The following is a 72,089-nucleotide window of genomic DNA, read 5'->3' as shown; positions in this document are numbered from 1 at the left end:
GCAGATTGGGGCTACAGCATGTGGCTATCATGGCCCCAATCTGACTTTGTCAGGGCTGCCTCAAGCCTCCCCTTCGGGGTGGTCTGTTTTGCCCCAAAATCTGTGCCGAAAGAGCCTGCTCTCTGCTGCAACAGGGAAGCCAAAAAAGAGCTGCCACCATTTTTTAAAGGAGGCATTATGAAGGGCCAGAAGCGGCAGTATGGCAGGCAACTGGCATAAAAATTCACTAGTTGAAATTTTCATTTCTATGTTGGAAACTTCATCATAGCATTGAGTCAACAAGTAACCTTCTTTTAAAAATGAATTTTTAAAAATTGGAAGTGGGAAAACTCAGTCCATTAGAATGATTGCTTGTCCAAAAACAAAGAATCGGGACAGTAATCAACTGGAGTCCATAATTGTGAAATATAATTATCTCAGTCTCTTCCATTTTCAAAGAGCTAAAATTTCATTGAACCCTGTCCTGTATTATTATGTATTATTTTATATGTATTATCCTATTATTTTGTAGAATGTATGCCATGGGTGGGTTTATTTTTTATCTATTTTACTGATTGTATGTACAGCATTATGTAAATCTACAGTGTTATATAAATAAAGCATAATAATAATAATAATAATAATAATAATAATAATAATAATAATTTTCTTGTATGTTAGATTTGAACTTTGAGGGAGAGCTTGGAAGGTATTGATAAGATTGCAAAAGGGACATTCCCCCATTATCAGTCATGTTTGAGTTTTTATTTAAAAAAAAAATCATTTGGGAAGGTTACTAATTTGAAGATTATTCCTCTATTAGACAAGCTTCGAGGAGAGATCAACAAAGTGGTGAATAAATACATTGATCAAGGTATTGCAGAGTTAGTCCCTGGTGTGCTCTTCGTGGATGAGGTTCACATGCTGGATATTGAGTGCTTCACATATTTGCACCGAGCACTGGAATCTTCTATTGCTCCGATTGTCATCTTTGCTTCTAACCGAGGGAACTGTGTAATCAGGTACAGTGCTTAAAGCTTAGTCCTGCACAGTTTTCGTCTTCCAATAAGCCTCAGTGTTAGCTGCTTCAGCACAAAGAGCTATGATCTTCCAAAGCATTTTATCCCTGGTGCTGATACACCTGTGATAATAATCTTGATGGGTCACAACCATATCTGTTACTGCAGGGCTGCTTAAGGGCTTCACTGCAAGGGGAACATATTTCACATTGTGATGATCAAGAATTAGTGAGTTTTCTGGAAGAGAGTCTGTTTTTTCTCCCAGATTTCCCCCTCTCCATCTGCATTCTTGGTCTACACTTGTTTTGCTTTTCTTCCCCCAGAAATAGTCTTGAGTAATGTTATTAAGATATTTTTAGCACTCTCTGGCATCCATCCCCACACTATAACGTATGCTATAATCCTTGGGATTTTTAAAGTTACGAATTATGATTTGTTCTACCCAGATATTTTGTGTAAGGGCTTAGCAGCTGTCACACCATAAAAAATCTACATTGTATTGTCTGTGTTCCATTTTTGGTCTGCCTTTTCTGTTGTTAAGACTGTGATATTTAAAGGTGGACTTTACAAAACTAAATAGTAGTCTCTTGTTTTGAGGTAATACTTGGTCTTCAGACTAAAAGAATTGCATCGGCACATCAATGGCACATGTCCTGCTTGCCAGGACATGTCAAAAGTGATTTCTTTCCCTGTCTTCCCCCATGTTATCAGTAGAGTTGTAGCCTGTCTTATTTATTTCAATTTCTACCAAACTGAAATTTGATTATGCTTTTCCAAAATATGTTGGGCCCATATAGTGGAATCCCTTGTAGACTTTAATTTGCCATGGCTCACCTGTGAAGATACTCTTGCATGTGTGTCATTGTGGTGGGGCAAAGATATACTCATTCTGTTTATTGGGAAAGGGTGCCTCTACAATTTAATTGGGGTGTGTGTGTGAAAGAAATGAAATTAAAGTTATAATATTTTCTTGTCAAGTGCTCTGGCTTCCTGCCTCCAGTAGAATCATGTTTTTTTAGTCACCTGAAATGAGAAATAGTTTCAGATGAAGCTCGAGTGCCCTCTAATGGAGAACAGAAATTTTCTGAAATCATTTTCTTGTTTTACATAGATAAGATGTTCTGATGGGGTGGGAGACAGGCACATTCATCAGGCAAATGGTTCACAATATTTGCACTAAAACTGTAAATTAAGATACCTTGTCATGACAGATTATTTCAGCAGTCTTGTTCAGTAACTTGAATCCAGATTTTTGAACTAACTCTTCAGTGGAATATAAACCTTTCCAGTAGAGAGAGAGAGTATGAGGGATGGGGGCAGGATTTACTTGGAATGTGTGCCAGGAGCCATCACCACCTGTTTCTTTTATGTGCTCTAAATGTTAGTGGGAAACTCTTCCCCCCCCCCCCCCCCGCCCACCCTATGCTGTATAAAAACCTAAACTTTCTCTTTATACCATTTTAGAGGTACAGAAGATATCATTTCCCCTCATGGTATACCACTGGATCTTCTGGACAGAGTGATGATAATTAGAACCATGTTATATACACCACAAGAAATGAAACAGGTAATTTTTATTTGTGTAAAATTGGGGCAGTGGCAAATACCTCTACAATTGTGTGAGGTGGAATTAACAGGTGTGAAATGGAACTGGCTTTTTGCTATTAACAAGACTGCTTGCAAGATTTGTTTTTTAGTAATATTTTTATGTCTCATGTACTCTAGACTAAAATTTACAACAGCAAGTCTCTTTCTTGGACAAAGGTTGCACCCTGTATACTGAAACTTTTTTCTTTATTGTAAATGCATCTGCATGTGCTGCTTAGAAATTGTGAAAGCCATGGCTGTTTCATTAAGTTACAATTTATTAAATTAAGTGTCACTTTCTCGCCTCTTGAGATAGCACACTGAAATGACTTAAGGCAAAAATAAAACATGTAACATCCCCCAGATCCTAACAGCTCTACAACACACAGTAGTTAAACACTCTTCTAAAACTTCCATAGCCAAAAATCCCATTTGTCTGCAGAAAAGTTACTAACAGAATCAGTACAAGCACTGATGTCCCTACCCCAGGTGTCACCTGGTGTGAGGGTGGGTGGCCAAAAGGGGCGCACATGGCTCTCTTCGTGAGGATGCCAATGCTGCTGCAGCAAAACCACCACAGAGACAGTTAGCCCTCTCTTTTGCTGCTGTAGCAGATCTCCTTATGAAGAAGCCTGTGCCACCATGGCAAAGCCACCAGAGGGGTAATCAGGTCTATCTCCTATGAGGACTCCTCTGCCACTGAAGTAAGCCAGAAGGGCCTGACCAGGTGTCACCCCTCTTCTAGAGTGTTACCTGATACAGGCTGCACCCCCCAAGAATGCCACTGAGTATGAGGTCAACTGCTTCATGTTAATTTCCATGCATTCCGATTTACATGAAATAAACAATTTCATGTAACAATTTCAAGCATTTTCTAGGCCCTCCAGTATGAGTCTGTGGTATATTGACCATGGAGTGGGTGCTGTAGGACCTAGAAATACATAGAAAGGTGTTCTCTCTAGGAATCTCTAGATGTTCCAGTGAAACTCCATGGTCTACTTCCAACAGAAGCATACCATAGATTCACACTGGAGGACCATATTTTTTGGTTGCGTATAACTAAGTGTGTACTATGAGCTCATGTTTTACAGGGTCTGCCTGTACTGTGTTCTTCATACCTGCATTTTTATATTCATCTACTTGCTACAGAAGGACCAGATTTGCTGGTGTTTTTGCACTTCCCAATTGAATTTTTAGCATTAACAACTTTCCGGCATGAAATATAACATTTCCTAAATTTCCAGGAATTTCTTGTGAGACCCAGGCCCATCTTGGTGCATAGTGCATTGATTATAATCCTTGGTGCTATAATGAGGCATCTTTTCACAAATCCCCTCTCATTAGTTTCTCAGGGCTATAGATTGACACCATACAGGAACTGTTACGGTTTATCATGTCAATTCTTTGTATTATTTAGGAGATAGCGTCAATGGTGGAAAAGCATTGTCACCAGATAATAGTCTCGGCTGCTGGATGAGTGCCAAGGTGAAGCAGAGGCATTTATTGAATATAAACTTTAAAGCAAAGCCTCATTTCCTTCAGCATGAGGAGAGTTTCTTATGTTTCATATGCCTGGGATGTTTTTGTGTTCCTGACAAGATGGCTGTAGTACCTTCATGCAGATTACAGTTGAGGCAGCCAGAGGATAAAATGTACAATGTGATTTAATCTGTATATTAGCATAAAAAGAGCCTTCAAAAGTTGTGCCATTCTCAGAAATCCTGAAGGTTCAGCAAAGGCTACTTCACTGTCCCTGACTTTATGACTTGCTCTTTCAGAGGCACAAAGGATAGGGAAAGATAGTGCTATATTATTTCAAGTTACTTGGCTTTGAATTGGGTATATTATCACAAATTGTGTGGCATATTGGACCCACCCTTCAGCTTTCCATATACACTGCTAAATTTTTATGAACTGTCAACTTCTGAAACAGTTTGGACTGGTGATCAACTGAATAGTCACCAGCAAAAGAAATCACTCCCATATTGTTTTCATAGAAGCACAAACTCCTGCATTAAGTGGGATATATAGTAGCATTTAGTACTTCAGTGACAGTGGGCCTCCTTCCTGTTTGTTTGTTTGTTTGCTTGCTTTAAATAGAAGGCCTTGCCCACTTAATTACTTTCTCAGCAAGGAAGAGTTGGAATAGTATTGTTTCCAGCTTCTTAAAAGTGTGTTATAGGTAGAAAATCTTGGCACATTTTTCTAACCATCTTGTTGATTTAGGAGTAGAAATCTCAAGTTTTACTCACAGTGTCATACACTGCTAAATTTCAGTTGGGCAAAGTTTAGATAACATAGCCCAAATGTATTCAAGGGGCTAAACAGATGGCCCCAAAGGAGTGGCCTTCCACCGCCCCTTTGAGCACTGGATTGGGGCATCAGCAACCGCACACCATGGCCCCAATCCGGCAATTTATCGGTTCCAAAAGAAGTGGCAGTAGAAGAGAAGGAGCAGGATAAAGAGAAAGATTTTCCCCATTTCTCCATACCTTGTCCAGCTAAAGAAAGATACTTCCACACACTATCACTTGCTGGGTCAAAAACAGTGGACTTGAATCATCCTGGTGCCAATTCAAGAATATGAGTGCTGCTTTCCTTTCAATCCTCCATTGCTTTTGATAGAATGCTAATTTGGATGTATTATCAGAGGCATATGTTCTTTTAAAAACAATGCAGACCCCTTCCAGACTTGGCTGTGCATTTGGCCAGATTACCCTGGCCCATTCAATATGTGGGTGGGAGAATTGCCCCTCACAGTTCTGAAGAATCTTGTGTACAGGGAAAATTGGACTTAGATTTCCCAGAGGCAGTTCCCACCACTAGATACACATAATTTTTTAAACTGCAGTATACAACACCTGCTTTATAAATTACTAAGTGCATGACTCTTGTCGTTCATATTGATACTTCTTGTACTTGGACCTGAAAGAGCGATAACATATTCTGCTGATTATGTTACAAAGTTAACATTTTACTGTACAGAGATTACATTAGATTTAGCAGGTGGATACAGCGTCTTTATCTGTTTTTTCCCCCCACACACAAAACATATGTACTAGAAAGACACACAGACACAGACACCCTTCTTAAGGCTTCAAATTTTGCATCAGTCATTTTTAAAGAGCAGTTTCAGTTCAGATGTATTCAGACAGCCTGTATAAATGTCTGATTTCTAATCATTAACTATTTTTAAAACTTTCCTGAGCTTATCATCTGGCTTTGTAGACAGATCCAAAGCCAATTAGGATATGTAGTTCTTTGGATCACAGCCATGGCATTTGATGGGAACTTGGGATTGGATGCCAGCTATATGAAAAAGAAAAAAAAGATAGCCAGCGTATAAGATTTCTTAATCATAATCTTACACTCAACCTTGAGTATTCCAACAGCAACTTAAAATTGTAATGTTCTTTTTTGTTAAAAAATAAATAACCCAATGCTACTATGTCAAGCCCCAATTGTATTCTCATCCACCCCTTCCTCTTTTCCATACACTGATTCCTGTGGTGCATTTTTATGGCTTTAATTTAAACGAGTGCTTCTTGATATCTTGTTTACAAAGCTGCCAAAGTGAAAAATACCTGTATTATATGAGACTCGCAGTTCCAGAGTTATCTTAACACTACAACGCAACATCATTATCCAGTCTGCCCCTTATCACTCAGCTGGTAATACGGACTGCAGAGAGCCTAGTGCCACTTTTGTTACAGCTCTGTATGCTCAAGCTTATTGGTGATATCTTCTTCTTCAAGTTTACAAAGATCTTCAAACTGGTACAAGCTGGAGACTGTTCTTGATAGATTAGATTTATCTGAGTGGTTTTGTGGGGCAGGTGAACCTTATAGGCTTTATTTATTTATTTTTCCATCGTATTTGTCAAGAGGCTGAAACATCTGGTATGGAATTGAACAGCAAAAGGACTGTTGTAACTTTCCAAGGGAATTATGTTGTACAATATTTCAGGTGGGGTACAACTAGTCATTGATTTTCTATTTCAGATCATGTACAAGCCCCTGTCATTTGGGGGAGTAAAGGGGTTTTTAATCAATGTTCTCAAATATTCTCCTTTCTCTAGCCATGGGAGCCACTGGCTATGTTCCTATTCTAAACTGTATTCAATGAAAATAGAAATTAAAATAAATTTGGTTTAAACTAGATTTTGTATCCCCGCATCATCACATACTATGCACTCAGTTATAAGAAAAGCAGTGTAAAAATAGAAATGGTTACAAATATATTTTTCTGTTGTTGTTGTTGTTTTCACAAGATCATAAAACTTCGAGCCCAGACAGAGAGTATTAATATTAGTGAAGAGGCATTGAATCATCTTGGGGAAATTGGCACCAAAACAACATTAAGGTAAGCATGGGGTTTATGATATTGTAACTGTGATTGTTTTTTGTAGAAAACAGGAATGTGGGCATGCAACTATAGAATAACCAACAAAAGATCCTGCATTTCTTATAAAATATTTCATCCACATCAATGATAGAATCAGGACAGAATCCTGTTGATGTCCTATGCTACTGGTTATACTGTTTCCAGAGTTATACAGCAGTGAGGTGAGGGAAGACATACAAAATCTTCTGGTTCTGAGCAGCCTATTTCTCCAATTCCTTACTTCCTTCATAGTCACTATACCCTCATTGTTTTTCTTCCTCTCTGTGCTGGCAAGATGCACCAATTGCCTTCTTTCTGCCTCAGCTTCTGCATTGAAAGTGGTTGAGTTTTTACTATAATTAATGCACAAAATTCACAAACATACGCATATTTTGATAGAATAATAAGAGTGAAAATGCTTTGTAGAAATTATTGATCATTCAGTTAGTGAACCGAGTTGAGGTTCCCTTAAGCTTTCTACAGTGCTTCTTACTATTTGGCAAATGGACATGTTCAGTAAATTAGGCTATTCTGGTTAAATGCTAAATCTTTCTGTAAAAGAAGCAAAAAAGGAACATCCACTGCAATTTGCGGAAGAAACAAGAGACATTTCAATATACTCATTGGTAAAATAACATTTTTGAGTGTCTTGAGATGTGTCTCCATTAAGATTAGAACATTTCTAGCATAAACTCTTAAGTCCTGTAAATCTATGCAAGGCAATCATGTACCATGCAGGTAAGTTCTAGTTAATGTCGCTTAGAGGACTGGTGCAAATACTGTAATAAAAAATGATGCAAATATTACCGTTCCGCCACACTGATTCTGATGTTCTATTTCACAGACAAGCTTCCCCTACCACATCACATACTGCTTTTGAAACTCACATTGCACTGGAGGTTGCTTCTCTGGTTGAAGTACAAAAATTCAAGCCTTTCTGTGTGCCTTAAATAGATATTTGGCACTTGGTCTAAATATTTAACTTTCCCAATTACAAAATGCACTAGGCAGTTCTGGAGACCATATTTATATATTCATAATGAAAAATATCTATATGTGCTCTTTTGTTGTGCTTTCTGTGTTCTAGTTTGTTTATTAATATGACACATTACTCTTATAATTTGACCATAGGTATGCTGTGCAGTTACTCACCCCAGCAAATCTGCTAGCAAAGATAAATGGAAAAGAGAGCATAGAAAAGGAACATGTTGAAGAAATAAATGAACTCTTCTACGATGCCAAATCCTCAGCTAAAATCCTGGCTGATCAGCAGGAGAAATATATGAAGTGAAGAAGTTTATTCACCTTTGTAGTTTTCAGAGCCTCCTATTAACTTAATCCAAGTGCTTCAAAGAAACAGCTAAGACAGATGTTAACTTGCATTGGACCTGAAAAGCTCCTGAGTGTCTTTTTTCCAGGATGTCGAATCTTCTTTGTTGCTCCATTATTGAAATGAAACCAGTGATATCTTTGCCTGTAGCATCCTAGTGTTTGTTATCTTGGGTGCCTCTTTCAAGTGGATGCATATTGGCATACCTTTGTATCTTTCAGATTTGATTGCTAAATTGCTCAGAACTGAGCAGGTAATAGTCTATACTTTTAGATTTTGTATTAAAATTGATTAAGAAGGTGTTTATTGTTTGGCTTGTTTGTTTAAAGAGATCTGACTAATGAGAAAGTTTTGTTGAGAATAATTTGGTAAAGATATATTATTGCCTGCTTTTTAACGTTCTAGATTCAAAACTGAAGTGTTACTTGTGGTATTTTTGCAGTAGAGGTACATGTCAAGCAATGATGTTGCAGAGGAGGAGGAGGAGGAGATGCTAGAGTGGGACCTGCAGTAGGATAGCAAGTGATGCTGGGATGGAATGGATAATGGGGGATTTAGTTCAATCCTCTCATCCTCCTCAGTGTGAGTCAGGTAGAAAGTGGCTTGCAGAACCTAGTAAGCGTCAAATGCTTTACATAAATAAATCACATTTATGGGTTAACCCGAAATGCAGTTTTAATACACTTCTGTGCAATTCAATTAATGTTTTATGCTACCAACTTTACATTAAAAGAGAGCTGTTTTGTAGCACGATAGCAGATATGTGTTTCAAACTCGTAACTGGTAGTCAGCATGCATGGCGTTGTGGTTTAAACATTGGACTACAATTCTGGAGACCAGCGTTTGGTTCCTAGCTTAGCCATGAAACCTACCAGGTGACCTTGGGCAAGTCACGAGTTCTCAACCTCAAAGGAATGCAATGGCAAACTTCTAAACAAATCCTGCCAGGAAAATCCCATGATAGGTTCACTTTAAGTTTGCCTTAGGTCAGAAACTACTTGAAAACATACAACAACAACATGGATTTGTTTTGGGAGCCAGCCTGGCATAGTGGTTTGACCATTGAAATACAACTCTGAAAATCAGAGTTCGAATCCCTGCTTGGACATGGAACCCCACTGGGTGATCTTGGGCAAGTCACACTCTCATCCTCAGAGGATGGCAATGGCAAACCCCCTCTGAAAAATCTTGCCAAGAAAACCCTGTGATAGGTTTACATTAGAGTCGCCAAAAGTCAGTAATGACTTGAAGACACACAATACACACCCACACACACACACAGAACATTACATGTACTTAAGAAAAACTTTGGGCAGTTTTTGAATTGAGTTGAAAGCAAGCATTTCTGAACCCTGTGTGTATCCTTATCCATAATTGTAACTATAATTGTCATTCACTAATATAGTCCTTACATTAATTATATTAAAATTTCAGCTCTATGAAAACTTAAAATACTATAAAATGATAAATATCAATTATCATTTGTAAAGTAATTGCAAGGTTTTGCATATACAATCTACTCTAAACTTCAGAGTATACACATATTATACCATTGCCGGAAATATCAGGTCAAGGGATTGTAAAACACATTATGCAATTAACATTTCCAAAGGGGTGTTTCTGACTTAATTTCTTAATGCCCTAATACTTTGTTTTAAAGTAAAATATAATGGCTTGCCTTATAGCTCTAATTGTTTCTTATGATTAAGGCATTTGCCTCTGATCCTTCCTCTTATATGTAAAGCTAAATGGCAGGAAATCAAAATTGTTATGAACAATAGTGAGAGTAAATGGAACATCAGTCTCCCTCTTTTTAAACTGTATTCCCTTTCTAAAAGAATTTCAGTGCATTGAAGAGTATTTATTTTGAATAAAATATATGTCAATGCTGATCTACATCACTCCTTTCTGAATTTGAAGGGTTTTAAAAATATCAGCTTGTCATATATTGGTATTGATAATTCACACTTTTTAAAAAGTATGCCAGAAATTTGAAATGAAATTGATAGAAACTGATTTATTGAAAATGGTGCTTTAATGCTCTCCATTTACACAGTTGTGTTCTCAGAACTGTTTGCATGTTCAAAGAAACCGTGAAAAACACTAATCCTTCATTTCACAATAATCAGTGCCTAGCTTCCCCCAAAAAGAAGATTGCTCTGGACAGTTTACACCATTTAAAATCAAATATTTTAAAAACAAAATAAGAACGGTAAAGCAGCAGGTAAACAGCAACTAAAAATAAAGATGAAATTCTAACCAGGTAAATTAAAAGCCAAATAAATACCTGGGAAGGGAGGTCCCACAGTTTGGGTGCAGTCGCAACTAGTGTACCTCTTGATCATATTCAGGATTCAGAGGAGAACCTTCCTTTCAGATATTAGGGAACTGTAATTCCCTAATATAGCAAGTAATTTTAGATATTTTGGACCTCACGCCGTTAAGGGCTTTGAAAGTAATCACCTTGAAATGATGTGGAAAATAAATAGGGCAGCTGGGGGCATGCAAAATTGCTTTTCCAAAATGTATCTGCCCTGCCTTGTAAGTTACAAACTGGCCAATGGTGACTTAAGTGCACAAAAGTTGCCCCTATAAAGTCTACGCTAAGAGTGACAATCATATGGTCCTCCAGATGTTTAGTAGACTGCAATTCCCGGCATGCCTTACCATCAGCAATGCTAGCTAGGTCTCCAACAACATCTTGAAGACTACCTGAATTTCATCCTTGGTACTGCTCATGGGTGAGGGGTTGTGCTTTCCATTACCTTTCTTTACCCAAAGCTGCATCTCGAAGAACAGACAGTGGGAGTGACCTACCATCACTTTGCTTTTCATCATTGGGAATCTGTATGTTGACATTTTTTGTGAGATAGAGGACTGAAATATTTCTGGTTTAAAATGAGAGCTACACATTTATTGGAAGGTACACTTAAGGTGGAAGATGCTCAGCCCCCACTTCAACTGCAGCATACAACCAGATGCTAATGCTTCAGATACTAATCAAAATTGGTCTTATCTCTGGTAAAACGTATTTAATTCAAATTTTATCTTTTTTCTTTTCTTGTTATGGAATACTGTGAAAACACCACCTTTCTTCCTTCTCTGGATAATTAACAGCTAAAAGATGCCGGGGGGTGGTGCAAACCAATGATACAAAGGCATAAAAATCCTTGAATGCTAAATGATGCTTGAATGTTTATCTGGTCTATTAAGTGATGCCCATCAGAATTATTGGTGTCAAAGCATTGCCCAGGAAAATGGCTATCATATAACTGATAAAATGTTCAATTGAAAATATAACAGCACCAAGCTGTAACTTTCATTTAAAATCAATAAACAAAATAAGAATGTTCTTATATATGGGAGGCAGAGTGATCAAGAAAGTGAGGAGAAAATCCCATCTTGGTTAAGGTTTGTTATTAAATTTGAAAAAAATTGCTGCATTATTTTAATTCAGCTCTGCCCATTTTCCAGAAGTGCTGCACTTATTGCATTAATCTTCAAAGCGAAGTTTTTACGACCGATTGCCTGCAGACTATGAGAAGTTTCTCCATCCATTAACCACAGAGAAACGGGCCTTGCTGGGTAGGAAAATATTTGTTACATCTTATCAGGGTGACACATAATCTAACAACAATTACAGCAGGCCCATATTTTGTACTATTTCAGTTTCAGTGTGAAAAATAGTTCTAATATTAAACCTGGAGTGGGTGGGTGCTATAGTAACCAGTTGAATATTATATGCTCAGCACTTGTGGTTTTCTTTCAAGGTGTGGGTCTTGGGATCCTGCCCAAAGCAAGTGAGTACATATAAATCCAATGTTCATGGGCTGTATGCAAATTACACAGTATGTGCTGGGCAAGCAGCTGGGAAGATGAATCCATCCATATCCATATGAACTGCTGAAATGGCATTCTCCTTGTGCTTTATGCTTCTGTTAATGTGAAAGCTCTTCTAGACACTGCAGGTCAAGCTCATTCTTCCAAAGGTTAAGCATGCATGAAATACGTGGCTACTCTTCTTCCCTGCATGAGGAAAACAATGTAAAAGCAGAGATGATCTCAGAGGCTTTTCCTGCATATTACTGATGAATGCAAAAGTGAATGCTTGTAAACCCAGTTCTGCTGCCCAAATCTGATGCAATCTTGTTTTATCAGAAGAATCAGCTTGGGAGGCATTGCTGCAAGAAGAGGTGATCAATGAAATTCTGTAGTATTCCTAATGGCAAGCAGAGGTTTATTCCTCATACAGCATTACATTGGCACAGTGTAATTTTGTATGTAGATTTTGTAGAACTGGATGCTTGGACAAGTAATCTAAGTCATTCTGTTGCATAAAGTACTGTAGTGTTTTACTTTACTCAGTTTGGACCCTGCCTTTTGGTATGAAAGACACTTACCAAATTATAGCCTTAGCATATGTTATATATAAAGTAGAGAATAGACACAAACAGTCCTCAAGCCTCAATGTGAGGAACAATTCAAGAATGGAAATCAGACTGCATGACATTAGTAGAAATGCAGCCAGTCTGTGATGCTTGGGAATTGGGTGCACAGGAGGAGCGGGCAAGGCAGAAAGACTTGCTGGAAGACTAATCATATTCTTTACTTCTGGGAGTTAGGATGGATGAGTATAGTGCCAGGCAAAGCTCACTCAGGATTCCAGTGTTTGAGGCAAACAAGAAGAAACATTGGTTTCTCTTTGCAAGATATGTTTTGGGAGGTCTAAGAGTGCATATTCCAGTCTTTGAGTTCATCTCCAGTTCTAACCAAACTTAAAATAAGGATGTAAAGAAAAGAAAAACCAAATAAAAATAAAATTAAAAAAAATCTATAAAGGGGGATGAAGAGGAAAATAAACTATGCAAGGAAATTGAGGCCCGTTACAAACAGGCCGTTTTGTGTGTGTGGAGCGCGCACTAGGGTTAGAAAGGGGCGGTGCTTCCGCACCCCCCTAACCCTAGTGCACGCTCCGCACGCACAAAATGGCGGCCGTTCCACACGGCCGTTGCCATGAGGACGTCACGACCGTGCCACCTCTATGCGGGGCGGCGCGGAAGTGCTGTCCTCGCTCCGCACCAGGGCGCTTAGTGTGCCCTTAGCGTGGAGCAGGAAGGAGCTCAGTTTCGGAGCTCCTTCCTGGTTTGGTCCGCTGGGCGCAGCCTTCACACGGCTGCGCCCAGCGGACCAAAGGAGAAAGGGGCCAAGCGGCCCCTTTCTCCTCCTCCCCGCCGCCGCAGGGTGTCCTTGGGGCTTGAAGCCCCAGGGACACCCCTTTTCAGGCTGCGGGGAAGCGGCGTTTTGCCGCTTCCCCACAGCCTGAAAAGCGGCAGATCGGGGCCTCAGCAGCTGCCGTTCTGGCCACTGAGGCCCCGATACACTGGGGAAAGGGGCGGGTACAGCTCAGTTTTCTGTTTGTGTCAGTGGTTTCTCCTGCTGAAGATGCATGTGATTACTGAAACTAACAGTAACTTGTCTCTTCAGGAATGAGGAGTTCTGTGATTAAAAACAAAAGAAACATCATAGGCCTAATTCTTTCTTGGTCATATATTTTGCCACTCCTGCCAAAAGCATGCAGCCCCTTCTGTACTGGACTATTTGAGCTTGGAGTGGAAGCTGCCCAATAATGTGTTCTAATGGGTAGAGATGTGCCAGTCACAATGCCTCCATCACCTTCTGTAGAAGATAAGGCTGCCTGGTACTATCATTCCTATTTTATATTCAGCGTTACTGATGTAAAAACTTCATTTCTTTTTCATGGTCTCTGCGAACCACACAAATGGGTTATAGAATCATAGAGTTGGAAGAGACCACAAGGGCCATCCAGTCCAACCCCCTGCCATGCAGGAAATCCAAATCAAAGCATCCCCGACAGATGGCCATCCAGCCTCCATTTGAAGACCTCCAAGGAAGGAGACTCGACTACACTCCGAGGGAGTTTGTTCCACTGTCGAACAGCCCTTACTGTCAGGAAGTTCCTCCTAATGTTGAGGTGGAATCTCTTTTCCTGTAGCTTGCATCCATTTCTTCGGGTCCTAGTCTCTGGAGCAGCAGAAAACAAGCTTGCTCCCTCCTCAATATGACATCCCTTCAAATATTTAAACAGGGCTATCATATCACCTCTTAACCTTCTCTTCTCCAGGCTAAACATCCCCAGCTCCCTGAGTCGTTCCTCATAAGGCAAGGTTTCCAGACCTTTCACCATTTTAGTCGCCCTCCTCTGGACACGCTCCAGTTTCTCAACGTCCTTTTTGAATTGTGGTGCCCAGAACTGAACACAATATTCCAGGTGGGGCCTGACCAGAGCAGAATAGAGTGGCACTATGACTTCCCTTGATCTAGACACTATACTTCTATTGATGCAGCCTAAAATCGCATTGGCCTTGTTTGCTGCCGCATCACATTGTTGACTCATGTTCAACTTATGGTCTACTTGGACTCCTAGATCCCTTTCACACGTAGTTTCATTCAGCCAGGTGTCCCCCATCCTATATCTGTGCTTTTCGTTTTTCCGCCCTAAGTGCCAGTACGTTACATTTCTCCGTGTTGGATTTCATTTTGTTAGCTTTGGCCCAGCTTTCTAGTCTATTCAGGTCATTTTGAATCTTGATCCTGTCCTCTGGGGTATTAGCTATTCCCCCTAATTTGGTGTCATCTGCAAATTTGATAAGTATGCTCCCAATTCTGTCATCCAGGTCATTGATAAAGATGTTGAATAGCACTGGGCCCAGGACAGAGCCCTGTGGGACCCCACTGGTCACTTCTCTCCAGGATGAAAAGGAGCCATTGTTGAGCACCCTTTGGCTTCGGTCAGTCAACCAATTACAACCAATTCTGCACCTGCACAGAATTTCAAGAATCTTGAACTTCTAGAATCGCTAGGCAAAACTTTGCTTGCAACTTTTTGGCAGTAACACCATCCACCCGATATACAGTTGGCCGTTCTTATACACGGATTTTTTATACACGGATTTAAGCATACACGGTTTGAAAATGTTCCAAAAAAGTATAAATTTACCTTGATGTTCCATTTTTTATTAGGGACACCATTTTGCTATGTCATTATACTTAATGGGACTTGAGCATACACGGATTTTGTTATACACGGGGGATCTTGGAACCAAACCCCAGCGTATAACAAGGATCCACTGTATAAGCACTTAGCATTCCCGCTCTTTCTTAATTCCTTTTGTCTTCCACGATAGCAGCTTGAAGGAATGTTGCTCAGGAATTCGCATTTATCCTTACTGGTTTGATTCGGATTGGTTTTTTTACTACTCTTTGGATACTGGACTGGCGATTGTTTGTACATCTCCTGACTGTTTGACTTTAATTTCTCCTAATAGACGGATTGGTAAATCACGGCATGTGTATTATGGCCACTGATTCTTCTTCCTTTAAGTGTGTTAAGTGTGTGTGGGGGGGGGGGGGGGGTGAATCCCTGGACAGGACCCTGATAACACCTGCCTTTTGTGTCTGGGTGAAATCCACAATGTTGTGGCTTGCCCCTTGTGCAAATCTATGACTCTGCAAGCCTATAAAAAACAGAACTCCTGCCTGAAAAAAGCCTTATACCAACAGGCCCTTCACTGCTTTTGTTCCCCCTTTGGGGGAAGCCCCAGTGCCAGTTTTGGCTGTGGTGCAGGATCATGGCAACTCTTTCAAGGACAAGGAAAGGTCTGCCAAGACCCAGAAATCACATAAAGATCAGGGGTCAGACCATGAGTCTCAATCCAAAAGTGCTTTGAAGAGCAAGCAACATGATAATAAGGATTCTCTTTTGAGAGCTGAAAAATCCTCCAAAAAATGTCGCTCCCCGTCTTCTCATGGAGACCAATAAATGTCTCTTCAAACATCTTCCAACTCTTCTAAGAAGAGGAAGGAGCTTTCTCTGCTCTCGGTACCAACCCGCACCGGATAACTACTTCGGCTATGGTACATGTTTCAGCCACTTTGACTTCGAGCCCACTGGTCCTCCAGGAGAGTGGGAGGTCCATGCAGGTCTCTCTGTTGTCCCTCTAGGTGATTCATGTAGACCCAGGGTCCAAGTTGGAAGGTGAAATCCATGACAAGATCCCAACTCTTACGCCACATTTGGAAAGACCTCCGCTGACTGCTCAAATTTGGGACATATTGTCGATGTCAACCGTGCCCAGACTTTCTGCAATGGATCGTCAGGATGCCTTTTCAGTTCATGAATCTGATGATGATTCTTTGTTTGATGACTATCCAGACCTTATGATTGATGATGCTACAGATCGATATTATTTACCTGTCGACCCCAACTCTCTTCACTGCTCTCAAGCTCGGCGACAGTGATCACTGTCACCTTCCCATTCAGCACCATGTCAGATGACTCTCGTTAAACAATCTCGCTCTCTACATTCCAGGCCATTGGGCTCATACTCTGAAAGACATCCCTCACTTCCAGTGGGCTTGTCGGTACCAAAAGACAAGCCGCTGCCTCAGATCCCTGAGAGTCTTTCTCCTCACTCTTCCAGTGAATCCACACCTTGCACTGAATGCTTAATGCAGTCACCCACTGACCAACCCCTGGTGACCTTGGTGGTATCATCACCAACTGATGACAGGTCCTTTACAGAACAGACCATTCGAATGGAAACGTCCTGGAACTTGAGGTTGCCACTTCAGACCAGGATGCACTTGACACTTTCCATAAAAGGGTCCATGGCAAGGTACCAACTCCTGCTTCCATTAGTTTTTCTCCTTCCATGGAGGAGATTGCCCAGTGCTTGTGGGACACTCCTGCCACAATTCCATCAACTTCAAAGAAAATCAAAAATCTGTATAGGATCACTCCCTCTTCTTCTTGGCTCTTTGAGCAACCCAAACCCAACTCAGCAATTGTTGAAGGTGCCCAACAAACTCTTGCTTCAAAACATCTTCCTCTCCAAGTGATAAAGAAAGTAAAAAGATCGACGGCATGGCAAAAAGTTTTATGCTGCCTCTGTCCTGGAACTGAAAGTTGCAAACTATTTAGCTTGTATGGAGGCATACCAACATCTTATGGAGTGTATGCTACCATTTCTAGATGACCTTCCTGAAGACAAAAAAAATCCACTGGCCATTGCTCTTCAAGCTGAAGCCCACTCCTTGGGTGACCAGCAAATTTCCTTGGCCCACCATTCAGCTTATTGTGCTGCAAAAGTGCTTTCAGGATTGATTGCCTTATGCAGACATGCATAGCTCTGATTGTCGGATCTTACCTCTCAAGCTACTTAAACAAGCAAGGAGGGACCAAATCCCAGATGCTTCTCAACATCACCCTTCGCATCCGGAGGAACATCCTCCTACAAGCAATCCACCTCTCTGGGGAGGAGAACGAACTGGCAGACCAGCTCTGCAGGTCTCTGAACCCTTCCCGAGATGGTGTCTGACCTGTTTTGCACTTGGAACGAACCATCAATCGACCTCTTTACCACGGCACTCATTTCTGTTCTCGAACTCAATCTCAGGGCTCCTGAAGAGATGCCTTGTTGGGTTTTTTTTGTTTGTTTCTTTTAACAGCTTCATTTATATACCGCTTCATACCAAACTAGCAGTGTCTAAGCAGTTTACAACTGTAAGCTAATTGCCCCCAACAATCTGGGTACTCATTTTAGCGACTTCAGAAGGATGCAAGCCTGAGTCAAGCTTGAGTCCTTTTGCTGGTATTGAACTTGCAACCTTATGGTTTTGAGTGAGTGGCTGCAGTGCAGGCATTTACCCACTGCACCACCAGGACCACTGTTTGAGTGGTCAGGGAAGATGGTCTATACCTTTCCTCCCTTTCCACTCATCACCAGGATGATCACCAAGATGAGAGTGGACCACTCCGATGCCATCCTCATCACCCTGTGGTGGCCGAGTCAGCCATGGTTTGCTCCCCTGCTATACCTCTCCTGGAGGAAGTTCTTGTGACTTGAGGTCTGTCCTGACCTCCTAACCCTTCACGGACGCCAAGTTTGCCACCCAAACACCGAGAACTTCCCTCTAGTGGTGTGGAGAATCCGCCCCTAAAGGCCCTTCCAGACTCAGTATGGACTGTTATTCTGGCTGCCCAGAACCATTGACAAAGAGGTCCTACTTGTTCAAAGAATGACAATCAAATGCACTTTATTAAGGTTGAAGTTATTGTTGTTGTTAAATACAACTTATTTGAACTTTACAAACAAACACTCCTTTTCAGAGTTTAAAGGTTTTATGGTTGTGAATAAATACATGTTTGAACTTACAGCTGATGTCATGACATGCCCTCCTCCACTGACCAAAGCTTGTCAGTCTAACCCAGGGGTAGGCAACCTACGGCCCACGGGCCGGATGTGGCCCGGCGAGGCCTTGGGACTGGCCCCAGCCCGGTCCTGTCGCCGATTGCCGCTGGGGCCTTTGGCCTCTCGCACGAGGGCAAGGGGCCTTTGGCCTATCAGGAGGAGGCGGGCAAGGGGGGCAAGCGGGGGCAATTGTCTATAGTAGCCTCAGAAACATGCATTTATATTAACATTTTTTAAAAAATTAGCAATTTTTTTGCGTGTCTTCCATTTTTTAAAAAAAGTATCCTCCATTTGAAATTGTTGTCCTACATTTGTCCCGGTTTATTTATTTATATAATTTTTTTTAAAAAAAAAAAAATTATTTAATTATTTATTTTTTGGCTTCGGCCCCCCAGTTGTCTGAGGGACAGCAACCCGGCCCCTGGGTCAAAAAGGTTGCCTACCCCTGGTCTAACCCATTTGTGTGATTCACAGAGACCACAAAGGAGGAGGACTACCTGTAACTATTTCTTCAAGTGGTCATCTGTGAATTCACACAAATCCCACCCATCTTCTCCCCAGTCAGGTCCTGCTTTGTTTATTTATTTCTATTGTTGCTATGCGGCGTACTTTATGGAACTAAGAAAGAGCAGGAACACTAGGAGCCAATATATTGGGTGGGCGGAGCTACCGCCAAAATGTTGCAAACAAAGTTTTGAATAGTGATTCCAGAAGTTTCCGAGATTACTGCGTAGGTGCAGAATAACCCATTTGTGTGAATTCGCAGATGACCACTCGAAGAAATACAGTTACAGGTAAGCAACCTGTCCATACTAGCTCTCAGTGTTGCCAGAGTCTCCTCAGTGGCACCTTATGAGAATGATTTTTGTCATTGCCCTCAACTTAATCTCACAAATATGTCAGAAAAACAAGTGACCTCTACCAGCCAGGGTCTGATAACATTGTTTAGAATCTGATATTTCCTTTGGTATATGCACATGGAAGAAAGAAAGTCTTCCATTTTACAGATAAAAAACTGATGCCACTAGATTTGTGACTGCCCAATTGATTGCAAATGAGGCATCCAAGTTTATGGCAGGGTCTTTCCCTGTACTACCATCATGTTATGTATCCTATTTTAAGTGAGTCGTTAAGATTTGGAGGCTCTCTGTAGGCCAGGGGTAGGCAACCTGCGGCCCGCGGGCCGGATGCGGCCTGGTGAGGCCTTGGGACCGGCCCCAGCCCGATCCTGCCGCCAATTGCCACCGGGGCCTTTGGCCTCTCACGCACAGAGGCAATTGTCTATAGAAGCCTCAGAAACATGCATTTATATTAAGATTTTTTAAAAATTTTATTTTTATTTGGTTTTTCTTTTCTTTACATCCTTATTTTCAGTAATCATCAATAAAAGATCATACAGCAAATTTTTTTGCGTGTCCTCCACCTTTTTTAAAAAAGTGTCCACCATTTGAAAATTTTGTCCTACATTTGTCCCGGTTTATTTATTTATTTAAAATTTTAAAAAAATATTTAATTATTTATTTTTTGGCTTCGGCCCCCCAGTTGTCTGAGGGACAGCAACCCGGCCCCCGGCTCAAAAAGGTTGCCTACCCCTGCTGTAGGCCAATAAAAGCCTGCCTCTCAGTGCTTGTGGGAAGCCTGTGTTATTCTCCCAAACTGGTTGTAATGTATTTGAGTGGTCTCAGTCAGAGACAGTAGCTGTTTTGACATTTTGTGTTTTTGTGTTTTTATCTATTGAGAATTAACATATTAAAAATACTAGGTGAGCAGCTAAGACATTGTGAGAATGTATCATCACAGTAAAGATGATTTCAAGATGATGGTTTCAAGCAAAATGTATCATGGAATAACAATGCCAGTTATATGTTTGGTTGTGTATTTATTTACACCTCATTACATAGGTATGAAACTGAGGGATAGAAAAAAATATTGAGGAACACAAAGGTAGAGTAAAACATGTTGGCAGGGAACATACACTTTCTCATGTTCAGTTCAAAAGCAGTGACCATTTTCAGCATCTACGTGTCAGCCATGGAAACTACATGTTAAGAGAATTCTGTGGTATAAGCTGGGCCTGCACAGCTGAGAATACTGTTGACATCCAAGTCTTACCGCTACTCAGTAAATATAGGTAAGACAGTAGATGCTTGCATGTGGCACTCCTACTGGTTCATCTGCTCCCTTCACGGTGGCCAACCTGTTCTTGAAAAGGTTGCACTCACCATGATTAATCCAGTTCAATATTTCAGGGATGGTCTTGGATCTATTACTGCTCAGTGGAAGAAAAGGTGGCCTGTGGGGTGCAGAGCATCTTCAACCAGTTTAGGGTGATACACAGACTATGCCCATATCTGCACAGAGTTATAATTATCCATGTTGCAGTAATTTCTCATTTTGGATTATTGCAATGCATTATGTGTGGTTCTGCCTTTAAAACTATTTCCATATCTATGGCTTTCATGGCTGGCGTCCATAGTTTCATTGTGGATTTTTCTGGCTGTGTGGCCATGTTCTGGAAGAATTTGTTCCTAACATTTCACCTGCATCTGTGGCTGGCATCTTCAGAGAATGGTGGCATGGAGGTGTGTGACTCTTGGTTGAGAGGAAGTGATTTACATGTTAATCTGTGTGTTGGTCTGTTGGTGAATGGCGATGCATCAAGGTGGGAGGATATGCAAGGAGGATTTGTGTCTATTTAATTAGTGATCTATTGTCTGCTGGAAAGCCCTTGAGCCTGAGTGATGTTCATTTCCATGTGCTGAGTCTTGATTTTTGTGTTTTTCAGGACTGGTAGCCAAACTTTGTTTACTTTCAGGGTTTTCTCTTTCCTGTTGAAGTTGTCCAGGTGTTTGTGAATTTCAATGGCTTCCCTGTGCATTCTGACCTGACAGTTGTTAGCATGGTCCAGAATTTCAGTGTTTTCAAGTAGCATTTCATGCCCAGATTGGTTTATAACATGTTCTGGTACTGCTGATTTTTCTGGCTGACCTAGTCTACAGTGTCTCTCGTGTTCCTAGATTCACGTTTGAACACTGTGTTTGATGGTCCCTATGTAGACTTGTCCGCAGCTGCACAGTATGCGGTAAACTCTTGCGGCCGTAAAAGGGTCTCTCCTGTACTTTGCCGAGCGCAGCATTTGCTGGATTTTCTTGGTCGGTCTGTAGATCAACCCAACCTCCAAATGATTTACATAATCTGGTCCGTTAGTTTCATTTCACATGTGCAAATTGTTAGTTTGCTGAAGCATGTTGAACTGCTCTTCTTTTTTTGTGGTGTAGGAACCTGTCTTTCCCATGTTATTTCTATCTCTGAAACCAGATTTTCTGTTGTAATACCCAGGAGCACATCTGCTTCATTCACTGTGATATACAGGTACTCTCTTAAAATATCTGAAAGAATCTTTAATCATTTCAAAGGTCCTGCTTTTCTTCTTCTTAGAACATAGTATTGACATAAAGTTTAACTAGGATTTACAAATGGTTACAGGCCTTGGTTGTAGCTATACAGTACTATTATAAATCACTCTTATAAAGCACCATGTGCACTGATGGTGCTATTAGAACAACAACAACAACAACAACAACAACAACAACAACAACAACAACTATTATTATTCCATTTTACTTTTGAAAGGAGGATCAGTGGCAGAGCTTCTGCGGTGAGGTTGTGCGGTAAGATACATCTCCACATACAAACTTATGCATTCATTGTGCTACAGAACTTTTGTGCTAAATGACAACATTGTGCAACTGAAAAAACATCTACATGTCCATCCCATGTGAATTTGCTGGTACAGTGGCACCACATGTGCTATTGCACATCTGCAACCTTGAACTGAGTGTGCACGTTCCACATCAGATGGAAATATCCAACCATTTCCTTAGATGAACTTTCATATGCATAGGACTCAAGAGGAATCCAGTCATTATGTTTTTATAAAGGCAGTTCCCTTACAAAAGTGGACACAAGATCTCTTCGCTCATCTACCATCTGTTATTATTAAAGGCAGAGACATGAGTGACTGACTACTTCTAGCAAGAGGTAGCTGTATTGTGAATGACTAACATCACTCCCAGAAAGGCTGACAGTGGTGCCTTCGGTTAAATGTAGATCTGCACACCCTGTAGTATATATCTTCATTTAGCAGCTGTAGCATCTGCTAAGTGGAATGCCACTTTAAGATGGCAGTGCAGCATATTATCACACCCACCTAATCTTTCTCCTTGTTTATGTGATTGCTAGTTTGCATTGTAAATGAAGATTTACAGAAACTTTAAAAAATACATAAACTTGCAGAACCAAAATAAAGAAAGTGTTTCTACTGAGAATAAGGCATAAGTAATTCTTGAAGGATGGATATCTTAGTGGTACTTTTGCAAGGTGCAAAGATACAAAAGGTGCTATACTAATACTGGTCGATCCAGCTTCTGAATATTTGAGTTGATATCTAGAAAAGGGGGGGGGGAGAGAATTCCAGGCAGTTAGAATGTATTTTTTCTTTCACAGATAGTATGTAAATGTCTCTACATAATCTTCATACTTCACATCTACAGTGATGACAGTGGAAGATTCAAAATATATTAATGTAATCCTGGACATGTCAGCTGCTGAAAACAGGATGATGTATCAGGGGAACAAAATAACTATTTCGTTAAGAGCTCTAGCAATGTGTTAACAGAGTGTAAGCCGACATGGAAAGCAACAATATCACTCTTGGTCCATACCAAAGGAGAAACTACTCTAAGCCTGGTGTAGCCAGTGTTATGCACACTGAGATCCTATGGACCTCAGCATGTGTTATGCTGACTGAACTGTGCTATACACTCATAAGGGGGGAAAGAGATAATGGCAAAATATAGAGTGCACCAGTGATATTGTGTATAAACCTGTGTTCCTCATAGTACCAAAGCAAGTGATGCAGTACTAGAACGCTGCTCATTATGGAGCCATTGTTTTGGAAGTGAAGCTACATAGGATTACTTTGAATTTAACCCTTCTGCAATAACAATTGCAAAGATGAAAGCAAGAATGAATTAGGAATCCACTGTGGATAAGGCACCCTTTTCAGAGGACACACTTTGCCCCCAAGAAACAGGAAAACAAGAGCAATGGAAAAAGATGGCAACAGTGGTTAGAATATGTTCCAAAGCCAGTGCCATAGATTGAGCACCTCTGATTTTACACTGCAGTGAGAGCATAATCTAGCCTACCAAGTATTTCTCAGATCACTATTAGTAATTGCTTCTCAGTGCAGAAGAAAAATAAAGTTTCCAAAGTTGATGTTTTTGTGGGTTGGAAGGCGAGAAGAGATAGTCACTTCTTCCTCACCATGAGAGCATCATCACTCTGAGGTGGCATGAACATAACAGGAAGCCTAAACCCAAAGGTCCATGCACATGCATTCACAAACTCCTCAGTGCCACATATTGATGGTGCTGTCGCTCCCCGCAGCCGCCATCACCTCCAGCTTCACTTTTTGATTAATGCTCTTCCAAACTTTCCTTGGCTCCCTGCGCTCCCACTTTCTGTCACACTTCTCATTATGAATGTATCTTTGCATCAGGGAGAGCGGGAGGAAAAATTGTTCTTTCAGGGTGACAGCTGAGCGAGGGCTATATTATTAAAGGTACCAATCATAGGTGCCCAGCTATCATCTTACGATGAATGCACTTGTCAGGAGACCGAGGCAGCTAGGGGGAAGGAAGGAGGGAGGGAAGGAAGGAAGGAGAAAGTGGTGGGACAGGGCTGCTTGCTTTCTCTCTCTTTTTGTCCCCCCATCACCCCCCACTTCTCTTTCTCCTTTAATGTTGGCCACCTCTGCTCGCCTGAACTTGGACCTTCAGCAGCGACAATTTCTCTGGCCTCGACAGCACGATTAATTTCTCCTGCCCTCCGCAGGGCCTGTGAGTGCTGTGGAAGTCCAGCTGGCCTGCTGCTGATAAGATGTACCTTTTGATTTGTTTTGTCTTTGATTGCCTTTTCTGTCACCTACAATGGCTGGCCGCCTAGAGACCTTCACATTGCCTGACTGACGGATCTATTTATCTATAGGCCTCTTCTCTCCCAGCTTCTCCCTCCTGGTTTCCCCCACCACGTTTCCCCCTTCCCAAACCTCCACCTCCCTTCTTTCCTGCCCCCCCTACAAACCCCACTCAAACCACCACCTTGTACCACTGAAGTCCTAGCCTAATAGAAGCCGTGAAGGCTCATCCACCATAAAATACATCTGCCATCCTCCTTCTCTCCAAGATAAAAGCCTGTCAGTGTTACTTTCCAATTCCAGGCAGCTTGATTAATGGTGAAAAGCCACTGCAAGATCGACTTCTGGTTTTTACAAGCGCTGTCAGCTGGCCCAGGGTTATGCGAAACACACACTCATACAAAACAAAACAAAATGAGAAAAGGTTGGGTGGGGAGGATGGAAGATGTGGGGGGAGTTGGAAATGTAACCAAATCATATGAGGTTCAAGACTAAATAAAACAGAAGCCCAGAGAGCCATCAAATGGCTGTCACTTGGGTGCAGAAATATGTTAGCTGGCTCATTGTACCAAGGCGAATTATGCCAATAATAAATCATTGTTGAAGGAAGATGGTTGATAAATTTCAGGGAGGTGGCAGTCAGTGGTGGGGGTACTGGGACATCTGCTTCTGGGCTCAGCATGGGAAGGGGAAGATTATTAGACTGTCATTCATTCATATGCACAACATTAAGAAGACGTAAGAGGCAATGGACCTCGAATTAACAAGTATGGAAGAATGGAGATTGGGGGGAAACACAGCTATTTAGAACATAAATGCAGGTGTAAACATATTCCCCATAGGGATGGGTTCAAAGGATGTGGTGGCATTATGGTTTAGAATATTGGGTTGGGTTGGGAGAAGATGGGCCAATGGCATTGGTCCAATAGACTAGTTTATCTAATTTTTTCACCTGTCATTCTCAAAAATTTACGCAAAGGTAACAACGCCATTAAAATTATTCTCAGCACACATTTATCTAGTGTCCTAGAAAAAGTTTAAATAAACCAAGTGTCATCAAAAATGACCAGATGCCAGGGGACGTGGGCTGACATCTTTCTACAGAGTGAGACAATTTTATTGTTCTTGCTGTTGTCATGGCAGACCTATCTTATTTTAAAGCCACCGGTGTGACACTAGATTTTGCTATATCAAAATGAGAGCTGAATACATAAATTTACACTGTGTGAGAAAATATGTGGCCTGCCCTGAGTTTACTGCCTATGGTGGATCTCAAGTTTTAATATTATGAGAGAGAAAGAAAAATGTCTTGACTTTTTCTCCATATTCTTTGTAGGTCTGTAGAGCTGCATTGTGCTCCTTCCGTTCTCTTTTTAAACTTCATCCACATGCATGTACAGGAGCCCCTCTGTTCTCGTGGTGGATCCATTCTGGATGCCCCTGCGAAAATGGAAAATTGCCAGTATTCAAGTCCCATTGGCTTGAATGGTGGTGTGTGCCCCATTTTGTCCCCCTCCGTTTGCCACCTGTGAACGGGTGAGGGATGCAGATTTGAAGCCCAGAAAAACGGAGGGCTGACTGTATATGCTCTAGGTGGGGGGACTGGGCATGGTCTTGCAGCTGACACAGAGGGATCTTGGTCAGAATCTTGTTGGGCAATTATGACTACGTGACCTGAAGTTACACACTAACACCATCTAGGTATTCAATGGGCAGGTTTACTCTTATCTATTTTATTATTTGTATGTACAGCACTGTGCAAATCTACAGCACTAAATAAATAAATAAATAAATAAATAAATAAATAAATAATACATACCCAGGCCCTAGTTTAGAGGCTATGTAGAGACTATGAAAGTCCCCTAAACCTACTTACTGATACACACTCGCATGACATACCCACCTCCACTTTCATGAACAATCTTGGGTGCGTGGTCCTTTTACAGTCTGTTGCACCAGAGACTGACCATGAGAGGAGGGGGGAATGTTTCTCAATTGACAGAAATGGACTCCATCAATCCCAGGAGCTGCATACTGGTAAGTGGGATGGTGTGGGAGTCACACCAGAATTCATTGTGTAACAGCATTGTTAAGGTACTATGTAGAAACTATGGTCGTATAGGATTCCAGTGCTTATTTACAACATTTCAAGTGACAATGCTGTAAAAATGCCTAACGTGTGGGTTTAGTTCTGTGTATGTTTTGCAGCAAAGCTTTACTCAGGGGAATTAATGCCTGTTACAGACTGGCAAAATAAAGCTGCTTCAGGTCTCTTTGGAGGTATGCTGTTTAAATGATGCATGCATCCTAAGAATCCGGAAGCTGCACCAAAGGTGCACTCCAGTGCTTAGGACTGGAGTGTGGCTTTGGCACGACCTCCGGACTCTTAGGACCCATGCATCATTTAAATAGCATACCCCCAAAGAGACCCGAAGCAGCTTTATTTTGCCAGTCTGTAACAGGCCATCATTGTCTCACCTGAGTCAATGGGGTTTAAACATTTTAGAAGGCTCCTAAACAAGGTGATCTTGACTCCTAAAGGGGCATTACAGCTCCCACTGCTCAGATCTATTGTTCTTTTCTATGGCTTTTGGAGCTACCTTATATCCTTTTCAAAATGGGTAACAGAACTGTAGACAACCCTACAAAAGCATTTTTAAAAATTCAGTGGACCCTTGGTATCCTCTAAGGTTTGGTTCTAGGACCCCTGTGGATATCAAAACCAGTGGATTCTCAAGTCCCATTAAATGCAGTGGTGTGGTAAAATAGTGTCTCTTACACAAAAAGGTAAAATCAAGATTTGTTTTTTTGGAACTTGCATTTTTGAAAAACATTTTCAAATGGTGGAGGGTTGGATCCATGGATAAAGAATCCAGGAATATGGAGTGCCGACTGTAATCTCTACCACAGAATGTGCTTCTGGTCTATGATCTGGTCATCTCTCACCTACTTCAATTTTTTCATCCCTAATTTTTGGTTGTCTTGCCTTTGGTCATTGTACATCCATTGAGCATCCTGGTGCCACACCTCTTTTATCTCTCTATGCGTCTCAAATCTGACAAAAAGCAGGCTATAAATTAAACAATCATTTAATGCTCCTCCTAAAACCTCTACACAGGCTTCCTCTCTATTCCAAGGATCTCATTCTTACCTTTAATATATTCCATGGCCTTGGCCATTCCCCTCTGTCTCTGCCCATATTTCCCAGAATCCTTGAGACATTCACTCCAATAACTCTGCCTTCAGTCCAGTTTTTCTGTTCATTCTCACCACCCTCAAAAGAGAGCCCTGTGTCCCTGGCTGCCCTGTATTCCTGAAACAGCTTCCAAGGCTGCATCCGCACTGCAGAAATAATGCAGTTTGACACTACTTTAACTGCCATGGCTCCATGCTATGGAATTCTGGAAACTGCAGTTTTGTGAGACATTTAGCCTTTGCTGTTACACAGCTCTGGTGCCATCACAAACTACAGATCCCAGGATGGAACCTTAGAACACCTGTTTATGACATCTCTCTTGCTTCATTCATATCTATCCTATCAATTCCTATCCTATCCCATCTTCTTGTGATGGCTCTTGGGGTTCTATAGTGGGAGAAAATTGGGATATAAATCAACTAAATAAATGCCTACATTTAGCACAACACCCTACTACCCCTGTCCTGCATTACCTAAATGTATGAAATCAATATAACAGCCCATTCTTTCCCCTGTTTACTGCTGCCTCAACTCTCCTTCATCTGTTGTTTCATTGTGTTAAATTTTGGACTGTCTGGGCAGGAATGTGTCCCCTTCTGTTCTGTTAATTGTTATGCACACTGATGACACTATGGGTATCATTGGCATTGTTGTTACAGATATGACATTTTTATTGATCTATTGAACATAGTGCAGACTTTTCTGTTCAGTGACTTTTTTGAATGATTAAAAGAGTTTCTGTGAACTCATACAGATTTAGTGAATCTATGGAAGGAAATTTTGGGTCATGTAGGCAAAGCCTGCACACTGTAAGAAATTGATGCCACCTCCCTCCTCCCAAAAGGCACTGGTCAGAAAGTCAGGAAACCATCTCTATATACTTAGATATAGGGCTCGAATAAACAGGCCAAAATAAAGCTGCTTTGGGTCACTTTGGAGGTATGCTATTTAAATGACATACACATCTGAAGAGGCCAGAAGCTGTGCAAAAGCATTGGATTGGAGTGTGGCTTTGGCATGGCTTCCGGCCTCTTAAGGAGCATGCATCATTTAAATAGTATACCTCCAAAGTCACCTGAAGCAGCTTTATTTTGGCCTGTCTGTTTGGGCCCATACATATATGGAGCTTTCTAGACAAGGAGTTCCATTGATTGAACTGGGTGCACCATCACACACAGGCAATGTCCTCACAGACAATGTCTTCTTATGGACATTCATAAGAGGGGCACCATGTGGTTTTTTTTTTGGAGGGCAAAGCTTGACCGCCCAGTCCAGAACCTCCTTCATGTATTTTATTAAATGAGTGCATGGGTTTGTATGATGACAAAGACAGTAATAGACTATTCAATTTACATATGTTTAGTTGCTATAATTGATATTCCATATTTCTCCCACTATTGGACCTAACACAGCTTACCATATCAATTAAAAGAAAATGTAGCTAAAATATTGTATGATATGTAAGATGAAAAACCATTATACAAATAATCCAATTAAAACACAAAGTTAAAACAATTAAAAACACATTTAAATGGTAGTAAACAATACAGTACACATCATTAAAACAATCTTTTTGCCACAACCAGTTAAAAGCCAAAGACTTATTTAAATAAAAAGGTTCTAGTCTGGTTGTGAAAACAGAACAGAGAGGGGGCCAATGAAGCCTCCCTTTGGAGAGAGTTGCATAGCCTGGGAAGAACCACCAAGAAATAGCAGCTTCATTTAGCAGCTTCATTTAATTTTCAAACTCTCTCCCATGTCATTACCATATAAGCCTGGGAGGGTGGTAGGCCTGAGAGAAAGGCTTCCCACAAAAAGCACAAGACCATCATCATCAGGTTTTCCCAATCGACTACATGTTACTAATTAGAATTTTGCCATCAAAGATTCAGATTCTGTTCAAAACTCTAGGAATCAGTGAGGTATCATAGAATCCTAGAGTTGGAAGAGACCACAAGGGCTTCCCAGTCCAAGCCCCTGTCATGCAGGAAGTCAGAATCAAAGCACTCCCAAAAGATGGCCATCCAAGCAACCTCAAAAGAAGGAAACTCCACCACACTCCAAGCAGCATATTCCGCTGTCAAACAGATCAGGAAGTGCTACATAATATTTAAGTGGAATCTCTTTTCCTGTAGCTTGTATCCATTGCTCCACATCTTAGTCTCTGGAGCAGCAGAAACCAAGCTTGTTCCATCTTCTGTATGACAACCCTTCTAATGGTTAAACTACCATGCCACCTCTTTCCTTCTCTTCCCCAGGGTTAAACACAGCCAGCTCCCTAAACCACTCTTCATCGGGCAAGGTTTCCAGGCCTTTCACCATTTTGGTCACCCTCCTCTGGACACTCTCCAGGTTTCCAATATCCCACTTGAATTTTGGTGCTCAGAACTGGACACAGTGTTCCAGGTGTGGTCTGACCAAAACAGAATAGAGTGGTACTATTGCTTCCCTCGATCTAGACACTACACTCCTATTGATGCAGCTTAGGATCATATTGGCTTTTTTAGTTGCTGGATTACACTGTTGACTAATGTTCAGCTTGTAGTCTACTAAAACTCCCAGATCCCTTTCACATGTACTGTTATCAAGGCAGGTGTCCTATATCTAAGACTTTAATTTTTTTTCTGCTTAGGTGTAGTACCTTACATTTCTTCCTGTTGAAATTCATTTTATTACTTTGGCCCAACTCTCTAATCTGTTAAAGTCATTTTGAATTCTGATCTGTCCTCTGGGGTATTATCTGTCCATCCTAATTTAGTGTCATCTGCAAATTTGATGAGCATGCACTCTATTCCATCATGAAAGTCATCGCGAAAGATGTTGAATAGCACTGGGCCCAGGACAGAATCCTATGGCACTCCACTAATCACTTCTCTCCAGGATGAGGAGGAGCCATTGGTGAGCACCCTTGGGGTTCAGCCTGTCAGTCAACTAGAGATCCACCTAACAGTAGCATTGTCTAGCCCACATTTTACTAGCTCTTTTGCTAAAAATATCACGGGCACCTTGTCAAAGGCCTCACTGAAATAATCTTTTGATAAAGTGGCATGTTCCAAGCAGTGTTGCTTTTTGTAATTGTGCTTTTGTGATCCTACCTATGGTGATTTCACTGAGATGGTTTGTCATTTCATTTGGTATAGCTCCCAGAGAACTTATCACCACTAGAACCACAGTTGTTTTCTTTTCCCAGAGGCAGCAGAAAATTATAATTGCTGTTTTTGAAATCTCAGTGTTTACTACTTTATACTTTCATTTAAGCTAAAATTTTATATACACACTACACAATACACACAGTAACCTAAGAAACATTATTGAATAAGCATTTAATAAACATTACTGAATGCAGTGGCACTTACTTCTGGATAGTGATCCATAGGATTGCACTCTTAATCTCACTTGCCATTTTGCATCCTTTTCACTCAGTCTGATGTAGTTTTCCTTGTACAGCTTGGTGCCCCCAAGTTGTAGGGGCCTGGTACCTATAAAGTGCAATGGACATAGATGAAAGTTTGCAAAATAGAAATAAGAATAGTACATAGTAAAACCATATTTTGTTTGTTGTGTGCCTTCAAGTCATTTCCAACTTATGGCGACCCTAAAGCAAACCTATCGTGGTTTTCTTGCCAAGATTTGTTCAAAGGAGGTTTCCCATAGTCTTCCTCTGAGGCTGAGAGAGTGTGACTTGTCAAAGGTCACCTAGTATGTTTACATGGCCGAGCTGGGAATCAAACCCTGGTCTCCAGAGTCACAGTTCAGTACTCAAACCACTACACCATGCTGGCTCTCATGTGTACAACCATACAGGTAATATAACCTTTGGACATCTTAGAGTAATCCACTTATTGTGGTACAACCTTGTTAGCCTCTGATAACCTTGCTAGCCTCTAAACTGCCATAGAATTCTTGCTTTTCAAGTGAAGGCTTTAAAAAGAAAAAAATAATAATGACCAAATATATCATATTAGAAATGGGTTGTGTTTTTTGAAAGCATACCTCAAAATAACTGTACATTTCAAAACATATTAAGGGTTCTGCTTAGGCATGGGGAGGCATTACAGATTCTACCTTGTTTGAAGACCTCAGGAATACCAATTTCTGGAGTGTATGTAGAAATAAATAATTACAAGTAATTAGTTCCTTCTGGCAATAGAACTGTAATGACATTGCATTTCAAAAGTTACTTTATCCGGGTAAAGAATAATATTTTCCACTGTTATTTCTAAAGGGCATTGGAAGGCATTTTTGAGAAATACTTTGACAGAAAAATTATGATTTATGGCATGCTGTTCTCTTGCCTCTCCTATCAGTGTTTCTCTGTCAAAAAAGCAATGGAAAAAACACAAGCAGCTGACCAAGTAATGCATCAAGTTAGTTTTTAAATGATGTAACATGTAACAGGTTACTTTTCAAACATTTTAATGAGAAACAGAAACAAACTACATTATGCTATGTATTAATTTAATTTAATTTAATTTAAGAGTTAAAATTTTAAATTGAAAGCAACTTGCTAAGCTCAGTATTACATTATTATGGGATATTAAAAACTGTCCACAACAATGTGTGGCTGTATAGTACTTTCTTCATTGTAGGCTTCCCTGTAGCTACCAACCTGGGTACAAGTCTCCTTGTGCTCTGAGAAGACATACTATACATAAGATTTCGCAGTATATATCACTGAGAATATATCGGAGAACTCTTTTCCCACCAACTCCCAAATCCATTTTTCTCACAGAAATCTGAAATGGTACGCGATGCACACTTGCTTTTCTCAAGCATACATATTATCAAATATATAGTGCTGTTTTCAAAAGGTACACATAACAAGCCCAGAAAGAATAATCAGTTATCAGCTTTAAACAGTTCATTACATCTTTGCTGTTAAATCCATTAATAAGTGTCTTTAGCTACTGAAGTGCCTGAAATTAATGATGTGGACAAGGCTATTTGCATCAGAAAACAGATTCTTCCTAGCACTACATTTGAGATGGAAAGAAAATGGACAGAAAGTTTTGTTTCATTTGTTACTTACAACATGTCCTTGCATAATCAGTAGGAAGTAGGCCTTATTTATTGTCACAGTGGAACAGATTTCCAGGTAAGTACTGGAGACTGTGGATGCATCTACACTGTAGAAATAATGCAGTTTCACAGCACTTTCAGTGCTGTGGCACCATTTTATGGGATCCTGGGATTTGTAGTTTTACAAGGTCTTTAGCCTTGTCTGCAAAAGCAAGCTGGTGCCTTACAAAACTATAAATCCCAGGATTCTGTGGGATGGCCCCCCCCCCACCATGGCAGTTAAAGTGGTGTCAGACTGCCTTATTTCTGTAGTGTGATGCACCATTAAAGGCAAATTAAAATTTCATAAAGAAAATGTAAAAGATTTCCTCAGGCTGGATCCCATTGAAAAGAACTAGTTAGGAGAAGGTTTGCATCAATTTTGTGACAAATCAGAGAAAGGCAATGAAAAGAGATCTCCTTTAAAATCAGGTGGAGGGGGGCAATCTGATCTCATGGCTGCCCTTAGACCTCTCTTAAGAGGAAGCAGTGACCAAGCTGGGATTAGCTGCTTGCTTCATCTATCTTCACCATGGAGATGGGCAGACTGAAGGCATGGAATATGATTTTTACTATAACCTCAAGATTCACAAACCATAGCCTGCTGTAATAACAATGCAAATAGTATTAAAGAATTCTGAACTCAGGGGTTTATTCTGATTACCAGAACTGAACTGAATTCACAATCCCTAGAACTCCACCTGGTTTCACCATCCTTTTTTCATTTCAAATATAATTTGGGTCAGGAAATTTATTAAATAATAGGGCATATGAAATCTTTGCCAGTTCACTTGTGTGTAGATCCAGACCTATACAATGATGATGATTGGTAATCATAATCATCTTGTCTTTCCTCCGATGAGCTTAAACTGGTGTTCATGGCCCTCTTCCTCCTCACCTTATTATCACAACACACTTGGGAGGCAGATGTGCAACTGAAGGAAGCAATATACACAAGGTCACCTAGGCTGCATCTGCACTGCAGATATAATCCAGTTTGGCACCACTTTAACTGCCATGGCTCAGTGCTATGGAATTCTGGAACTTGTAGTTTTGTGAGATATTTAGCTTTCTCTATCAGAGAGTACTGGTACCACAACAAACTACAATTTACAAAAGTCTGTAGCCTTAAGCCATGGCCATTTAAGTGATATCAAACTGGATTATTTCTGCAGTACGGATGACTGCAGGTGCATTTACACAATTTTAAATGTTATAGCTCCATCCCATGGAATCCTGGGATCTATAGTTTTTACAAGGTCTTTAGCCTTCTCTACCAAAGTGCCTCACAGGATTCTGTAAAATGGAGCCATGGCAGTTAAAATGGTGTCAGTGCATTATTTCTATAGTGTAGATGCACCCATAATGGCTAGGAGAGCAATCATCCCACAGCTCAAGTCCCAATTCAAGGCTCTACCCACTATATCATATTGTTTCCCTACTTTTTGCTTTTTCCAGATCCATAGAGCACTTGAGCTAAGATTAAAGGTGCGACATAGGACATAACTACATGAGACCCCTTCTTGCAGGGTTTTAAAAAAATGAAAATGCCTATTTCAGAGCAGCCATTATTGCATGTCTTGTCAATCGCACAACCTGGGCTGCTTCTGCCATCACACGCTTCTTCTACACTCCTCCTCCTTAACCCTGCCTCCCTACCCTATGTTCTACCCTGCATGCCTTTCAGGGTTTTAAAATTTTAATATTACTTTCACTGTTTCACACAATTCTGGAGTTCTGCTAATGCAAGTTAAGTTTTTCAAAAAGAAAAGAAATAGACAATCTTTCAGATCTATCTGATGGATGCAAGTTTAAGAAAAATAGGGGGAAATCTTGTGTTTCTCCCCTTAATGCTGAGAGCCGCTTTTGGTGCCCTCCTTCACTAGAGGAGCTGAAGCCACAGCCTCCCTTTTCTGTTCTGTCGTGGAATACATGGGTGGCAGAAGTTGAAGTACAAGATGTCTGGAGAGCCTAAGGACTGAAGCGCAGTTTTGACACAGCTTCTGGCCTCTTAGGATGCATGTGTCATTTAAACAGCATACCTCCAAAGTGGCCCGAAGCAGCTTTTGGCCTGTCTGTTCAGGCCCAAAGCTAGAAATAGAAACGGCATTGAACTTTGGTTGTGTCTGCTCTTGGCTCATTCTAGAGCAAGCAAACCATGTACGCATCTTTGGTTGTGCTTTGAGTTCGTGTCTTTCTTTTTGGTGGCAAGATGGCAAAAGCGATTAATGAAGAAGAATAGACAAGCTAGGAGAAGCTGCAGCAGTCTGCTTTTGCCCAAGTCTTCAGGGAAAGCACAATGCTGGCCCTTCTTCTTCTCTTCCCCCTGATGAATTAATTGAGTGGAAACTGCTTTTGCACTTTTAACTCCTTTTACACCAATACAAATAAGCTGATGACAAAAGGGTGAGAGGAGGAGAGAGAAACTGGGACATTTTAAAAGAAGCTGAAAAAGTGGGATGTCAGTGGATTAATCAAAATTAACCCTGCCAAATTGGGACAGTTATCCCAATTATCCCCCTCGTTGGGTATCTGGGCAGCATTTTAGGAATCTAGGAAATGGTGTGTGTGTGTAAAAACACAATCTGACAATTGCAATTGCACTCACTAGTTGCTCTTTTCTTCAGCTTGATGATCACTGTGCTAGTCTCAGACAATGACAAGTTTTTAACCCAGAAAGGGGCCTCTCTTTTACTACTATTCAAGCGAATCAGGGAAATGTGGTTTCCTCTAGTTGATTGCAGTCTGTGGCATTATGTCTAAAATGCATTATATTGGCACTTAATCTTGCATATTGCCAAGGCAGACCCACAATACAGCAAAGATGCCACAATAGAAATAATTTTCAAAAATGTGATGGTCAGCAGCAACCCTTTGTGGTAATATATCTCAGTGCAGACAACATCAAGGAAGAGCAACAGTTCCAAGGAAAATGAAAGTTGTAACTGTTAACATATGTAGCCAGTATGGTGTAGTGGTCTGAGTGTTGGACTAGGACTCCAGGAGACCAGGGTTCAAATCCTTGCTGAGCCATGCAAACCCACTGCATGACCTTCGGCAAGTCACACTCTCTCAGCCTCAGAGGAAGCCAAGAGCTAACCCCATTCTGAACACCTCACGATAGATTCACCTGAGAGTCACCGTAAATTGGAAATGACCTGAAGGCACACAACAACAGCTATTAACATGCTGCATACACAGAGGCTAATAACTTTAAAAGAATATACAGTAGGTACTGTATCTGCCCAGAGTGGCTTCAAATGCAATGAATGAGAAATGCAAGGTAGTCTGGAAGACACTGCATGGAGAGAAAATTAAGTTATTAGATGGAATAGTGGGACGATTTTGCATCCTAAAAACTAAACTAAGGGACAACTCATAGTGATGTATCTGGGATAAAGAGAATGCAGTGTAGATTCCCATTGCTGGATACTGACTGGAAGTACTTGACTGAGGGTGACATGTGGACAGTTGTTGGTAATGAGCATCAGATAAGACTACATTTAAGTATAGATCTGCCTACCTCTGCACTTTCAACTTCATTCAGAAAAAGTGCACTCAGGGGGTTATTCCTCGAATTTAGTATTCCCATTACTCACTCGGCTTCAGTCTCATGGTCCTGTGCACTAGAAGGTGGCCTTAAAGTTTCTCTTTGTTCATGGCCCTAGTGGTCACCAGACTGCCTGTTGCATCATAGGTGCACCGCAGAAGTCTTTGCATTTGGGAAATGGTATGTAACTGGTTTTGATCTTCCACTGTCTCTAATCCTCAGAATATTTTGCAGACATTCACACAGGAAAGTCAACATAATATTGCCCATTGACAGAAAACTCTGGTTATCCCAATTCAAATTCCAACAAGGAGAGCTTTGACAATACCTCTCACAGTGAGATTACAATCTTTGGTTCAGTTCTATTTCTTACTTTTGGGTCCAGTTGCCTATGTTTAACAAGAAGTCCTGTTGTGGTGTGTGACCAGTTTCCTCCTGGCCTCCAGCACAGAATCTTTCCATTTCTTCTTCTTCTTCTACCTCTGTAGTTGGAGCATGAACTTTGATTATGGTTTTACTGGTGGGTTTTTCCTGGGTTTTTTTATATATGATTCACCAGATTTTGCAATATATCCTTAGACTGCTTTTGCTATCTCTCTCCTCATTATTAATGCCACCCAATTTCTTCTTAGATTGTCATTTCTGGCATAAAACACTGTAATTATGACTCAAAACGTTCCATTCGTATCCACTTTAGTTTGCTCGTCCCATGTACTGCAATGTTTATGTTCCATTTCTTATTTTACCATGTCTAGCTTTCTGTGATTCATTTTTCTCACATTCCATGTTCCTAAAATATGTCTATGGCAGCTTTCCTTTTGCTTCTGAGCATGTCAACAGCTGATCAGCTTTCAACAGCTTTCAGCCTGAGTCCATTTGCATCATTAGCCACAGTGCTACTGGTGTCTTCTCCTATACCCCAGTAACTCTTTGAGTGCCTTCCAACTTGGGAGTGTCATCTTGTAGCACTATCTCTTGATTCATTTTGGATTGTCTAATCACAGGTTTTTCATAGTAAAAGATTTTCAAAAGGAGGCTTACCATGCCTTCTTCTGCATAATGCAAGTGTTAGCTATGGTGCTGCTGCTGCTGCTGCTGTATCTGAAAGATCCTCGGCCAGTCTCTCTCATACTTTCTCTCTCTCTCATTCTCTCTCTCTCCCTCTCTCAAACACACACACACACAGAGATGCTGCCCAGTAGCTCTTTGGCACATTTTTAGTTTGGCTCCTCAGCAAAAGCCTGTCTGACATGGGAGGAAAATCTGAGCCAGTATCTCATTCTCATAATGGCAGAGCCAGTCTAGTTCACACAAGCAAGTGGCTCAGTAATGAACTGGTATGACTGAAGCAGCCAACGTTGAGGCTTCTCATCCCCAGAAAATATTTTTTCCACTTCGAAGTAATCTTATTTAGTCTAGTCTGTATAAACCTTATATGTATTATAAGCAGCATGATTATTCTGACAGGAATTATGGGAACTCTGACATAGATCACAACTCAGCAGTACTACCCATCTGAAATATAAGGGCACAAGATGTGCTGATATGATTTTTACATCCCACATTCAAAGACATTTTAAATGGCACATATTGGGGAGCAACCAGCCACTTACTGACCAGCAGGCAGACAATTTCTACAGCATCATTTTTTCTGCCCACGAGTGTATTAAAATTCTTTGAAGCTTGATAAGAATATATTTGTGAAACACATTCTTGATAATACACCACACTTACCTCATCCATCCAAAAAGCAGAACTCATTACAGTGAGGAAACACATCAAGCTATTACAGATCCAAACATGCTTTATATACATGTGGGGAGAAGAGTGCAATAGTGTGAGAACTATGACAATTCCATAATATTCTACAGGAAGCAGAGGATGACTCCCTCTTGTACTCAGCTGCTAGGAGCAACACATTGTGCCCTACTAGCCTTTGTGGCAAGCACACTTTGGGCAGGGCCAAGTTCACCTAAAGATGCAGCTGGGCTTAGGAAGCTGGGGGTGTTTAGCTTGGAGAAGAGAACACTGGCTGGTGACATTATAGAGCTATCTTTAAATATCTGAAGGAATGCCATGAAGATGATTAAAGAAGCTTATTTTCTGCTGTTCCAGAGGCTAAAATGCAAACCAATAAATTCAAATTACAAGGAACGAGATCTCACATAAATATTAGAACTTTTTTTTTAAATGTAAGATCTGTTTGACAAGTGGAATGGACTGTCACACAGGGTAGTGGACTCTCCATCTTTGGAGGTCTTTAAACAGAGTTTGGATGGGCAACATTCAGGGGCACCCTAGTTATGTATTCCTGTGCGGCAGGGAGTTTGTGGTCCCTTCCCATTCTAAGATTCTACTGTTGATGCGCTGACACCTCTCGCAACACTTGCATTTAACTTCCCAGCTCTCACTTCTGCTTTCTTCAGATGCTGTCTGCTGAATGGAATGGCTTTCTGCCCTCTGCACATCCTTTGAATGGTCACAGAAGACTGCAATGTGTATTGTGGGGTGCAAAATGCCTAGCAAAGGGATTCTAGGGCATTGCGTTCACCTTCATCAACTGAGCACTTCCTAAAAGCCAGAGAACACTTTCCCGTAACACTTGACCACAGTGAAAACTGGTGTTGCTGGGCAATTTGCCTTTTAGTGAAGCTTGGCCTCTTCTATGAGCCCTAGGGATTCCTTAAAATTTCCTGAGGAACCCCAAACTTCCATACACTACTTTTTGTTGTGTATTATACAAACAACATCCTAAATCCAATGTAAAACTTATGCTGTAGCCATAGAGCAAAGGATCTATACTGCATAACCTCTCTCTTTACCTCCCAACTGCTGGAAAACCACTCCTAGAGGATTTCCTATATTATTATTATTATTATTATTATTATTATTATTGGTCTACAAGAAGCTCTTCTCCTGCTTCTGCTGTATTTCATTGTTCTACCACTGTTGAAATTCCATTAGTTTAAATCCATAAAATCCAAAGAAGATCAAATCAGTGAATGCCAAAGATTTTGAAATTTGGCTACACTTTCATAATTTATTTTACACACTAGGTTTCTCTTATGTTTTTAATGAAATACCAGTATTTGCTCCTCCAGAACACACAACAAAACACCAAGCTTATTCACAGAGTTTCCAAAAGAATTTTCCAAGATAGATTCCCCTGGCCCTTTTCTATGGATAAATATGAGTGAAGAGCAGCCCAATATCCATGTTAGAATGACTGAAAACACAGTGCTTAAATCAGGACACGGTTTCCACTTTCAACATGTTTAGAAGAGGGCTAGCCTACTCTTCTACTATCACAATTTGGCATCGACAGAACCAATGAATCTTGTGTCATCCTACATTTTCAGCTTTTTAAAGTGTCACAGTTTTTCTTTCCTCCTCCCTTTCCCTTCAGTTTACTTCATTTCACACAAACGGAGTTGAACATGTACTCAGTGGGTGGAGAAGATCCCATTAGGCTCAGACAAAAGCAAACTGCTTCAGCCTCTCCTAGGTTGTCCGTCCTTCCTTATTAATACCTTTTGCCATCTTGATCACATTCTGGTGTTGCTTCGCGACGTGTGTCCCAGTTTTTATCTCTAAAATGTTGGAGGGTATGGGCTAGGTAGAAATACAGGTGAGCTAACGCCAGAGGAATAGCAAGCATAGCACCATCAGACATTACATAGCAACTTTCAAAATATGCTCCACTTCTTGCTTCTCTATGGACCACAAAACAATCTACAGACAATAACGCAGATCAGTTTCATTTGTTTGCAACTGAAGCGGCATAAAAGAATTTGAAACTGCAATAAAACAGCATCCTCTAGTGGATACTCACGTGCTACAATTTGAATGTTGCTTTCAAGGATATCTTAAGCAGTACAATCCCCGACGTTTAGAAATCCTCTTAACCCACATATAGTCCTAGTTTGAACAGATACTGGTCAGCCCTCCCTTTGCCCCCTTATGAAATATCTTACAGAGTCATTCTTTGAACTCTCATTCGCCAAAGTACCGTTTTATTCAGGGAAAACACATGTAAAAACTGGGCATTCTCATCTATTTAGCAATAGCAGAGGGAAGAGTGGAGAATGTAAAGCATACTCAGAATGCAAGAAAAAGGGTGATTGCAAAGCAGAACCTCACTTCTGCCTCATCATGAACATATTGGAACATTTTTGCAAAGCAGTCCTGGCTCTTTCCCAGAGGCATCATTCACACAGTGACCTTCTGAAGGACACAAGTTGCAATGACAGAACAAATTCTGTCATCCTTCAGCTCTCAGGAAAACTGATGCAGACTTGACAAAGGTAACAGAGAATTGGCCAAGCACCCCTGCCTAGTAAAAGGGATACAGCAGCTTATACAGAATTCAAAGATATAGCCCTAGTATCTAGAGATCTTGTAGCACCTTTGAGACTTACTGAAAGAAATTGGTGAAAGTTCATGCTGCCAACTTCTTTCTTTCAGTTAGTCACAAAGGTGCTACAAGATCTCTCTACATACTGAGCCTATAGAGTTGTGCTATTATCTCTATGAAGCAGCTAAAAGACTAAAGGAGGGGTTACACACTTAAAGAGCTGTCTTAGGCATCCTTAAATCAGAAGCTGGGTCTTATGTGCAGAAACTGCCAGGAAGGGACTGACAAAATCACCTATTCTTTGCTAAAGAAAACCATAGGAAATCCCCCTCTCTCACAAAGACAAACAAAACTATCCAGGATTACAGCCTTCATTATGTTTCAAACCACACTGAAGATTTCCAGCAATTACACCTTGGCACTTAAGTCCTGTAACTGCCCCACCCCACTTTACTGTATTCTTGAGTTAAAAAACAAACAGTAGGATTAATGGATCTACTTCAGTTGTGTACAAGCTAAGACTGTTTTTCTTAAAATTGTTTCTGAAGTGTTTTTTTCCTTCAAACCACAAAGCCTACCAATGTTTTAATTGTGGTTCCTCTCACAAGAGAAGACCTGGTGATGTGTCATGCTGTATCCTGCAGTTATATAAGTCAAGGACCACAGTTGTCGTAAAATAGGTTTTGTTCCCAAACGGTGCAATGGATAGAATCTTCCTTTGTACAAACCACTTTGCTTACTGCTAACTTAATACTACCATGTTCATTTTCTTGTTTTGCTTTGACCCCTCAGCTCTAAAAAAAAAGTGTTATTCACTTGATGTTTAAAGAATGTGTGTTTGTAACAGTATCACACAAGACTTTGATATTAACCTTTCTCCACTTATAGCCATACTTCTCCACTCCAGTATCTATAACTCATGAGTACTTCTGAGATTTGTCATATGCTGCAGTAATTTATTTGATCAGTCTCTTCCATTTTGTTGCTTTTATGTTTTCTTAGTGCATGACCATTCTACTGTGCACTACTTGAACTGTGTGGCTCACCTGCCAAGAGCTGTGCTGCTTGGTTTTCTCAGAAGTTTAACTGCCAGGATACTTTTAATTCCTGCATATCCCTTATCTAGGTATAAATCTTTAGATTTTAAAAGTCTGGCAGGCAGATATAGCCCTTTTTAACAGAATCCCTGCCAAGGGAGGGGAGCTGGGGAGAGACACCAGGGCCGGTATGATTTTAATAAAGGGAGAATTTGCTTACAGACTTCCTGTTACACCAAATATTTTTATTTGGTCCTATAGCGCATACACAAATGCTTTCACAGCCACTGATATATCCTAAAAGAAGTTGAGTCTTTAAGGAATTTTTAGAAGGCATGAAATTCATTAAAGACTTTTATGGCTACTTCTCCTGTTTGGTAGGTGTTGTCTCAAACACAAGCAAGAACCATTAAAGTCTCCAGAGATGTGCTGTCATGGCACCCCCGTTAGGCTGCAAAAGCACAAATGTCCTTTAGAGATGGGAAAGGTATTTCTATGCAGACAATAAAGTGCAGAATGTGTAGCTGCTTTTCCAGAAAAATTGGTAGGAAAAAGTAATATAAATGTTTTATCAGATATAGTTTCTGCGTACTTTTCCATGAACAGGTAACTCAGTATTCATGTCTGCTAGATTAGAAAGCAACATGACAGTGCATAAGGACTTGCAAAAAGTATGGTGACCTCCAGGACTAATGCACTGAACAGTTCTTCTCAGGATAGTTTTTTTAAAGACAACCATGAAGATCCATCAAGAAAACACCAGTCTTCCTCTGTGACATTGCTTGTATAAGGACTGTGTCTGTTCCATTTTGAGACATTATTTCTTCCCACAAAGTATTCTGCTATTTCAGTTGACAGATGGAGCATATTGTACCCTGTAGAAGTGAGGCAACAGTTTGAAGCCAACAGTCTGCACTTAAACACAAGACCCAGAGTACTCGAAGGCTCTAATATGTGGTGCCCTGGGAGAAGAATGAAGACATGGGTTTACAACAAATAATGGATAGGTATTGGGGAGGAGTGGGAAGGAAATCTCCCCCTAGTGAAGAGACAGACAAGTTGCAACAATTAAACTTTTGTCCCTCATGTATATATACACTGAAACCAAAAAGGCTTCAGCAATTCAGGGATATGATTGGGGTGAGTAGAAGAGGCGAAGAAACCCACCAAACTACATACGATTGAGTAGAATTGTTTCAAATAATAAGAACAAAAAATTATTTTCTATAAAGGTTTTTTTGCACATTTTCCAGCGATTTATAAAACATCAACTGAATACTAACAAAGTTTGAACCAAAGGAATGTGCTTTGGGAAACATTAAAATAAAGTGTTCCAATTAAAGCAATGTGCCCATGTTACTGTGTCGCTGTTAATCGTTTTCATCTGATTTTTTTAAAATCCTGGAACACTCTTCACCCTCCCCTAGGGTCCACAGGACAATGTATTTAGAAGAGAAGTGCTCCCATGCTGCCAACTTCGCTCTGCTCCTTTACAAAGATTTCGAAGTACTGATAAATGATAGTGACAGCCAACAAGATTCCAGTGCCTGAGCCAATTGCCCCAAGGAAGTCTGCCAGCACAGAGAGGGCGCCAATGCAGAGGCCACCAAACGCAGCAGCTGTAGGAATGTATCTGACAAGAGACACAATGAAGCAGGAAAATTTAGTTAGACCAAATGTTAAGGAAAAGTTATCAGAATCAACTACAAGCATAACCACCACAGAACATTCTTACCAGGACAACATCCAGAGCCAGTGGAAACAACCATTCCAGATACAAAGTCTAGATCAATGGAGAACCTGAAGCCCTGTGGCTAAATCTGGTGTCTTCTGGGGCTTCCAAGAGGGCTACATACCCTTCCCTGTGACACCATTTGTTGATTTCCCAGCCTTTGTTGTGATTTTCCCCCACTCTAAGTTGCTGTAATTTTAGTAAGCTTTAAACTAAACTAGGCTGGATAGTTTTGGTTTTACCTTTGTTGCCATGCCCACCACTGGGCATTGTAGTCACCAAGAACGTCTCTGAAGTTAAAATTGACCCTTGGGCTCAACAAGGTTACCTTATCTTTGCCTAGGACTAAGTAATTAAGTCAGTGGCAGAATACTGGACAGGTTATGTGTGTTTTAAAGTCCCACCTGCTTGAGTGCCACATGATGCCCAAGACAGATATATTCTGTTTGAAGTATGCACAAAGATTGACTTAAGTGTAAATGGGGAATAATGCTGTCACACAAACACCATGCACATGCATCTTTTTATGCATATATGTGCTTAATGTTTGTACATCTCCCAATCCCATTTACATCATGTACAGACTCTCACATTTAGATTTAAGCCGGAAGGTTGAGGTTATCGTGCTACATGTTTTGCAATCTACCCTGGAAACCTTAATGGATGAAACATGAGAAATAAATGCATCGAATAAACAGACAAATAAATCCCAAAGAAACAATGGCATATATATATTCTACAACACTTGGGCAGTTCAAATAAATATGCATTTATCTATGAATCACAGAATAGATATTACCACAGAATTTCTAGAAAAATCAGGAAACTAGTTCCGACTTCCTCTAGCTCAGGATTTACCTTTTTTTAAAGTTAGCAAACTACAGGGGCTAGAAGCTTTTCCCTTGTAAAACTTAAACAGGCATTAGAAATCTGAAGGGAGTTTTTATAAACTGATCTCTTAATGGAATGCAAGAATCTAGTAGGGTACAAAATAATTTACTTCCAGTATAGCCCCTCCAGAAGTAACCATACATTTAGTATACACTGAGTAGTATAACGGATCTGCACAGACTTGTAACTCACCTGTTGAGTTCATGAACCATGGAGGTTTCTCTGTGACCCCGCATAACCATCTGTTGTTCCTTCAGTTGCTTAGCAACCTGAAATAGCCAAAGTAAGGGAGTACAGTCTTTTTTTAGATCAAATAATAAGACTAAATCTGCCTATAAACCAGAAATCTCAGCACTCCTCCATTTAAGAAATATTAAACAACACAATATCTATAAATAAATGATATACAGGGTGATTCAAAAAGAATGGTGAAAAGTAAAGATGTTCTTATTCAGTTCTGCACCATTCTTTTTGAATCAACCCAGAAAGATTGATGCAAGGCAAGTTTCTATATGCGGTCTATGGAAAAGACAGCCTCTTTTCAAGTTAGCTTAGAGTTCAAGATATTGAACTACTCCAGGATAGCAGGGAGAAGGAGTATTATAAAGTTAAGTGATATTTAACATCAACTTGTGAAAATTAAAGCAAAAAGTCCCAGGTTCAATGTCCAGGTATGCAAACAAAGAATTCCTATCCTAGAGTGCTACTGCTAATCAGGGGAGCCTCCCACAACCTCATTTCCTCCAGATGTGCTGAACGACAATCTACAACCAGCCCGGTGTTCTAGGAATAACTTGAAGAGCCAATCCAACACATCTGTCTTGGACCATAGGTTAAGGAGAAGGCTGGTCCAGACAATACTGTGATAAATGGAACAATGTATGAAGATGTTTCCAGTGTTCTTTGTCAAATCTGAACCTTCCAGAGGTTTCTTTTCCCTTTACACTGGTGCCTCGGGATACGAAATGATCGGGTTACGAAATTTCCGGGATACGAAAAAGTTGGATTGGCAAAAACTGTTTCGGGTTACGAAATATTTTTCGGGTTACGAAATTCATTTCGGCGCGAAATTCAAATGCTGCAAAGTGCAGCTATAGGCTTTCCAGTGCTAACGGAAAGCCTTCTCGGGTTACGAAATTTTCGGGTTACGAAAGGAATGGCGGAACGAATTAATTTCGTAACCCAAGGCACCAGTGTATAGCAAAAAGCATGTTGGAGAGAGAACTGCACCTCCTGCGAGGCAACAAAGCAGGGGAAACATTGGCCTGTTACAGACAGCCAAAATAAAGCTGCTTCGAGTCACAGTGGAGGTATGGTGTTTCAATGATGCATGCGTCCTAAGAGTCCAGAAGTCGCACGAAAGCCTAAGGACTGGAGCGTGGCTTTGGTGTGGCTTCCAGACTCTTAGGACGCATGCATCATTGAAACACTGTATCTCCACTGTGACTAGAAGCAGCTTTATTTTGGCTGTCTGTAACAGGCCACTGTTTCTAAGGTGGAAGAACAAAGCATCCATAGGTGAGGGAATGTTGTTTACTTACATCTTTGGCAGAAGAGCCAGAGACTTCAATCCATGTCTTAGAGAAGAAAGCACAAGAGCCCAACATAAACACAATATAAACGACTGCGTGGACAGGGTCTTCTAGTACCGAACTAAAAGATTCAGGAGGTGACAAGTAGTAACACAGCCCACCCACGGGATATGAACGGGCAGGACCTCCAGATGAAGTATCCTGGAATGAAAGCAGACAGTTTTCAGGTACTAGATGGAACTATTTTAATAGCTATTATGCAGCTGATAAAGACAGTGGTCACTTCACTTAGGAAAAGTCATTAGAGCTACTGCAACAGAACATGGCTCCTGTGGAACATGCCATGCAAATCATTTACAGAGACAGGGGTACAATTTCAGGAAATTTTGAAGCTAAGGGGAAAAATTGGCATTTTCTTTGGAAAAAATTGAAATTCTTAGAAAAAAACCAGAAAAATTTGCAAGTTACTTGGTTACTTTAGGAATATAAAACATTTTGTATATAACTTTGGTTTGCACAAAATTACTATAAGCTATAAAAAGTACAGCTACTGCAAAAAATACAATTAATAATTACTTTTCTTTTTCTTGTTACAAGTGGAGCTATGAGGTCATAAACTGTCAGCAACACATGAAATGAAAAACTTACAAAAATAAAAACCACAGAACCATCAATATTTATTTAAAAACTAAAATAATTATTTTGTCTCTAGACTTTCCACAGCATCAGGATGACTTAAAGCACTCATTTCCATAATAAGAACTGACAAAAGGAAACCAAGACCAGGAATGGCAATGAACTGAAACCATACACCTGCATGGAAGTTTTCCTGTTATATAGATTTTATAAATACTTTTGGAAAAGTAAGTAAATGAACAAATATCCATATATTTATTTCTCCCTGTGAGAAAAAAATTCCACAATCCGTTTTTCAGGGAAAAAACACTGGCTTCCCTGCAAATTTTTCCACTCTTTCCCCATGATCTCACACTTCTGCTTACAGCAAAACTGTATGCATATCCACTCAGAATATGCCTCACTGAATTCTATGAAATTTATTCAGTGCCATATTGCACACCAGCCTCAGCCTTCTCACAGCCATACACCTCTGCAGGTATATTTTCATTGTTGCAAAATATATGGTAAAGCACATCATAAGTTGATACTCACCGACCAAGTACCTAGCAGGCTAACTAACAGGTTGCCACTGAAACGAGCAGAGAGCATCTGCGATATAACATACAAGTTGGACACCAGCGCAGATTGGAGAATGATGGGAATGTTGGAGGTGTAGAAGAGTTTGATGGGATAAGTATTGTACTGGCCACGGTAGCGGGCAGATTTTATAGGGAGGTCCACTCTGAAACCCTGCAGATCACAAAAATGAGAGTTAAATACAATCCAGCATACAATCCACACACAAATTCTTAAAGAGAAACTTTTAAAAATATTATCAATATTTTCAATTAAGCAAAAAGTAACATTTCATGGATGCTTAGGAGGATATTAATACTAACATAGATTAAGAACACTTGTTAAGGTCTGTATTTCAGATGGGAGGCTCAGTTTTTATGCCAGTTATGTGAGCGTGGTTTTCCACAACTGTACATGGAATAGCCATTGTTTCCAAGGAACTTACTATCTAAAATCAATGTCAAAGCAAAAACAAACAAATAAAACACAAATAAAACAAAACAAAACAAAAAACAGCTGGGGAAATGTTAGCTGGATGGCAGTTAGGAAAGATTATGAGGGTAAGTCAAAGGTCATATAGAACTTGTGTCTGAAGGAAGAGTAAGCAGGTATAATGGAAATTTATGGCATTTCAGCAATTAGGACAGAATGTGCTTTCAGAAAGGAAGTGTTGTATATAAGAGCCAAAAAGCGAGAGTGTCAGGAGGCGGCAGGGGAAGGGAACAGGAGACTTTCAGTAGGCTAAGGATCTGGAAGAAGCAAAGGCACAGGCATAGCTATAATAAGAAATGTGACACCCAAGATAAGGTGGGTTGAAACTGCAGGTAGCTTTTAAAAAAGGACAAGGGGCAACAGAGGATTTCTGTTTGCCCAGCATGACTGCCTCTTCCTCTGCTCTTCCTGAAAATGAACATTTCATTTTACCAATAGTATCCATTCTGTTGAAAGGAAACCAATTTGAAATAATACACTGAGTGTGGAAGGGACTGGGAAACAAATGCAGCAATCTGAGGAAGGAAGTCATATGGTCAGAACAACAAAAAGATCAAACTATTTGGCCACAGAGTTTGGGACAGAAATGAGTCAAGGTGTGAAGAAAGGAGCACCAGAGGGGAAAAATCTGTGGTAAGAGATGATCAGAACATGACTTCTATTTTACTGCCTGGTTTTAAACACCATTCTATGATTCTGCTTACCTGGAAGTAAATGACAACAGCAAAGACAAATATGGTGGCAATGAGGTTCATGAGATTGGGGAGGTTCTGACGATAAAAGGCTTCCCTGAGAGCTCTGACTTTATCTGTGCGAGTAGCCAGCAGATGGAACAGGGCAATGATGGCTCCTTCAAATTCCATGCCTTAAATGAGCAAGTGTAAATGAGATGGTCAGTTCCAAATAACTTGATACTTCACTTCACTTATTTGCTTTTTAAAATTGGTCATGTAAAAAAGCTTGCTTAGAAGGCATCTCTTGTACCTCAGATGCTCCCAATGACACACGCAACGATCAGTCAGCAGCAATTTTCATGGTTTTAGAAATAGTTTTCCATCCGCATCAACAGTAGTTGATACATTGCATCTTGTTAAGAAATGTGCATTGCAAAGCAGGAGCCGTATCTGCACATATCACTGGGAATCCCCCACTGCAAGCTAGCTCTTTTGCTGAAGTTTAAGGAGATACTAAATGGATTCTTATAACAAGGAACAGATATGAAAGAGCAAACTGACAACCCCAGCATTACATTATCACCTATTTTGAGCTAGTTTCTTATGTACTTATATGTCAATTTAAGCTACATAAATTTAATAATGCATTAAGCATCACCACAATGTAAGACTTGAAGTTGGCTGGTATTTCTATAGAAGAAATCACTCTAAACTTTGGATTTACAACAGACAAGTATATTCTATGCTTAATTTTGCATATAAAAGGCAAACGTCAGATGAATGGTTCCTGGGCTTAATGAAAGTTCAGTAATGCTAACAGGACATACATGAGAAATATGCATTACTTTCTCCAGATATCAAAGTTTTACATCATGTACAAATTAAATGGGACCTACAACAAAGGATCCATTCCCAGATACTGACCTACAAAGTATTACAAGCTGTTAAAGACTCAAGCAAATCTGGTCTGTAACCCCATCCACCCCCACTTCCACTGACACTTGACATATCATGACTCCTGGGAAGAGTCACATGTTCAGTCCTCCACTGGGCTCTGTTGATATGTGGATTTTAAAATTACACTTCAGCATACCAATTTCTCTCTCACTTCTTAGTTTTAGTTTAAATTCTATTTCCACCGGGGTAAGGAGTTCATTATTAAAGGGACTGATATATGTCCATCCAAGAAATACACATATATGATGATACCTCGCCCAGTGTTCACTGTAGTTGGACTGAAAGCCTTCCATACAATAGTCTCACAGATGTTAGTGGCAATGAAGAGGGAAATTCCAGAACCAAGACCATATCCCTTTTGGAGAAGTTCATCCAGGAGAAGAACTATCAACCCAGCAACAAAAAGCTGCAAGAACAAATCAGAATGATTAATTTTGGCATAATCACAACCAAAGATCTCATGCCTATTAATTCATATCAATGCAGTCCCTTTTAGTGAGATATTTGCGTGGCAATTTTTCTCAAGCAAAGGTTTGACCTGAGGAATCTTAATACTACTGTTTACAGTTGTCCCTCCGATTTTGCAGACTTGAAGTCCACATCCCTCAGAAATACGTGAGGGGCAAGCAGAGGGCAGCACAATGGGGGCGAGGCGTGCCGGAGATGGCACGTGCAAAAGTGTGCTGCCATTGGAGTCAATAGGAACTCCAATATCAGGGATTTTCCAATAGGAGGGGCAACTGTATTTTGGTATGTTGAAATATAACTACACCCTTCTGTGAGATTTGTAAAGCAGAGCTCCTTGTTTGGAAAGATTACAGTCATTAAGTAAACCCAATTTCTTTAAACTCTTCAAAGGCTAATAGTACCTAAGGGCTCCAACTATCACCGAGAAGTTAACCTAATCATTTAACCTTTCAGAATAGTAACATTTTAGTTCTTTACATGGTTATCAATTGTTTAATCTGGTGTTATATATTACTTTATTGATACATTGTAAAATGCTTGCAATTCTCTGCTAGCTGCGAGGACAGACATTTAATACAACAAATAAATAGGCAGTTACATCACAATAATGATCATGTACTGATAGTTAGGTTGATTTTACATCTAAGAGCTGCTTCTCATCATTAACCAAAGTCTGAATCTTTGTCTTCCTATTTCAACTCCACCACTGTCATTTGAGTCACACTGGCTCGACTCAAAACAGTAACTCTTCAGTGAACCAGATGTAGAAGAGCAGCATACAGAAATTTAGTCTATGTAAAATGAATCTAGTGCTCTGGACACAAAGGTGGGTTACAGACCGCCGAAATGCGGCAGTCTGCTGCCGCCACCGGTTGCTGCATCTGGGAACTGCAGCAGCCAAACGGCGCGGTTCCTGGACGCAGCAAAGAAGGAGCGTGAAAATCGCGCTCCTTCTTGCTCCCTGGAAGAGACGGCGCGAGGCGCTAGCCGCGCACTCGCAGCATCACTTCCGGGGCGCGACGTGCGGATGCAGAGCGTCCGCTACGTCAATATGGCGGCGGCCGTGTGGAACGGCCGCTGCCATTTGTTACGGACTCTGTCCATAATAGGAGTAGGGGCGTCTGGAAGAGACGCCCCTTTTTCAAAATGGGACATCCTAAGGACGTCCCTTATGGCGGTGTGTAACGCACCAAAGATAATGATAAATTTTCAAAACAGATACTGTAACAACCAACACCTATAATGGCATTTTCACTGCTTGTCAACATGGCTATTCCAGTAACAGCGTAACTAAAAACATCTTGCTGGTGCTGCAAAGCCAGTGCAAGGGAACTTTCTTCCCTTTTCACTCAGTGGTGCATGAAAACTATCTGGTTTCACAGTCCCCTGAATCAAGGCTGTGGTGGGATAGGGAGATTTGACAGAAGCAGTTCTGCCAGCACATGTTACTTTAAATTAGGGCATTTTGTCAGGCCCCCTGTCCATTCAGTTCTCCTTTGGCAATCCTGTGCCAATATAGCCCAGGAGCCAATCTGAAGCAGGGCAGAACAGTGTTAAATCATCCTCTGTTCGCACCTTACACCTAAAGTTGTTACAGATTCAGTTCCTGGCTGCCATGCCAACAGCTATTACAAGCTGATCTTCATGAATATATTGATGCATCTAAAAGTGGTCTAGGTAACACAGGTTTCCAATATACAGAGATATGTGTCCACCACAGGGAATGTTTTGTTCAATAACAAAGCCAGATGCCTGGCAAAAGCATTCCAGATTCAATTAAATTCTTGCTGAGTTAGTTGAGGATAAAGCTGTTTGCAAGAAAACTCTTGTTTATATCTATTAAAATGCAAGTGTCTTTACAGACCTGACTGCACTTTATAGATTACTATAAATCCTGAAGTGCAACCTGATAAATTGTACAATATAAAAAAAGTTACCTGAATGGTGATTAGCAGACAGATTCCTGCTCCCATCTCTGAAGGGTCTCCATACATCCCAGTCATTACATACACAATAGACTGACCAATGGTGATGATCATGCCAAACACTGGGGAATGAAGTCAGAAGGGGGGAAAGCTAAATTAAACTTGTTTCCGATTCCACTGTCAGCATCTCCACAGGTATTAGCCAATTTGGAATTTAAGCTCTTTAACACTGCCTGCTACTTACATTTCTGTGCGCCATTGAAGAGAGCTCTGTCTTTTGGCGTATCCCCAACTTCAATTATTTTGGCACCAGCCAGCAACTGCATGATGAGGCCAGAAGTGACAATGGGAGAAATGCCCAGCTCCATCAATGTGCCTGTTGGAAGTGGAAATCAGAGTGACACACCAGACAGGAAGAGAGAGAAGAGATTAAAAAAAAAAAGGTGGGGGAGGGGGACAGCGTTACTGCCAAACCCTCTCATCACTACTTAGATAACTCATGCCTTTGGCACTCTCTAGTCAATCAGAAGGAGGGGGAAGCATTCAGATTTGCAGTTAAAAGTCTATTCTTTGCCATTTTCCAAATGATACATCACTCTGTGTCTTTATACCATGGGCACCTCACTGGTGGCCATCCTAGCAATGCAAGCTGAAAGCTGCATGGGAAGGTAAGCCTCACTGCCCTATTTTTGAAATGTAATCTTTTCTAGTTTAGTAGCACAGTAAAGCAAAGCACTTAGACATAAGGAAACAGGGCTAAATATACCTAGCCAACAAACAGACAGATATTGCTTCAAGTCAAACATTAATAACAATGTATGTGAACAACTCTGGATACTTGAGATATACACTAAGGGGCTGTACAGACAGCCCAAAAGGAGCGGCTTTGTGCTGCCCCTGGATGCGCAGGCTTGGGAATGCAGCAACCGGATGCCACGCCCCCAACCCACTGGAAAAAGAAGCTCCGAAAAAGAACTTCTTTTGCTGGCGCCACAGGAGCACCATAAGGGTTGCAAGGCGCCCTCATGGCACTCCCCATGCATGGCGTTGTTTGTGCATCATGGCATGCCCCGTGTAAACAGCAGTGCACCAATATGGCACCCGCAGCATGCGGTTGGGCTTGGGAGCAAATGCTCTGACCTACCGAGCCCTAATTTTTTGCCCCAGGTCGGTGCAAATCTGTACTGGGCCTATCTTCCTAAGAACTTTCTACCGGGGCATGTTCAAGAAAATCATTTCAGAGAGGATCCTCTATCCATCAATCATTCCATTTTACTGGGTAAAGAAGAAAAGGAAAACAGAGCCATACTACTGGCGCTACTGAAAACACAGCAACTTTAAATCTAACAATCTCTCCACTTCTTAATCTAACAATGACCAGTCAGAATTCATTAGATCTAAGCACCAGTACTGAATTTGTTTTTTCCTGCTTCCTTTCTATTCTCTATCTTTTTTGTGATACGTCTTTTAATTCTAAGACTAAGGAAAGAGATTAGCTTACTATAATCTTGAGCCACTCTGGCAGCCACTCTTTATCTTGAAATGCAAGGTAACGAAAATGCTTCTAATCACTGGCGTCACTAGGGGTGTGTGGCCTGAAACAGGTGACACCCTAAGGGCGGGTAACTCCAGTGCTCCTCAAACACCAACCTTTTGGCAGAAATGGGCTGTGACATTCATCTGTTTCCCTTTAAAATGCTTTAAAAGATGGTGGGAGTGGGGTGAAGCTCAGTGGGGAAGAAAGGAGATACCCCAGAATTTTTTTAAAATTCAAATTTCAAAATTTAATTTTTTAAAATCTAATTTTTTTAAAAAAATTCTTTTTAAATTTTCTGTAAAAACATCACATTTTAACAAAATCTTCACTATACAAATGTAAATACATATAGGTTGTGCATATGATATTGTAATTTGAAGGTATAAATTTAATTTTGCTAGTTGTTTATGTCACAACTATTAGCATTACACTCAGTGCTATATGGAAATTATGATTTACAAGTAACATCAGTGCAAAAAAGCATTGCTAAGGATTCTGTATGGTGTAAAGCGGTAGGAGGTCAATGGAAGGGTGACACTATGAGTTACCGCACCGGGTGACATCAACCCTAGGGATGCCACTGCTTCTAATATATATGTACATTCAAATCTTGGCCTAAATCCAATTGCTAGTTCCTATCAGAACAGATCCACTGAGTCAAAAGGTTTTAACAACAATACAGCTCAAGTAGCCATTGGATTTAGACTCATCTGAGCCACAAATTCCCTTGTTGAGAAGCTATTATCTCTCACACAAAGTCATATACGCACCAGCAATATGGTGATAATGTTCACCTGCATTGCAGAATTATTGTAAGGGTGTCTGAGACACTGTTTATGAACTTGAGATTTGCAAAGTATTTTATTCTCAGCATCATCGTAACACTACAACATCATCACCACCACCACAATAGAGAACTGCAATATCAAGGCTTTGATTTAACCAAAGTTACGCAAGCTTAATCACCACTGCGACTGGAAAGTTGGTCAGCTGAATCAACTCTCCTGCTAAAGTCAGTGGGACCTTGAAGTGCTTAATTTAGGAAAATAACTCCATTGATTTTGATACACTATATACCAATATGAAACCTTTCAGCAGAGAGAAACATTTGCTAAGGAAGCAATTCTTACCTCTGTTTGAAGCCAGAATAACTCTCATCCAGTAGAAAGGATCTGCTGAGTCTGAAGACATAATACCAAATAAAGGAATCTAAATTTCAAAGAGAAAGCAAGTAACATTAACACAGGTTTGCTCCCCACAACTGGTTTTAAAAGAAGGCTTGGAATATCATATACATACCTGGCAGCAAACCAAAAAGATGAAGAGGGTGATAGCAGTCCATAGTACCTTTTCTTTGAATTGGATCTATAGCAGAGGATGAAATTATAGAAATTACTGTCAACACTTTTTCCAGGAAAGAAATACAAATGGAACATAAGCTTAAAAAAAAAAGCATAACCAGGATTTCAGACAAAAAAATAAATTGCCACCCAACACACATTAAAATTACATTTGTTTCTGGGAAATGCTCCTGCCTGGTGATACTAATGTCACTTTCTACCAGTGTGCTTTATGAACATTCATACGTCAACAGATGAAGGTAATATATGGTAAGATTCTGAAACCAATACACCTTTGTTCATTCTCTACCACTTTTCAGGAGACCTCTGGTTGTGGGAGGCTGCACCCCTGGCTTCTCAGGAAGAAGATCACAACAAAGGGAAAACCTAATGGGCCCAATTAACCAGCCAAAACAATAAAAATTGTTAACAGCTTGCTTTCCTCCTCTCTATCAGATAGAATTCTTCCCACCAAATACCAGTTATCCTCACACCACAGAAGTGAAAGGAACAACTCTATCATTGACTTGAGGAACAAGGACTGCTGGACCAGTTGTAGAACATCAAGGCTACTACTAAGGTAAGATCAGCAAGCCCCAGCTACATACCAGTGTATTTACAAACAACTTATTTCCTTACTCTAGCATGTTAAAATACTACCCTTTTCTACCTGTTTTGTTTCCCTTATTCATAGAGTCATTCTTTAAAGTCTGGCAGCAGGCTATATAGCTTTAAAAAACGACGCTAATTATTTTAGGAGTATTTTTCTGAAAAAATGTATAAGTAATTCCTCCCCTCATCATCAGATGCAGCAAATATTGTTGTAAATATAAAATTCCACAAAAAATGCATACCTTCCTTTCCGGTTTTTGGATCTCAGGCAAGATAACACAGAAGGGCTTTATTACTTCAAGGAATTTAACTGAAGAAAGTTATGATATTGAGAAAGAGAGAGAGAGAGAGAAACAGCAATAAGTTGACACAAGTAATAGCAACTTCACAAAGAGTCTTAAATGTGAACACCAAACACTTGGGTCCACGTCTTGCTCAGCCACTGCATAAATCAATCACAGTCAAGTGTCTTTCTCTGCCAGAGTTATGACTTAACATTGTTACAGACACATTTCAAACTCCAATTACTCTTTAAGAATCAAACAGTAATCTAATACAGGTTTGTGGCAATATGGATATTTGCTAAAAATGTCGTTGTGAGTTTATTTGAGAAATTAGGGAAAATATGATTACAGATATCATGTACAACATATATAATAACATATGGATCTGTTGCAAGATTATGAAGGGAATGACTGGCGAGTGTAGGATTTTTGAAAGCTAGTGCATATGATACTGGGTAAGTAGATGAATTAAAGAGCCTTAATGAGAAATATGGGCATCCAAGTTAGTAACAGGAGTTAGAGATGTTAGCAAAATAAATCACAGACAGTGATTAGCTAGACTCAGGTTAGTTAGTTTGGAGTTAGTTACAATCTGGAGTGAGAGATGTAACCTAGTTTGTTAGGGTCAGTCACAATTTAGTTTTATAAAGTAAGTCATCTTTAACTTTATGTTGAACTTCTGTTTAATAAAATTTTTTATTATTCACACATATACCCCTGAGAACAGTACGCAACAAGTTATTGAAATGCCTGAATTCAGACACATAGTGTCTGTGGTGACAACAGCTATTCAAGGGTAATGGTGTCCAGTGGAAAATCAGATGAAAGTCTCACATAGGAACCACGGGGCATCAAGAAGGTGCCTAGATCTGATGCCATAGCAATGGAACAGGAGGAGGTCCTCACATTTAGTGGATAAGCAGAAACCCTCACAAGGTCATCATTAGTCCTCTTCCCTTCCTTGAGATGAAGATTACATACAACTATACATTCAAATCCCTCACCTACAAACCCAATTAATTTTTCAAGAATTGATACCAATTTTAATTGTATCATGTTTAATTCTGTTTTAAGGGGGGATTTGAGACATAATATTGAATGTGGATATTTTAATGTGTTGTGAGCTGCCTCGATTGTCATGTCATAGAAAAGCAGGATAAAAATAAAAGTTTTATTTATTATTTATTATATCATGAAGCAGGGAAGTCAAAAGCAGTCAGCCACTGTCATAGCTAAATAGCCCTTATGAGAAAAGTGGCATACCCAAATAATATATGTTAACCTTTACTTCCCATTAAACACCAAAAATGCCTGTAAAGACACAGTGATATGAACATCAGTGATATCACTCAAAATTACTAGGCAACTCCACAGGCATTAAAGCTACAGTATTTCTTTCAGATCATAGTGGGCTAAATTTGATTGCAAGTCACATCTAGAGTAGACCCACTGAATCAATAGCTGAGTGATAAATCAACATTTATGTAAGCCCTATTAATTCAACAGTGTACTGTAGCTGGCATTAGTAATTAGATTTAGGTTCCAGTGTTAATTGTACAAGGAATCTGGTTGCTGTTTTTTAACTAAGCATGTTACTAATTGTTTGTTTGGTCTCATCTTAGAAAAAAAAAGATGGAACTAAGAAGTCCAACAGAAAGGATAATGTCAGTTAATAAGGAAAGACTGAGCAGTACAGACCAAAATACTAAGAAATTAAAAGTATAAGACAAATTGTGAACAGTATGTCAGTGCAAGCAAATATTTCAATATTATAGAAAGAGAATGAAAGGTGTGAGGATTCTGTAAGGATGAAAAGTACCTACAAATCTTGTTTTACTAAACTAACGAATAAACAAAAACAACAACATTTCATATCAGAGAAATTGAATCGAAAAGTCAACTAAAAATACTGGGGGAGAGAAAGCAACTAGTGACTACACTCACCATATTGCCATGTGGAACAATAGTACAGTCATCCCTCCATATTTGCGGCTTTGATAATTCACGGATTTCATTCATATGTTCTTTCTAGGACTGTCTAGGTCCTCCAGTGCAACTCTGTGGTCAACTTTAACTAAAGGTTGCACTGAAAGACCATTTGTAGCTACTGCAGTGCCATTCTATGGTCAGTGTATGTTGGACATTGACCACAGAGTTGCACTGGAGGACCTAGAGATTCCTAGAGAGCTGTCCTCTCAGGTAAAAACAGTGTTTTTGTTATTGCGGTTTTTCCATATTCACGGGGGTCTTGTTCCCCCTAACCCTAGAAAATATGGAGGGACAACTGTATTACAATCCCAACACTTAACACACATTTCAAAAATCAAGAATATTTTCCAACAAATGCAAGAAACTTAAGGCATTGCTAAAGGGCAGACACATTTATATTAAAGGGATTTGACTAGATGGCTGGGCAGGAGCTTTTCTTGCTGATTAACATTGCCTCTTTATCCGTAAATAGTTGGCAACATATGTGAAAAGGCATGTCTGTCATGGGAAACAGAAGAAAAATGCCTGCAACAAACATTTTTACACAGGAACATTTGGATACAAGTGTAAAACAATGTTAATATGCCATCAGCTATGTTTTATAAAAGAAGGTTTCTGAAGTAGAATACAGTATATTATTATACTTGCAGTTTTAAGAAGTAGTAATAGCACTGCCCAAATCCAAACTGGATCTTATCATCTTGCTCAGTTAATGGCATCTTCTCATATAACAGAATGGGGTACATCTACAGTGGGGAAAGAATGCAGTTTGGCACCACCTTTACCACCACAACTGGGATTTGTAGTTTTGTGAGGCTCCAGCCCTCTCTTTGAGAGAGAAAGCTAAATACCTTGTAAAACTATAAATCCCAGGATCCCACAGGATGGAGCTCCAGCACTTAAAAGTGATGTCAAACTGCATTATTTCTACAGTGTAGATGCACCCTGAGAGAACAGGCACTGAATACCTGAGCCTTCTCTCTCTCTTTCTCTCAAAAACAAAACCAAACCCCTCTTTTGCAAAGGGGGGATGAGGGCAATACTACCTCACTGGCTGCTGTAAGGCTCTGGCCATTTTTGATCCTTAAAAGATTACACCATACACACATTGCTAACACATTTACAGTGTGAGTGTGTGTTGCGTGCCTTCAAGTCACTTCTAAGAAGACCCTATCCCAGGGTTTTCTTAGCAAGATTTGTTCAGAGGAAGTTTACCATTGCCTTCCCCTGAGAGGCTGAGAGAGTGTGACTTGCCTAAAGGCACCCACTGGGTCTCCATGGCTGAGCAGGGACTTGAACCCTGGTTTCCAGACTTGTAGTCCATTACTCAAACCACTGCTGGCTGTCTATATTTACTGAGGGATAGTCATACACACACACACACACACACACACACACACACAGAGCTAGTGTGGCATTGTGGTTTGAGTATTGAACCACGACTCTGCAGACCAGGGTTGAGTTCCCTGCTAGATCATGGAAACCCAATCTGGCCAAGAAAACACTATGGCCTTAGGGTTGCCATATGTCAGGAACAACCTTAAGGCACACAACACACACCAACAACATACATACCCCCTCCCACACACATCATACATATATGTACAGCTGGCTCTGCACATTTGAGGCTTTGACTTTCGTGGCTCTGATTACTCAAGGGTTTGATGAATAGGCTCTCTCTAGGAATCTTTAGATCCTCCAGCGCAACTCTACAGTCAGTGTCTACCAGAAGACGCGCTGGAGGACCTAGAGAGTCCTACAGAGGACACTTCTCTAGGCATCTGCAGGTCCTCCAATGCAATTCTATGGTCAGAATCTGGCAAATAGAGCAGCACTGGAGGACCTGGAGATTCCTAGAGAGCTCTTCTCCCACTTCCACAGGGGACCTGCTCCCCAAACCCCAGCAAATGCAGAAGGAAGGCCCACTGTATATATACACACACAGAGAGAGAGACATATGTAAATGCACAGATGTAGATACATCCACAAGTATGTATATTGACAGACACTATACACACACGCATATATTTACAGATTATATGCACCCACATATGTCATATATACACACACACATAGATTTTAGATATATATACAAACATACATCATATATATATGTATACAGAGAGAGAGAGAGATTTACAGATACACACAAGGACTCACATATATAGACTGTATATTTATATCTAGATATGTGTATGTGTCTATTATACACACATATGTGTGTGTATATATATATGTATATATATCTAGATATTGTGTGTGTGTGTATACACATAAATACATACAGACAGACATTAACAGATACACACAGACACATATATACTGTACATGTACAGCTGGATATTATATACACAGATATTTAGACACACACACACACATATATACACACTGTAGATGTATAGCTAGATATGAGCAACTGTGTGTACATATCTCTCTATGTCTCTCTCTCTCTGGAGAAGCTCTTCTGGGGGAGCCTCGCCCCCTCCTCTCCTGCTCAGGTTTCCATAGCTGCCCAAGGACCCTCGGGGCCATTTTGTCTGGGGCTGGCAGCCTCCTTCCTCCCTCCCTCCCTCCCTCCCAGACCACCCGGAGCCAGGGGCCCTTTGGCTCTCCTTCCCGGGCCTCCCTTCATCGGGACACTCACTCCCCATCTCGGCCGCTGCTCTGTCGACGCGCCAAAGGGAAGCACCAGGCGGCGGCCGCACTGACTGCTTTCTCTCGGAGGGAGAGGGCGAGAAAGAGAGAGAGAGAGAGAGACACGTCAGTTGATTGAGCCTCCTCGGCTTCCTTCCGCTTCCTGCCACGCTCACAGGCAAAGGACACCCGCGCAGGCGCACTTCCGAGGCCCTCGCGCCAGACTACCACTCCCAGCATCCTCTGAGGCTGACGTTCGCCGCGCGTGTGCGTCACGAGGGTTTACGTCGTACGGACCCGGGCCTGTGATTTCTTCCCCAGACAGAGGCGGGGACGTAATGGGCGACGTAACGTCATCAGGCAGGGACGTAATAGGAGGCATGCGTCATCAGCGAGGGACGTTTATGAGCCTGTATGAGTGATAGACCCTTGGCTTGCTGGGAATTGTAGTTCGGTGCTTCCGCCATTTTAAAGAAACACACACAAAAACACTTCAAGGGCGTTTTATTTTAAAAAGTAAATTTTGATTAAAAATAAATAAACAAAGGGCAAGCCAGGTTTTATATGTGGGTTTGTTTGGAACACAGGGCCCTGTTTTAAGGGCTGCAGGAACCAAGCCAACCAGAGCAGGCTGACCAGGGTTGCATCCACACTGGAGAAATAACCCAGTTTGGCACCGCTTTAACTCTTTTCTGGCTCAAGGATATGGAATTCTGGGAGTTGGCGTTTGTTGTGGGACCCACAACATGGGACAGATCCTGTGTGCAGAAACTGAATTTAAACGGGGAAACCCCCACAAAAGCCTGTAGATTTTCAGATGATGTTGGGGTTAACCTGAACAGAGAGCGGACAGAACCTGCAAAAGCAGGTGGCCTTTCACATGACATAAAGGTTATTGAGCATTAATGCGACATTAATCCATACAGAAAGTGGACAAAACCCACTCCTTTTTCCTTTTGGAAAATCCTGAAAGTAAATAGCCGCCAATGAATTCACATCAATGGGAACGGGGCCTCAGAACACTTGTATTGTCAGACGAGTGATACAATAATACCAAAGTTGAGTTCAGTGTGTGCATGAAGTCGTGCCAGAGGAGTTTATCAGACAAACGCAATCATAGGGTTTAACGTTATTGCGTGATAGACTACCACACACAAATTTGGGCAATGGGAAGTCTGTCCAAATGCAATCATGGGGTTTCACATTATCGCGTGAGTGGTGATCACACGCAATTTCGGGCAATGGCGAGCTATTTTTGAGCAATGGGAAGTCAGCTTGAACGCAGTTCACATTCACGTAAATTCTCTGAACTAGCAAATTCACATGAATGGTTCTGGCCCCACTTTCTTTTCATTCAAAATTAAGAGAAATTCCTCCATGTGATAAACTCCAGAGAGATATAATTCCAGCCATGGCCCCTAGCCTCTAATTGCAGCATAGCAGTACTGTTGCTGGTGTGCTGTGCATGGGTGTGCTGAGCCTGCTTTACAGGAACATCAGCAGTGTGCCAAAAGGGCAGATGTTTTCCAGTTTTCCTTTTCACGTTGAACTATGTGGGAGGGAAATGTCTCGTACCAGATCCAGGGCGCAGTTTGCAGTCAAATACAGAGCCTGGAGCCGGAATGTTACTTTTAAAAAGTAGTCCATTGCTGCTACTCATTACAGTGCTTGAAAAGTTAAGCTGTTGCCATTATTAATTACAATGTGGAAAAACCAAATATTTAAAACATTTGTTACACTCTTTTTTATATTTCCATTATTTACTTATACTTTTTGAGAAGGCAAAAGACGTAGATTGATCAGAGAACAGGGTGATACTTGAAAAGATCCTCTCACAAAGCCTCTGAAAATGCCCCTAGAAAGTAATTTGACAATTACTAGAAACTGTTATTATTGTTTGCCTTTAATTTAAAGCATCTTTATTCTTATTTGATACATTGCTTTTGAAATGTAATTTATTATACCTTTGTTTCCTCCAATGAGGAATGGGGCATGTTACTTGTGGCTTATCATTTATTTCTGTATTTACATTATTTCTATCCCACCCCATATTGTAAGGTCTCTGGGCAATTTAATTTAAACATACAACAGATAATAATACAATGAATTTTAGAGGCATTTTACCTAGTTAATTTGTGATCCACATTTAGTTGGGTAAAAATATTTTTAATTCATTGACTTATTTGATTAATCACTTAAAGCCTGGAGCCCAAGTAAATACCGAGATAGCATATAGGAATGAAAGAATGTCTGCATTCTCTCTGGCAGTGGCCATCCTGATGTCTCCAGGAAACTTAATAAACAGGACATAATAGTGATAGGAATCTCTCCTTTGTCTCCAGCATTTGGCAAATGAAGTTATATAGCCTGTGAACAAGTACATTCAATTTCTAGCTATTGTATAGCTATTGTAAACATCTTCCATTAAAATAGAGATATAGTCTTGAAGATTGCCCCTTCAGGCAATTGACATTTTCTGAGATGGCAAAAACATCCCTGAGAGATGGCCACCCAGCCTTGCTTACCAACCTCCAATGGAACATGCTCCCTTCTGAGGCAATATCTTCCTCAGCTGAATAGTTCTTACATCAGAAAGTCCTTATTAATGTTTAATTAATCTCTCCTTCTTTCTCTTTAGAGCAGTAGAAAACTACTTTACTGCATCTTCTGCATGCCAGTGCTTCACATACTTTTAGACAGCCATCATATGTCTGTTCCTCAGTCATCTGTTCACCTGGTTAAAGACACCTAATTTTCTCAACTGTTCCTTAGAAAGGAACCCTTTATTTGTTCAGATACTTTACTCTCTTTGTCAGTCTCCCCTGGACATGTTCCAGCGTGTCAATATCCTTCTTAAATTGTGCTTCCCAGAACTGGACGCAGAACTGGAAAGATCTGATTATAACAGAATAGAGTGGTACTTTTACTTCCCTTGCTCTAGGTGATATTTCTATTGATGCAAAGGACAGAGTGGTCAGGGAATTTTTTTTAAAAACCTTTCAATTCAGTTTTCTAGTTTATATATATATATATATATATATATATATATATATACACACACACACACACACACACACACACTTTCTTGCAATGACAAAGAAATAATACACTGCAATTTTTAAAATGTACCAAGTTTTAAAATGTTCAGACTAGGCCTTGATGTATTTATTGAAAGAGCAATAGAATTTGCCCTGTTCTGTCTTATTATTCCAGTTCCTTAAATACTTATAGACATTGTGATGTACCAGTGAACGGTGTGTGTGTGTGACAGATAGAAAGTGAGTAGAGCGTAATGGATAGCTGTCAGAGTAAGTAGGCAGAATCACTCTTGTAGATCTCTCCCAGTAAAAGAAAATCCACCCTCTTGTCCAGGTTGTCCATAGCAAGACAGTGAAAGATGACTGCATTTCCCCCCAGGGAGTGCAGCTTGTCTTTCCTCTACTGCTGTATCTACTCTTACTTCAGGCTATACAGTGCTAGCAACAGATTGTTTATGCTAGTGTCCCTTATCTGGGAGATAAGAATAGCTAATAAGAGCAGATTACACTGTTCACATGGTCTCAGCAGCTGTCAGATTTTGAACCAGCTTTGAGTCAGCTTTGTTGGCTTTGTGAGAAATAACACTGAATAAGTAAGGCTTTTTTCTCTCTGTATGTCACTCTTCCTAATGAGAAATGAACGGGACAGCTAAGCCCTGGGCTGTGCAACCTCAGCCTTACACAGATTGCTTCTTCTTGTACCAACTGGTCCTCCACTTTTACAAAAGAAATAATGCGTGGTGAAACTCTGGACAGAACACCATATATGCAGTATCACATGGAATGAAGATACATGAACATGTGCTTCCTGATCAGCACTACTACTATCTGTATACTTTTATTGTTAGCCACCATGAGTCCCTATATCAGGAGAAAGATGAACTATAAATAAATAAAATAATTATTATACTTTTTTTGACAAGGGAAAATTCAAGCATCCATTTTGTTGTATGTACAAATTGGTCTAAAATGAGTTGAAGCAAGAGATGGCAAAGAAAGCCAACGTATCTCTTGCACTTTGAATCATAGAATTGGAAGAGACCACAAGGGCCATCCAGTCCAACCCCCTGCCATGCAGGAAATCCCAATCAAAGCATACCCAACAGATCGCCATCCAGCCTCTGCTTAAAGATCTCCAAAGAAGGAGACTCTACTACACTCCGAGTGAAGTTCCCTTAATGAGAAATGATCTAGGAACCCTGCTTATGCTACTCTGGCACTATAAAAGCAAGTAAAGATAATGGATGAGTAAAATGGACACAGGAGGTGTGCACATGTTCCAGCATGCACACTGTGTTTCTGGGAATGAGTTCTTGTGGTGTCAGAGGGGTGCGGCAGGCAAGTGTTGGGGGAACAGGCTGGAAATTATTCCACAGCTGGGTCACCCAATTGTGGAAATGAACAAGAGGGTAATGGGCTCACAATTTCCAGAAAACGGCAATCCAGGGCCAAAGAGGAAATAAACAAAGTATGTTGTGTTGGCCAGGCAGCAGTTGTTGTCATTCCCATTTCGAACATGCATCTCATGTGGCCTTAGCAATAGCACACGTGGCACAAGGGGACCTTTTTCCAGGCCCCATGTTACTGCTGCTGGGGATTATGCAAGGTACAAATGCTAGTCCATGAGGACATCCTTTTTCATCCAGACCCTATGCCAGTGCCACTGTAACTACTATAAGGCCCATGGGCACTGCGCTCTCTACCTTGCTCCAGATGGTATGATGGGCCCAATTGCATATAGCCACCATTTCTCTGCCCATTTTTCTCACCTAACTCATGGCTTTTTGGTGTATTGATGTTTGTTGTTTTTTCTGTCATTTCCAATTTATAGTGACCCTAAGGCAAAGCTATCATGAGGTTTTTCTCAGCAAAGGCTTGTTTGGGGAGGGGTGCCCTTTCCTTATTTGAGGCTGAGAGGGTGTGATTTGCCCGATGTCACAGTGAGTTTCCATGGCTAGGGTTGCCATAATTGAGGGCCTCCAAACCGGGACAAATGTAGGACAAGGTTTGAAAATGTAGGACTTTTTTTTTTTAATTTCCTGGCTAGGAAATTAAAAAAAAGGTCCTACATTTTTAAACCTTGTCCTTCTCCTCCTCCTCCCAGTCTGGGAGGAAGCCTAGGCCTGCTCCCAGGCCAGGAAGGGGTGCGGGGCCAATTGGAATCGCGGCGATCTCCGCGGTGCCAAGCGGCCTCCTCCTCCTCCCGGTCTGGGAGGAAGCCTAGGCCAGCTCCCAGGCCAGGAAGGGGCACGGGGCTGCTTGGAATCGCGGCGATCGCCACGGTGCCAAGCGTCCTCCTCCTCCTCCCGGTCTGGGAGGAAGCCTAGGCCTGCTCCCAGGCCAGGAAGGGGCGCGGGGCCGCTTGGAATCGCAGCGATCGCGTGGTGCCAAGCGGCCCCCTCCTCTTCCTGGTCTGGGAGGAAGCCTTGGCCGGCTCCCAGGCCGGGAAAGAGGCGGGACCGCTTGGAATCGCGGCGATCGCCGTGGTGCCAAGCGGCCTCCTCCTCCTCCCGGTCTGGGAGGAAGCCTCGGCCGGTTCCCAGGCCGGGAAAGAGGCGGGGGCTGCTCCTCATCACGGCGATTGCCGCGGTGGGAAGCGGCCTCCTCCTCCTCCCTGGCCTCGCACAGGCCTTGGAGGACCCCGCGGCCGGAGCTCCGACCGCGGAGCCGCCTCCAAGGCCTCACTGGGGCCCGGGAGGGAGCGTCTCCGCGGCTGGAGCTCCAACCGCGGAGAGCCCTCCCAGGCCTCAGCAAGGCCTTGGAGCCGCCGCGGGGGCTGAGGTGGCCGCGGTGGGCGGGGCCGTCCCGGTTTGGGCGCCAAACCGGACCGGGACCGGGATGGCACTGCCCAAACCGGGATTGTCCCGCCCCCCGGCGGGATATGGCAACCCTATCCATGGCTGAGCAGGGATTCAAACCCTGGTCTTCCAACATTCCAGCCATTACACTACACTGGCTCTGTATTGATGTTGCAGAACTAGAGAACACTGAAAACAGATTAATGTCCAAGTTTTAAAGCCATCTGACATGGCAAAAATCAAATGTACTCCTCTGCCAATGCCTCTCACCATACATTTGGTGTCCATATGTGGAGGTTTGGCACTCTTTCCCACCACACAATTATAGCACTATAGTTGAAGTGGGATCAAAATGCAATAACTGTCTAGTGCAAAAACAGCCTTGGAGGTGCACAGCAATTTCATGAGACTTCAATTGAAGCCTGGAGACCTGGCAATCCTAACAAGTCAATTTTATTAACAAACAAGAACACAAAGACATTTTGTGAACAAAAGAATGGGAGGTGGTTGGGAAGTTTTTTTTCAAACAGATTAAGGTTTACCTGGAGAGTATTCCTCCCCCACTTTTAGTCATGATCTGATTTTAAGAAGCATGGTACTGAACTTGTTTTTCTTTAGAGGGAAGATTGTTATGAACACATGATAGCAAGCTTATATGTTTATTTTTTAATTGAGTTTAAGGGACTTGTGTCATCTTTATTTCTTTTTCTTTTTGCTATCATACTGCTTAAGAAGATGCACAAAAATCTAGAAATCTAATTAGTTTAAGTCAAGGCCCTATAATCCATTCCACCATTATGTTTATTTAAACTTCACTGGTTTTAGTGGTTTGTGCCTATAACTGAGGATTATGTTACCACTTTAAAGCAAAATCTAGTGAGAAAGTCATGTAAATTTATTCTTCTGAATATTATGTAAGTATGATGATGGTGATCATGCCTGTCAGCTATTTCACATAAGGCAATGGAAGTTAGGTCCGTGTTCTATATAGTGGACTAGTCTGAATCAGTTGTAGTCCTTACATACTTATAGGTCTTTCTTTGGATAATAAGCACCACCAAGTCATGCCAATTTTACTAAAGCTAATGACTTCATAATATTGCCACTAGATGGTTAGCCAGAGACATAAATGTTCAGTTTGTCAATTTGGTATTAAATAACAGTGTTTAATCACTGTAGCTTTTTTATTTGGCAAATGCTATTTGCAAACATTTTGGAAGAAAACCTAAGCATTTTTAGAAGACAATCAGCACAATGGTGATATAGTACAAGTATTTCTGATTGCCACTGCCTTATGGAACACTGAGAAAATAACAATAATGAACCTGTGAAACAGAATATTGTTGATCAACAACATATATTCTTCCATCTCCCCTTGGAAATTTACATTATTGTGTGGGGTTTTTTTGTTTGTTATACAGACATGCTCAGAATTGTTATATGGATATGCTAGTAGGCCTTGGGAGGAATAGGTAATGTGGTATGAGAGACAAAGCCAATCTATAAACACATCACAGGATTTGCTTGGACTGAGTTCAGAAGAACAGTATAGCAGGTCTAGTCTCTTGCCATGTCAGTTCTTAACAAGGAATATCAAAGTATAACCAAATTCTGGTTCACTCCTCCCCATCTTGCCCATAGCCTCCAAGGCTTGGAGATGTTATTTTTCAAACTAAAACTCCTATAATCCCATCTTTACTTGGACAATTGCTATGCTATCTATGGGATTCTGGAAATTGTAGCTACTTTCCTGGCTGTAGATCTATGTGGGTTTATTCTGGAGGTGGAAAATGGTCATTAGGTTTAGCAATAGCAGCTTCATTTATATACCGCTGCATACCACTGTAAGCAGTCTCTAAGTGGTTTACAACTGTAAGTTAATTGCCTCCATCAAGCTAGGTACAAATTTTAGCGACCTTGGAAGGATACAACCCTGAGTTGAGCCTGAGCCGTGGCTGGTATTGAACTCACAACCTTGTGGTTTTTAAGTAAGGGGCTGGAGTACAGGCATTTAACCACAGCTCCAACAAGGCTCCTAGTTTGACTGACCCTCCCTGCTGCTAAGGTCATTGACATAAACTTTATCCCATCTCACCTGGTCCTGCACATCTTCACACAGGCCACATTTATCTACAGCATAAAGATTATACTATATTTCAAGATTTGTAAAAATATGTTGAGAACTGGAAACCATGGAAAATATTTACAACTTTCTAGAAACTGTATTTATTTTATCCTCTACCAGGTGAGCTACAATAGTTGCATGAAATGCAATTTCATCTGGTAAATTCATGGTTTTTTTCACACTGTGAACAGGTTTTTAAAATTAAATTATAATTTAATATGAGGAGACAGAGATTTCTGTAAGCACAGACTTCAAAATATAAACTAGAACAACAGTTCTCAAAGAAGCTGGCTCTCTTAGAAACTCCAGACAGCTTTACCAAAGATCAGGGTCTCTGGGAGCTGAAATCCAAAACATCTGGAGAATGGCAGTTGGGAACCACTGAACTAGAAGAGCCACAATTGTCAGCAGTTGTTCTTCTTTTTACAACTCGGTTTTATAGAATTGTTGGTGGGCAATGTGGCTGCTTAAAGAGGTGCCAAAAGATATTTGTGGAACTCACCATCATCAGCTTCATCACCATATGAACCAATGTTGTGCAATTTGAGCATTTAATATTAATCTGCATATACTTGTCCTGATTATTTAACACAATGCACTCAGCAGTAATATTCATTTTAGCCACAAGGTGGGAGAACTGCTTAACTTATAAATCTGTTTTACTCAAATATTGTATGGTCTGAATGCTACTGTAGTCTCAACTAGAGTAAACTAGAGTAAATGGGACCTGGCTGTGTGTTGACCTACCATTCAAAAATTAATTCAATGGGTCTTGTTAGAACCAATCAATAGGATCCCATCCAAAGGAATATATGCACATATATTTGGTATATTCAATTGTTATTTTAATTATATACCAACATGATGATGCATCTATACAGACCCTTACATATAAACCCCAATGTGCCAATTACTTTGGTTCAGGAGAGCAGCCTTACAGAGAGAATTTAAATACTGCTATGGGGGAACATGAAGCCTCAGTGGAATTTATCACATGAACCTCATTTTTACCCCCATTGTGTTAGTAAAAGGAAATGGATACTAACCATTTTGGGAGCTTTCCTTATCCCATGGCCCTTTACTAGTGTGACAGGGGCTGTTTCTGCCATTGATGATCTCTCACATTCTGTTCTGCACCCTGCCCTCTTAATCTTACACAGTTCTAGAGTTATGGTGATGCAATTTAGTAAAACAAAGATGAAAGAAAAGAAAAGGAAGCAGGAGGAAAAAGAAAACCAGAGGAAGAGGAGGAGACTGACATCACATAACTGCCCAATCCTGGAACTGCTATGAGAGGAACTTACCTGAAGACTAATGGCACAGCAGTGCAATCAGGAGCTTATTGATGGAATTCCTTGTCAATGAACAGGGGTGCTCTTACCATGCTTTGAGGCACAGCAACATTTGGTCACAGGTGACATCATGTAATAAGTATTATCAAAGGCACTATTTTCCAGCTTTATGGTTTAAAAGCTGTGTGTGTGATAAAGTCCCACATGTTTTGCTCCATGCTTCTTGGTTTATTCAAAACAGAACTTTTGATTTTCTGCCCTGCACAAGACAACGGAGTGTTTCATTTCTCCATTTCTCCATTGTTTTGTTTCCCCATCACATCCAAACTACTTAGTATTAGTGGGAATAAGCACCACTAGGAGCACCAACCTCCTGGCTTTGATTCGTTTGCCAGACAAATTCCCTTGTCTGTCTTTTTTATTATTATTATCCCTTGGCAATGCTATGCAAGATTTAGATATACAAATACCCGCACTATCAGCCCAGATGAAATTCAGAATGATTTAAAATCATGCTTATTTTCCAAGTATGCACACTTAGGCTTCAACCATTTGTCATGAATTTGGGGGAAACACACAGGCCTTGTAGAATAATTCCACACAGTCATGTTTTAACAACATACTACTTAGTACTAATAAGGCATGTTACATTGGTGGTGAGTCAGAAAGATAATTATTATAGCCAGGAGGTCAGTTTTAAACTTTAGAAGTAATGTTTGACAAGTGATGGTGGTAATTGTCATGCAGGGATAGGCAAAGTGTGGCCCTCCAGATGTTTGATTACAAGTTGCATCATCTGAAGCCACAGCAGAGCCAATGGTATGGAATGATGGAAGATGCAATCCAACAACTTCTAGAGTGTCTGCATCCCTTCTGTTTTAATGCACTACTCTGGGAAGGGGTGATGAAGGTATAACAAAACCATTTGCATACCATGTAATAATCGGTAACATTGCTACTTTAGCCTGGTGTAACAATAACAATTAGAATCATAGAATCATAGAGTTGGAAGAGACCGCAAGGGCCATCCAGTCCAACCCCCTGCCTTGCAGGAACTCTCAATCAAAGCATCCCCGACAGATGGCCATCCAGCCTCTGTTTAAAGACCTCCAAAGAAGGAGACTCCACTACACTCCGAGGAAGGAGTGTGTTCCACTGTCAAACAGCCCTTACTGTCAGGAAGCTCCTCCTAATGTTGAGCTGGAATCTCTTTTCCTGTAGCTTGCATCCATTGTTCCGGGTCCTGTTCTCTGGAGCAGCAGAAAACAAGTTAGCTCCCTCCTCAATATGACATCCCTTCAAATATTTAAACAGAGCTATCATATCACCTCTTAATCTTCTCTTCTCCAGGCTAAACATCCCCATGTTCAATTTGTGGTCTACTTGGACTTCAAGATCCCTTTCACACGTAGTCTCATTCAGCCAGGTGCCACCCATCCTATATCTGTGCATTTCATTTTCCCGCCCTAAGTGCAGTACCTTACATTTCTCTGTGTTGAATTTCGTTTTGTTAGCTTTGGCCCAGCTTTCTAGTCTATTCAGGTAGTTTTGAATTTTGATTCTGTCCTCTGGGGTATTAGCTACCCCTCCTAGTTTGGTGTCATCTGCAAATTTGATAGGTATGCCCCCAATTCTGTCATCCAAGTCATTGATAAAGATGTTGAATAGCACTGGGACCAGGACAGAACCCTGTGGGACCCCAATGGTCACTTCTCTCCAGGATAAAAAGGGGCCATTGTTGAGCACCCTTTGCGTTCGGCCGGTCACCCAATTACAAATCCATGTAACAGTTGCCTTGTCTAGCTCACATTTTATAAGCTTGTTTGCAAGAATGTCATGGGGAACTTTGTCAAAGGCCTTACTGAAATCAAGATATACTACATCCACAGCATTCCCTTCATCTACCAAGCTGGTAATTTTATCAAAGAAAGAGATTAGATTTGTCTGGCATGACTTGTTTCTCTGAAACCCATGTTGACTTTTTGTGATTATGGCATTGCCTTCTAGATGTTCACAGACTCTCTGTTTAATGATCTGCTCCAGAATCTTTCCTAGAACTGATGTCAGACTAACTGGACGATAATTGTTGGGATCCTCTTTTTTCCCCTTTTTGAAGATGGGGACAACGTTTGCCCTCCTCCAGTCTGCTGGGATTTCTCCTGTTCTCCATGAGTTCTCAAAGATTTTTGCCAATGGCTCTGATATTACATTTGCCAGTTCTTTTAATACCCTTGGATGTAGTTCATCTGGTCCTGGAGACTTAAATTCTTTTAGATTAACAAGGTATTCCTGTACTATCTCTTTGCTTATTCTGTGCTGAAATTCCCCTATTCTGTCCTCTGCTCCTTTATCCTTAGGTTGAGCCTTTGCCTTTTCTGAGAAGACTGAAGCAAGGAAGGTGTTGAGTAATTCTGCCTTTTCTCTGTCCCCTGTTAACATTTTGCCATCTTCTCCACGTAGTGGCCCTACCATTTCCTTTTTCTTCCTTTTGTTGCGGACATATTACACTTCATGCTGTCTTCCTACTCTTTCAGAAACTTTTTAAAAAATGTTTTTTGGGTAACATTTGGAAAGGATTATCCCCTTCCTAATTTTATACCATTCTTGTACTTTTTTGGATATTTTTTAAAATAAGTAATTTAAAAGGAACATAAATTAATAAGTAATGTAATGAGTCACTACAACATTTCCACTAGTTCATTTTTGGTAACAAGGTCCAGGGCAGGAGTGTGAGTCACAAAAGACATTTTGTCTCTTGTGGCAGAACAGCCAATGGGGTTTTTCACTCACCTCCCCAGATCAGGGCACATAGTCCCCAATGCCAGGCAAGT

The 72,089-nt window shown here is 40.8% G+C and overlaps 2 protein-coding genes across 2 annotated transcripts in view; one reads left to right on the top strand and one right to left on the bottom strand.

The window, feature by feature from the left end:
• Nucleotides 1-9,058, top strand: part of RUVBL1 (RuvB like AAA ATPase 1) — a 29,549-nt gene extending 20,491 nt beyond the window's left edge. Inside the window, exons 8-11 of the mRNA XM_089521432.1 lie at nucleotides 803-1,001; nucleotides 2,463-2,565; nucleotides 6,856-6,947; nucleotides 8,100-9,058. Coding sequence (XP_089377558.1) covers nucleotides 803-1,001; nucleotides 2,463-2,565; nucleotides 6,856-6,947; nucleotides 8,100-8,259 — 554 coding nt within the window. The 3' untranslated portion in view covers nucleotides 8,260-9,058. The remainder of the gene's footprint in view (nucleotides 1-802; nucleotides 1,002-2,462; nucleotides 2,566-6,855; nucleotides 6,948-8,099) is intronic.
• A 32,910-nt stretch (nucleotides 9,059-41,968) lies between these two features.
• SEC61A1 (SEC61 translocon subunit alpha 1) lies at nucleotides 41,969-60,167 on the bottom strand. The gene is made up of 12 exons (XM_089521420.1): nucleotides 60,016-60,167; nucleotides 55,341-55,408; nucleotides 54,446-54,511; nucleotides 54,277-54,355; nucleotides 51,854-51,985; nucleotides 51,622-51,731; nucleotides 49,469-49,622; nucleotides 48,290-48,450; nucleotides 47,070-47,267; nucleotides 45,909-46,100; nucleotides 44,560-44,636; nucleotides 41,969-43,377 (listed from the first exon to the last, which is right to left on the bottom strand). The coding sequence occupies exons 1-12, from the start codon at nucleotides 60,020-60,022 to the stop codon at nucleotides 43,191-43,193; spliced, it is 1,431 nt and encodes a 476-aa protein (XP_089377546.1). The 5' UTR covers nucleotides 60,023-60,167; the 3' UTR covers nucleotides 41,969-43,190.
• Nucleotides 60,168-72,089: the final 11,922 nt, after the last annotated feature.

Source organism: Sceloporus occidentalis, unplaced genomic scaffold, assembly GCF_023333645.1.
Source record: "Sceloporus occidentalis isolate IW3139 unplaced genomic scaffold, rSceOcc1.0.p SCAF_1, whole genome shotgun sequence".
Classification (NCBI taxonomy): Eukaryota; Metazoa; Chordata; class Lepidosauria; order Squamata; family Phrynosomatidae; genus Sceloporus; species Sceloporus occidentalis.
The sequence above is the reverse complement of the archived record's forward strand: the minus strand, read 5'-3'. Positions and strand labels throughout refer to the sequence as shown.

Bases quoted from the DNA above. Each gene is read 5' to 3' on its own strand.
- SEC61A1 (XM_089521420.1), bottom strand. The intron at 51,986-54,276 runs GTAAGAATTGCT...CACTTCCAACAG, and splicing joins TATTCTGGCTTCAAACAGAG to GCACATTGATGGAGCTGGGC. The intron at 49,623-51,621 runs GTAACTTTTTTT...TTGTTCTTGCAG, and splicing joins GTCTGCTAATCACCATTCAG to CTTTTTGTTGCTGGGTTGAT.